Source organism: Pelodiscus sinensis, chromosome 2 (assembly GCF_049634645.1).
Source record: "Pelodiscus sinensis isolate JC-2024 chromosome 2, ASM4963464v1, whole genome shotgun sequence".
In the NCBI taxonomy this organism is placed as follows: Eukaryota; Metazoa; Chordata; order Testudines; family Trionychidae; genus Pelodiscus; species Pelodiscus sinensis.
In genome coordinates this window covers 182,901,238-182,973,326 of record NC_134712.1, presented here as the reverse complement: position 1 = coordinate 182,973,326, position 72,089 = coordinate 182,901,238, and positions in this window count along the sequence as shown.

The window sequence follows — 72,089 nt, the reverse complement described above, 5'->3', positions numbered from 1 at the left end:
CAGCTAGTCATTACAATAAGGCCAATTCTGCTTTCATTGAAGATGATGGGAAAACTCTCTCTGACTTCAAAGAGAGCAGGATAGGACTCATTATTCACCTAAGCTGTTTGTTTAAGCCAAATGTATATCTGTTACAAAATATGTCAAAATATCGTCTGTCAAAAGATCAAATTACTTGGATTATCAGCGTAGTAATGGCAAAAATACTGTCTTGAAACACAGGCAAGCTGATCCAAGATGAATAATAAAAGACTGGATTAAATGATGATTCTTTCTTTGAAAGGGTCATATTTATTAGGCTGCAGGAGGCTGAAAGGAAATTCATAGGCATCTAGGGCCATTACCATTCATATCTGGCAATCTGGAAATTAACCATTAACCCTTCTCTGTTGACCCCTTTTCCTCTAACTCTCTTTTTCTGTCAGTCATTCTTGCCTTCTAATGAGGGGTAAGATAAATGAAGGATAAGATTGATGTGTTGAAGGTGACTGTATACTTAGTTTTTGTATCTGACTAGTAATGTTTATGTATGCTCATCCTGCCTCTTTTGTTCTTTCCATACATAAGATTCTTTTGTATTTAGGTTGTATGGTTTATACAACATTCCTTTATTAAATGTTAATAAGGAAAAGGTCCATTTACAGTATTTTTGAGCACCCAGGGGAACCCACGTGTAGGGCTAAATCCTGCAGTCTTTAAGAAGGCCTTACTCAGATGCAAATCCAGCTTCTATGGCCTCCCTATGTCACTCATGCACAGGGCACAAAAGGTAGTGGGAACAGTTGTATGTCTGCTGCATGGAGGGAGAAGCTTACACACAAGTTGCGAGGGGGATACGACCTTTGCTGTGCACTCTGGAATATGCAAAAGCGACGAGGAGTCCTGTGGCACCTTATAGACTAACTGAAGTGTAGGAGCATAAGCTTTCGTGGGCAAAGATCCACTTCATCAGATACATGTAGTGGAAATTTCCAGAGGCAGGTATAAATATGCAGGCCAGGATCAGGCTAGAGATGACCAGGTGGATCCAATCAAGGAGGATGAGGCCCACTTCTAGCAGCTGATCTGGAGGTGAGAATTCCAAGAGAGCAGAAGCTGCTTTTGTAGTTAGCAAGCCATTCACAGTCTTTGTTTAATCCAGAGTTGATTGTGTCAAACTTAAAGATGAACTGTAGCTCAGCAGTTTCTCTTTGAAGTCTGGTCCTGAAGTTTTTTTGCTGCAGGATGGCTACTTTTAGATCTGCAATTGTGTGTCCAGGAAGATTGAAGTGTTCCCCTACAGGTTTTTGTATGCAGCCTGATCCTGGCCTGCATATTTATACCTGCCTCTGGAAATTTCCACTACATGCATCTGACGAAGTGGGTCTTTGCCCACGAAAGCTTATGCTCCTACACTTCAGTTAGTCTATAAAGTGCCACAGGACTCCTTGTCGCTTTTGCAGATTCAGACTAACACGGCTACCCCTCTGATACTCTGGAATATGTTGCACTTCCCAGCTTACTGCAGCAGTGTCAGATCCACTCCAACTACATAGGTCCATTGGCTTCACTTACCTAATGAGAGTGCAAGAGCAGCACCAGCTGCCACTGGTGCCCAAGGGTGTCATTTATGGGAGTTGGAGGCGGCAGTAACCCCCCTCCCGAGTTTGAACCCCTGAATTTCATACTTGAGATTTGCTTAAAGCTCCCCAGCTCCAAAGGCATTTCTTAACTGCAATGGAGTTTGAGTCCCCAGGTGATCCCGGGCTCAGTGTGGTGCTGCTGCTTTGAAATGCCGAGCAGAGCCCGGGAACAACTGGGGACTCCCCAGCTGATCCCGGGCTCCAGCACGGCATTTCCCCAGAACCTGGGATCAGCTGGGAACTCCCCAGCTCTTTCCGGGCTCCAACACAGCATTTCAAAGCACGCAGAGCCCAGGCTCAGCTGAGGAATCCTCAGCTGAGCCTGGGTTCCTCAGAAATGCCGCATGGAGCTCGGGATCAGCTGGGACCCCGAACTCTGTGTGTCAATTCAAAGTGGCAGCGCAGCATGGAGCCTGGGGTCAGTGAGGGACTCTAAAGGTGCTTCCACTTTGAAATGCACAAGAGCCTCTGGGCTGCATGCGGAGTTCTGCATTCCTCCTTTGAAATGTACACAAGCCCCACTGGGATTCTTGTACATTTCAAAGGAGGAATGTGGAAGTGCCTATCGACTAGTCGAGTATTCAGTGGAAATTCAGTGGAAGTCCCCTATATAAAGTCACTTAAAAGATAGGTGAAAGAAAGAATAGGAATAAGTGTTGTGCATTTGAATCACTGCTGTTAAACGCCTTAGACTATGTCTAGACTACGTATTATTTTCAAAAGAGGTTATGCAAATTCCCTGGGTCTTTCGAAAATGAAAGTAGTCTGGACATATTTTTTCTGAAAAAAACCCCACCTTTTTTGAAAAAAACCACTCTTCCTTATAAAGGAGGTTTATGTGGTTTTTTTGAAAAAGGGTTTTTTTCCCCAAAAAAACGCGTCCAGACAACTTTCACTTTCAAAAGCAGATCAGAAGAAGATATGCAAATTCCCGCTGAATTTGCATTTCCTCTTTCGAAAATATAACTTAGTTTAGACGTATGCTTAGAGACTAACAAAAAACTGCTCTTAAACTTGTAAATGTTCTTGAAAAGGTATCTCACAAAACTAGGTGATTGCGCAACACAAGGGCAAATGGAATTCAGTGTTAAGTGCAAAGTAATGCACATGGGAAAATAAAATCCTAACTATACATACAAAAATGATGGGGTCTAAAATAGCTGTTACCACTCAAGAAAGAGATCTTGGAATCCTTGTAGACAGTTCCCTGAAAACATCTGCTCTCTGTGCAGTGGCAGTCTGAAAACTAAAAAGCTAACAGAATATTGGGAATGATTAGGAAAGGAATAGAAAAGACAAAATACCATATTTCCCCTATATAAAGTCATTGTATGTCCACATCTTGAATACTGTATGCAGATTTGGTCACCCCATCTAAAAAGATGTATTGGATTTGGAAAAGGAATAAGGAACAGCCTCCATATGAGGAGAGATTAACAAGACGAGGACTTTTCAATTTAGAAAAGAAATGACTAAAGGGTGGGGGGGATATGTTAGAAGTCTAGAAAATCATGAATGGTGTGGAAAAATAGAATAAGGAAATGGTATTCATTCTTTCACTAACCTTACACAAGAAGCTGACCCAATTACATTTATAGGCAGCAGATGTAAAACAAACAAAATATATTATTTTTGCCAGTCAACTTGTGGAACTCTTTCTCAAGAGATGGTGGAAAGGCCCAAACAATAAGACTACGTCTACACTGTGCATTGTTGCACAATAAGATATGCCAATGAGACGCGGGGATGAATATCGCTGTGCCTCATTTGCATACCTAATGAGCCGCCATTTTGCGGCACGGGCTTTTGCGCAAGAAGCTGTCTACACTTCTCCTTCTTGCGCAAAAAACCTCCTCTTGTGCAGAGCTGTTCTGCCGCTTATTTTCAGGAAGAATGGCTCTGCGCAAGAAATAGAGTTTTTTCGGGAAAAAAACGGAAGTCTAGACGCAGATCTGTCAAAAATAAACCCTTTTTCGACAGAGCCTGTATTCCTCAAAAAATGATCTGCGTCTAGAGTGCCGGAGTTTTTTTTTTTTAAAAACTCCATTTCTAAAAAAAAGCGGCGGCCATATTTATGCTAATGAAGCATGGGATATTTAAATCCCTCCTTCATTAGCAATTTCAATGTGCCTAATCTACATCTACAGAGGGATACAGTCTAGACATTGCTGAAGCCTCTGTCCTCAGTCTGTTCCCCCCTCCCACTCTCACTCTCTTCTCCCCCCATCATAGCATGCACAGGTCACTCCCTCCACGCCAAAATCTGAAATGGTGCCCCTTCTGGTGCCCACCGTCTGGAATTGGAGCTGAATGGGCTGGGCAGAGCTCGTCATTACTCTCCTTTAGACTGGCAGGTTTCTCTCTCTCTTGTGCAGTATGAGGTTCACTCTCTCTTGAGAAGCTGAACACAGCTCCCCTTCAGCCCTGTTAAGACATTTTTAGATTGAAGGTACTCAGGTCTTTCTTGTGTGCTTGCTAACGAAGTGCTGACATAGCCTGAAGCTTTGTATCTTTTATTTTAACACACTTAAATAACATAGGAGAGTTTATATTCGGATCCTGAGAGATGTGCGTAGCTACATTAAACCAGGGTTCCTGATAGACACTGAGAGAAGATGATTTTTGCGAGATTATGAAAAATGCCCATGTATAGTGACATTAAGTATGTTAGTCCACAGACATCTAAGCATTCACTTGACAGTCTGGAAAATGCCAGTGTCCTAAGGTTTAATTGAACTTAAAAACCTCATCCATTTCTGGTTGAGGCACTCTTTGGTTGTCAGTAGATTTTAACCAGCACTAAGGGTACATCTACACAGCAACATTATTTTTAAATAATTACCGTTATTTCAAAATAACTTAGTCCGCATCTACACAACAGGCAGTTATTTCTAAATAATGTTGAAATACTGTCAAACTGGAGGACTTCTTACTCCGACTCCTGTAACTCTCATTGTACGAGGAGTAAGGGAAGTTGGAGGATGCGTGTTCTATTTTGAAATAAGTGCTGTGTAGACACTCCCAATTTCAAAATATGCTATTTTGAAATAAGCTACGCCATTGACATAGCTCAATTTTTGTAGCTTATTTCAAATTAAGCCCTGCTGTGTAGACGTAAGCGACCTGAATCTAAATTAAACTACACACCTGTGTTTGCACCTTCCTCTCAATAAAGCCCTTTCAACTCAAAGGCAGCATTTAATTTATTTCTTTTGGGTTCTACCAGTGGATTTGCTGATTGTTCACTGAGCGCTACTATAAAGCATGCAGGGAGCTGTAATTTACACAGCACATTTTGCAGCAGTTAAAGGCAGTTATTTAATCTCCTGACTGTCACAGCGCCATCGTCATGGGGGTGGGGTGTTTTCATGTCCTGCTTAGGTGTTTTCATGTCCATAAACAGACTGCTGTGATGTGCGGCTGCATATGCATAGTACCAAACAATGCCCTTTCATGGGCTCCTGCTCTGCCTCCTCGGGAGGGCACTCAAGAGACAATATGTCAAGGAGTTAGTAATATAAATAAATGAAGAAAAAATTGCATTGTTCGTATGGGCTATTTTTGGTTGAACTATTTCAGAGCTGTTCTGACATTCTGCATCCTGACATTTCAGCACATTTAGCTTCCACCATAGACTGCGTTAATGGATTTTCAGTTGCAAATCATCCCTATCAAATCACTGCAGTGATTCTTTTAAGTTCTATCTGTATTGTACACACATATTGTAATCAGCATCTTTGGTTTATAAAACAATAGCTCCAGAAATGAAAGGGTGTGTTTTCCCCCTTCAGAACGACAGCATCTTTTTTATATTGGGAGAAATGTTGTACTGTTTTGGGTAGTCTAAAAGCAGAAACTGTTTACCTTGTGCAGGAGAAAAACCCAATAAACACTGCTCTAAAGTGACAGAAAAGACAGAAGAAATTTAGCAGCCTGTTTTTCAGGCTCTCTTCCTTTCTTCTGCCCCTTGGGGATTTTTTGTTAATTTGCATAACCTGGCACTGGCCTTTTCATGAAAAAGTTTCCTCTTCATTTGTTGGGTGGTGCAATAAGGATTATGGAGTACCAAGTTAAGGCCTGATCCTGTAATCTTTGCTCATGTGAGCAAATCTTATTCATGGGGAGTTCTACAGCATTCCCTGGTACTCCCCCTTGAATAAGGATTGTTCATGTAACGATTACTCATGTGAGTAAGAACTAGGATCCTTGTACTGAAGTGATTTTAAAAAATGGCGCAATTTTCAGCTGAGCCCAAGTGCTGCTTAGCAAAGGGGAGCAAGAGAGGATGTCAGCCAGTTTCAGATCCCGCTTTCTATGTCACCTGTTCCCCGACAATAGTTTATCACCAATAAAATGCTCTAACTTATGCCTGGGGCATATGATCTCTAAGGTCATGAGTTCCCTGCAGAACTAGTCCAGGTGATTGGCAGCTTTGTCTGAACACCTGGATTAGCTTAGCTCAGGCATGAGCAGCAATACTGCACTCATACCCGATTTACTCAAAAGCCACTAGTGCTGTACTCACCTATGTGCTCAGTCAGATGAACTGCTTAAGAGTCATTTTTAGCAATGGGGCCTGGGCCCCCAGGAGAAATTGTGGGAAGGCATCGGTGACCTAATGGCATTCAGGGTGATTTAGCCTGCGTCCTCCTTGCAAAGTCAGTGAAAGTGGAACCCGGCCATGCTGGGCTGACACTAGGGTTGCCAGTTTTGTTTGGATGTATTCCTGGAGGTTTCATCACATGACAGAATCTTTTTAATCTTTAATTCCTGGGGTCTGCAGGGCAATCCTGGAAGATTAGCAACCCCACCTACAATTCAGTCAATAGCTTCAGTATGTGGATGGGAGAGAGAGGATTCAGCTCCCTCTGCCAGCTATATAGAAGGGAATGAGAGTTCCCTTCACAAGAAAACTCTCCACTCAAGAATTATTCCCAGCATCTGGCTATTTGACACTGTCAGGGTATGTCTAGACTACATGGCTCCATTGACAGAGCCATGTAGATGAGTTTACTAGACATAGCAAAATGAAGCGGCGATTTAAATCATCGCCGCTTCATTTACATCAAAATGGCCGCTGCACTGTGCCGACGATCAGCTGATCTGGCACAGCGGGCAGTCTGGACGTGCCGAGGTCGACAAGGGAAGCCTTTGTCGACTGCTCCAGTAAACCTCGTTTCACCAGGCATACTGCAGCGGTCAACAAAGGCTTCCCTTGTTGACCACGGAGCGTCCAGACTGCCCGCTGTGCCGGATCAGCTGATCGTCTGCATAGCGCGGTGGCCATTTTGATTTAAATGAAGTGGCAATTATTTAAATCACTGCTTCATTTTTCTGTCTAGTAAACTCATCTACATGGCTTCATCGATGGAGCTATGTAGTCTAGACATACCCTCAGAGGAGAAACAAGAATGTAGCTGAGTGTGTGTGTAGGGTGGGGAGGGATGGAAGACAGAAAAAATATGCAAGAGAATATTTTTTAGAAGTGGGTGAAGCTATTAAACATTGTAGTAAGGGATTTAAAGAATATCTGCCAAGTACAGGTCTGTCATGCACAGAGGAAACATTGGAGCCTACAAGAAAAGTAGAACTCTTCTTTGGTATCTTTCTTTGTCCATGTTAGAATATCCAATAAAGGTTTTTGCATTATGGACAGTGATGGAATAACAAAAACAGCCTCACTTTGTGCCAAGTAAAATCTTGCAATTATGGGATTTCTACAAGGCTGCAGAAATAGCTTTGTATAAATTTGTGTAGGTGTTTGTTTCAAATCATGGACTGATTAGTATGTAATGTAAACATGGTGTTATAGGTCAATGTTTGTAGTGCATAAGCAATCATGGGTACAATGAGCAGTGTACAGAGACGCTGATAATGTTTCTACAGTTAATGCATTTTAGCAATAATAAAGTAAGCAGCAATAAAATAAAAAGTTCTATGGAACAATGCCAGTTGAATAGAAATCTGGGTACAAGGCACTTTACTATCACTTAAATAAAAAGGAAAAGCAAACAAAAGCAATACATCACCAATTCACCAAACCACCACAGTCGACTAGTTTGGCTATGATAAAATAGCTCATAAGCCATTGGAGAGCACAGAAGTTGGATAGAAGACGTATTTAGGAAACTTTTGTACAAAAACCAACAACTGCCTCCTCCAAACCCTGCCACACACCAAGAACTCCCCTGTTACTTAGGCCAAGCAATGTTTTCAGTGTATTCTCATTAAACAATAATGAAGGGACAAATCCCGGTCCTTGCTCAAACCCCACTGTGCCACTGCCCTTACTGGGCACATGGGGATTCCCCTGACTTGAGGGTATCCCGCTGTCTGGAGTGGCATGCAACCATGAGTGCGGGCTGACAAAAAGCAGAGCAGACACCCCACACTGATTGAATGTTCTGTAATTAGATTTCACCAACCCACTCAGAAGCATGAGCTCCTTAAGTACCGTAATAGTCTTATTATGGAGACGCAGACTTTCCATTCTAGCTTGCCATCCTCTATGTGATAGATAGCCACTTTACACCAAAATCCTAACAATATTCAGGTTACTCCCAGTTCCAAAGGACTGGTCACTTGTACTCAGCTCTCAAACTAAAGATGACACCTGCAGCTGGTCCTTAATAAACTAAGGATTTATTAACTAAGAAAAAAAAGTTATTTACAAGGTGAAAGCAGGGAACACACACACAAATGAGTTACAGTTTTAGCTTTAAAAAGATAATATACACTTCTATGGTGTATATAACTCGGCTACTCCCTGAAACTTCTATAGTAGTAAGCAGCTCTGTGTGGTTTTTAGGATTGAGCCGACCCAAGCTTAATGAGGATCTTGTATTTTGTTTAAGAGTTCAAAGGGACCAGGATTTCACTCTTAACATCTGCCACCAACCCTTCCAATCAAGATAGCTTCATACTTTCCTCTGTAGAAGAAATAAAGGGCCAAATTAGATCAGATACAATTCCCATCTGTGGGTTGTGATACTACCGTTTGTTATGTTCACACACAGATAAATTAGGGTGCATCTACACAGCACCCTAACCTTGAAATAAGATATGCAATTTGCACTATGCAAATTGCATATCTTATCTCGAATCTATTTTGAAATTTGGCGTGTTTTTACAGTGCCAAATTTCAAAATAACATGCTATTTCAAGCCATCCCTTATCCCTTGTGCAATGAGGTTTACTGGGATGGCGAAATATCGTGCCCATTATTTCAAAATATATTTCAAAATAACAGGTGGCTTGTGTAGACGTGGGGTAGCTATTTTGGGGTACCAGAGGTATCTCGAAATAGCTGTGCAGCGTAGATGTACCCTTAGATAAAACCAAATACTCTTGCTGGGAGATTGCAATTGAACACAAGGCTATTCAGATCACACAACCATCCAAAAACAGAGAGAGAGAGAGAAAGCAGGCTGCTTTCTAAGCCAGAGAGGCACAACTTGCCCCACCACCTGGCATTAACATTCCTCTTTTCAGACTCTCACTGTCTGCTGACTCTACTTGCGGGGACTCTGCTTGCTTAGCCTACAGGCAGCAGGATCCACGCCACCTTCCCTACCCCTTAAAGCAATGTACTGCCATTGCAACACAGACCTCAATACAGCAAACATTTGTTCAGGTGAAGTCCCAGATAAATACCTTTGAACAGAGCATGATGGAGTGGAATGGAATGGCAGTTATACTACTCTTGATAGCACAACAAAAATAAAATGGAACATCTCACAGTTCTTTATCCAAACAAAGTGTTCTAGTACAGAATAGATATATTGTTAGGCCACTTAATAGCTCTCCTCACACATCTGTGAAAATAGGGATCCTGACATGATATTGAAGAAAGAACTTCCTGAAATTGTACAATGTATCTGTGGTAGCAGCTGCCCTTTCCACTCAGAATAGTTTATAAACAAGGGATCATAATGGAAACACATCTAAAGCTACAAGAGTAGAAGAAATGCTATATCATTGCTAGAGTAATAGATTGCCACGAGAAGGACAGCAGGATACAATGAATAACTTAGAGAAAGAGAGAGAGCGAGTATTTTTCCATGATATCTAGTTGAAAGGTATGTGTCAGTCTCATTAAAAAGAGTAAATTTAGAACACACGTTTGGAATATCTATTCTTATTAGATTGAGCTACTGTACTTGTTAATTTAATTAAATATGATCCTTTTTTTTTCTAGGATGTAACATCAGCTGGCAATTTGTTTGGGGGAATTGAAGTTTAAACCATAAGAGGAAACTGGCCATGGGTTCCAAACTGGATCATTATTTCTGCATCTAAGTGGTAACTTGTGTGAAGAGGTGATTACAATAGAAGATGAGAAAATGGTTACATTGCTTTGAAAATTATTAACTGGTCATTCCAATGGAAATGATCAGAAATGGAGGATATTTGACTCTTCCTGCATAACTGAATATATTCAGACCATTATATTTAAATAATCTGAAAAACCCTATATTAAAATGTATTTTAGTTAGCTGTATGTGATCAAGTGTTGAATTTTCCTAATCTTCTGGAAAATCAGAGTTAACCATTTTTCAGGGTCCCTTTTCCCATTGATGAGTCAGGGATTTACATGACTGATGTAAGAGACAAGAAGAAGAAGGGAAGAGACAAGAAAATGAACTCTTCCTGGAGTCTGTTCTGTCAATATGAATCAGGTCTATTTTAGGTTTGTTTCTCATGTCTACACTACAGAGTTTTGTTGGAAAAATGGCCATTTTTCCGACAAAACCTGAGTTACGTCCAAACTGCAATTGCATTCTTCTAAAAGTAAATCAAAAGAACAGAGGAGGTTTTCCAGTGTTGGTAATCCTCTTTCCATGAGGAAGAAGCCTTTTTCTGAAAGAGCTCTTTCGGAAAAAGGCATGTGTGGATGGGGAAGAGGGAGTTCTTTTGAAAGAAGAGGAAAGAGAGAAAAGGACAGGTGCCCTGATGGCCACTCCATCCATAGTAATCACAGCTTAAATGCGAGATAGCGCTCATTCAGTGTGGATGCTATCTTTTGAAAAAACAAATACTTTTTTCAATGCGCTTTTGTGTGTGGATGCTCTCTTTCAGAAGAAGTTTTTTCGGAAGAAGCCTACAGTCTAGATATAGCCAGTGTGACGCTCAATAGGGAGTGAGCAGCACAGTATGTTAACATGTCAGTTTTGGGCATCTGGAGAACAATGTTAAAGTAACTTACCTATAGGACACAAGTGCAACTTTATTGGGTGGGCTCAGTTTGTGAATATATAATCATAGCATAAAACCACCTCAAAGTTTCAGCACAATTGAAAGTCTTTGCTCACAAGCAACAATTGAAAGTCTTTGCTCACAAGCGCATATCAAAGATGAAGAGGGGTGTATGTATGAATGTCATTTGTATGTTATTTTAACTGCAACAGGAGAGATTTAATGGACAGGACTGAAGTTCATTAGCACAGCTAGAGGGAGCACGTTGCAATTAAGGAGTTCTGTCGCAGTTTTCTCTGCTGATATTGTAGCACATTTAAACACACTCTAGATATTCATCCATCATGAAGGTCATTTTACATCTCATCCATTTTATTAATATTATATAGGAGAAGGATGTGACAAATAGTCATTCTCCTGAATACCAAATAGTGGCTATTAGTATTTGTCAGATAACCAATATGAACAGTTTACAAGAGAGCAGTGTATTATGTAAAATCTTACTACATTCTATTAAGCTTTGAAATCAGTTTTATTGTACAGCGTTAATATCTTGGAGATTTCCAACAATGATTTCGTAGAAATCTATTTTAAGATATGTGTTAATTTTTTTTAAAAAGCAATATGTTCCTACTTTCAGCAAATAGTGCTATATAGTATTATTGCATGTGTCCAAGTGCTCTTAGTCTAGAATACATAACAATGGACAAGATCCTCAGCTGGTATAAATTGATATATCTCCTGTGACTTGTAGGTGAATTGAATTTGAATAGAATAATCACCATATCCCTAATAACAATGAACAAACATGGCCAGATCCTCAGCTGGCATAAATCAGTTTAACTGTATTGACTTTAGTTTATCTATACTATATGACCTACGGTTTTCCACTCCTTTGTCTTTAATAGTATTAGAACACCAGCTCAGCTAATATTGGTCAGCATCAGTTACTGTCCAGCAAGTACTTATTTTTCATATGCAACTTAATGATGTGGAGATATAAAAATGTGGCATATCTCAAAACAGCAGCACAAAATGAATTGCCAGTGGACTCTGTGGGCCTTCTATTGCATTTCCTACAGAGATAACCACGAGTGTATTAAGTGTCAAAGAATGTCTGTGCTTTGTATGAGTGCACGGGCAGGTGGAGAGGAAAAGCAAGGAGCCTTCCCAGTTTTGTACCAGTCCGATGTACAAGACTCAGAAACAATCACAGGTCAAGATTTTCAAAAGTGACTAGTGCTTAGTCTATGTGTTTGTAAATCAAATAAAAGGTTCCTCAAAAAAGGAAAAATGCTGCACTCAGGCTACGTCTAGACTGCAGGCTTCTTTCAGAAGATGCTTTTGTCATAAGAGATTTTCCGCAAAAACTTCTTGAGCAAGAGAGCATCCACACTGGCCAAGCGCATCGAAAAAGCGCTCTACTTTTTTGAAAGAGAGAGGCCACACTGATTGGATGCTATCTCGCATATAAGGCCACCCGGAACCACTTCAACCAGGGCTTTAGGTCATCAGTTGCTTCCGAGTGCTGGACTCTAGCAGAGACACGTGCTTAGAGGGACCCCCTGGACAGCCGTTTCTCTGCTTCTGCTGTGTGCTTGCTACCTCTTCGAGGCACAGCAAAGCTCTTCCAGTGCATGATGTGGTTGCCTAGCTTTTTTGGACACCACAGCTTTTTCCTCTGTGCCATGGAGCCGGAGCTACCTCTGGGCATGAGATGGTCCCACATGGCCATGATGCAGTTTCTGCAGCACTTTGTGCCAGCTGCCTTCCTGGTCCTGACCAAGCTCTACACTGAGCTCATTCTTGGGACCCTCTCCCTGCGTGTGGGAACAACACCCTTGCAACAGCAACCCACAGTGGAGAAGTGTTTTTGGAGGCTCAACACCAGTTTGGACTCGTGGGACTGGCTGGTCATGGAGCAGTGTGACGACCAGCAGTGGCTTCAAAACTTCTCCATACGGAATGCCACTTTTTTGGAGCTGTGTGCCTGGCTCGCCCCTGCCCTCCAGTGGCCCGCCATCCCCCTGGAGAAGCAGGTCACCATCACCATATGGAAGCTTGCCATCCCAAACAGTTACCGTTGGTGGGCAACCAGTTTGGTGTGGGGAAATCCATTGTTGGGGCCCTCTTCATGGAGATAAGGCACTGTCGGACCGTAGTCTCTGCATGGGCGGGAGGAGTCCTGGAAAAGGGAGACCCTTGGGAAAGGGGAGTTGGGGACTGTCGGGGGTAGACTGGGGTAGGGGGAAGCCTCATCCCTGGGGAGTTGAGCCATCCTATCCTCACACAGCCTTGCTGCTGGTGGGGGGTCTCATAGACGGTGGCTCCTGGGGTGTTTGGGGGGGCAGGGAATGGGAGGAGATGGGCACCTCCCAAGGGCTCAGGCATCCCCTCTCATTCTCTGTTTTGTGTGTTTGTCTCCTTCTGCAGATTGTGAGGGCCGTCAACTCCATCCTGCTGCGGAGGGTCATCCACTTGGGAGACATGGACCCGATCGTGGCTGGATTTGCTGCCCTGTGGTTCCCGAACTGCAGTGGAGCTATTGATGGGATCCACATCCCAATCCGCGCACCTGAGCATCGAGTGGCCCAATACATACATCGCAAGGGTTCCTTTTCAATGGTGCTTCAGGCGCTGGTTGACCTCCATGGACAGTTTATGGACATTTTTGTCAGGTGATCGGGCAGGGCACACGATACCCAGATTTTTCGGAACTCCAGCCTCTACGGGAAGCTGGCGGTGGGCACATTCTTTCCCCATCATGACTTTGCGGTTGGGGACGTGCAGATGCCATTTTGCATTGTGGGGGATGCAGCCTATCCCCTGATGCCATGGCTTATGAAGGCTTATACCGGCCACCTGGACCCCAGCAGGGACCAATTTAATACCCACCTAACCCAGGCCAGGATTCAGGTGGAGTGCACCTTCGGCCACCTCAAGGCATGTTTCAGGTGCCTCCTGACCCTCCTGGATGTGAGGGAGCACAACATCCCCTAAGTGGTGTCGGCATGTTGCGTCCTCCACAACATTGTGGAGAGGAAGGAAGAGGCCTTCCTCCCAGGGTGGGGGGCAGATGCTGGCCACGAGGGGAGACTCTTCAAGCAGCCACGGACAGCTGCCATCCTCCAGCCCCATGAGGCTGGGGAGCACATCCAAGAGGCCGTGAGGGAGAGTTTCTCTCAAGGACCCCAGTAACTCTCTCCAGGGCCTCCCACTTATGGGCCTCTGGATTGCTGCCCTATCCCTTCCCTACCACAACCCCTCCCTTCGTCCCTTCCCTGATCTCTTAATAAAGACACCTGTTTGGTTTTGAACAAAACAAACTCTGTATTGATCTTTCATTAAATAAAGCTGAGGATGGGGGAGGGGGCTCGGAGTGGCATGGGGGCAGTTGGATGTGCCACCTTGAGTGCTGAGATCTTGTTGGACTTGGGGTTGGGTGGGTCCTGGGACCTTGGGGGGGCAGAAAAGGGGGAGTGGGGGCATGGGCATCATGGGGGGGCAGGAGGGACGGGGGAGGGGGCGTGGGCATCACTTGGAGAGGGGGCATGGACATTGCTTGAGGAGAGAGCAGAGGCATCGCTTGGGGGGCAAGGGGAGAGGGAATGGGCATAGTGGGGGTGGGCAGGAGGGTAGTAGGCAGGAGCAGCAACAGCAGCCGGATGTGCCGTCATGTCATGCATGATGGCGCACATGCTATCGCACTGCTGCATGAGCTGGTCCCATGTGCGGTTCCTCCACTCTGCGTTCTCCCAGATCTTCTGCGCCAGAGACTCCTGCATGTCGCGCAGGACATCGACATGCTGACGCATCAGGTCTTCATGGACCCTGGCACGCTTTCGGGTACCCCGGGCTCTGGTGGCTGGCTCGGGTGGTGTGGCTTGCTCCTCAGTCCTGACTGGTCCTGCTGTGGAGAAAACAAAGAGGGAGAGGTGGTCAGTCATCCATGCAGATGCTGTCCCTGAGGCTGTGCGCTCCTCTGTGAGCAGTGACCAACAGTCCTTGGGCCAGAGGAGGGGGATATCCCGGGAGCAAGGCCATGTGTGGCCTGCACAGCAAGCCCTACATCCCAAAATCCTGGAGTGTCTCCTCCTCTCCCCACTGCTCGGGGAGGGACAGGATCTCCACTCTGGACCAGGAGGGTGTCCACCTCTTGGTCTCCCTGCGTGGGTCCTGGGAGCCCTGGTGCTGCTCCCTGTGAGGGCCAGGGAGGGAGGGGGGCGCAGGGGGCTTGTGGCTCTGCCATGGTTGAGCAGGCCTGTGACAGGGAGAGCCACGCGGTCAGGGTGCTGCTCCCAGGTCAAGGCTTGTCCGGAGTGCCTGCAGCTTTAAGAGGGGCTAGGAGATAGGAACTAGAGAGTTGTGATTACTTTGGACGGAGTGGCCACTAGGATACCTATGTTATTTCCTGGAGGCCTCTTCTTTTGAAAGAAAACTCTCTTTCCCATCCACAGACGCCTTTTTCCAAAAGAGCTCTTTTGGAAAAAGGCTTCTACCTCATAGAAAGAGGTTTACCAATGTCAGAAAAACCAGACTGTTCTTTTGATTTACTTTTGAAAGAACGCGATTGCAGTGTGGACATAATTCAAGATTTTTCGGAAAAATGACCATTTTTCCAAAAAAACTCTGTAGTGTAGACAGCCCCAGTGGATGGTGTTAATGAGGTGAATGGCAGAGAGGAAATAGTTGATTCTTACAGATCTGACAACCATTTCTGAAATACGACACACACACAAAAAAGGCTCCTTGGAAATACAGAATTTTTCAGCTAGACCCTCAGTGGATGTAACTCATACAGTGATTTACATGAGCTGAAGATCTATTTTTTTCTTTAACTTTTACTGAAAAAAAAATATTTACTGTCTTTAAGCCGCTTTTCTGTGATATATGGAGTTAGGAGACTTGATGGATGCTCAACTTCTGCTCCTGTATCAGCTCTTACTCCCAAAATTGGCACAGTGCTCTAATGTAATTTGAAAAGCAACTGTGATGTTTCCTGGTATCTGCCTCAAGTCTGCAAAATATAAATTACATTTTAAAAAATGAGGTGAATGGTGTGTTATGAAATGACATTGAATAAATAAATATAATTGGAAACAAGCATGTTTTCTTACAAGATTGTAACTGTTGTAAGTAGAAAGATATTTAAATGAAATGATATGTAACGGAAATGAGATTTTCTATAAGAAATACTGTATTTATAATTGCATTATTTATCTCTATGATGAATGTGCAAATTGTAATGAAAGACATGAATGTATCTAGATCAAATTTTCCATCTCATTTGTCATCAAGAAGATGAAGCCAAATTTTTGTTGAGGCAGTTTATGCTGTACATAACTGTTACAAATTTATATAAAGGAAATATATTTGTTAAAACCAAAATTAAGTATACAAAGTAAATGTTTAAATATTTAATGAAACAACTACATTGTTTTAATAACAGGTTATTTATATCTCCAATTAAAAATTCACAGGGATTATCTTCTCTTATCTTCCATCTTTATTGGAATGGAATAAAGTATTTAATTACTGCCTCATAGTAATTTTTTGATATACATTTTCACACACCGCTGATGAATAATGACAGTTTAAAATAATGCATTATTTCCTTTTATCATTAACGTCCTAAATATTCTTTACCCTTTGCTACACGAAATAGAACTCTGTCCCCCCATAAGCAGGTTTCTTATCAGGAACACTGGCTCAGAGAATTGTTGGCCAGATGCATAAATATGGGTGGAGAAGTTCTGTACACATTCAGTGGCAGTTGGCAAAGAATTATTATAGGAATATAGTAATTGCCATACATACTGGATTAAACCCCTCATTTAGCTAATTCTGTAACCTTCAGTTGTGACCAGTACCTCATGTGAAAGTGGAAGGTGCAAGCAACCCTTCAGTAGGAAATTATAAAATAATCTGCCTTTCATGACCATGAGGGATGGGCAGCAGCCTGGGGACTAAGAGTATGTCTACACTACCACCCTAGTTTGAACTAGGGTGGTTAATGTAGCCAACCGGAGTTGCAAATGAAGCCTGGGATTTGAATTTACCGGGCTTCATTTGCATGTTGCCGGGCGCCACCATTTTTAAATGTCCTCTAGTTCGGACTCCGTGCCTGCGGCTACACGCGGCACAAACTAGGTAGTTCGGATTAGGCTTCCTATTCCGAACTACCGGTACACCTCGTTCCACGAGGAGTAACGGTAGTTTGGAATAGGAAGCCTAATCCGAACTACCTACTCCATGCCGCGTGTAGCCACGGGCACGGAGTCCGAACTAGCGGGGCTTTAAAAATGGCGGCGCCTGGCAAGATGCAAATGAAGCCCAGGAAATTCAAATCCCAGGCTTCATTTGCAACTTCGGTTGCCAACATTAACCACCCTAGTTTGAACTAGGGTGGTAGTGTAGACATACCCTAAGAGGTTAACTTTACCTAGCCAGGTATCTGCTGAGCCAATAGAAATGCAGATAGGGATTTCAAACGGGGACAAAGGAATTTTTAGGTTTTTCCCTCCTTTGTCCCTGAGGAGTTTCTCTCCAGCTACTGAGGGGGACAGACACTATGTCTCCCTCCAAAGAAGACTCTTCACTATCTATCTGTAAGTAGGGTAAAATGTAGATAATTCTGTTATGTCTGTGCATTTAAAAATGGGTTTTCCTCTACTTTGTAACTAAGTTTTCACCCATGGTGGAATCCCCCCTTGAGTATATTAATTTGTGACTTTTCCATCTAGTCATTATGCTTGCAACAGGAATATTGTGGTTATTTCTCTTTTCTTTTCTTTTCTTTTCTTTTCTTTTCTTTTCTTTTCTTTTCTTTTCTTTTCTTTTCTTTTCTTTTCTTTTCATTAACCTGGTATTGGTTAATTTTTGTGTCCTGGTTTTACTTTTGGGGCTGAGATTTCCCAAGTAGTCTCTCTCTGGTTTCTTTATTATTACTTGGGTGGTGGAGGCGGATTTTTTTTATCCCCAAAATCTAGGTTTTTAAGATTTTGGGGGAAAGCTTTATACCAAAGCCTGGAAAGATAAGGTTTTGGAGTACAATTGTGGGCCCCACTTCAGCATTTATCGTGCCAGGGTGGGGAAAAAGCCTTGACACTGCCCATACAGAAATTTTCCTCCTGTCCCCCAATAGTTGGGGTTTGACTTAAGCTATGAAGCAGGAGGGTTCAAATCCCTGCCAAAATGTAATTTTTTTTAGCATTAACTACTACAACTCAGAATATTCTCATTATTTGTAATAGGGTCTAACCTCTTTTGGACTCCTGCTATACTCTTGACCTCAGTGTTATCCTGTGGCAATGAATTCCACATGATAGTAGTGTGCAAGTAAGATTCCTACTGGACCTGACCAAAATCTGTACAGGCTGGACCAGGGGAGGTCATTTCTGTCCCCCTTGCCACTGGCTCTCCAGCCCAGTTCTGCTCCTGGTCCGGCCTCCTGATCGGCTCTTCACCTGCCACCAGCCCTGCTGTGCTGCCACTGCAGCCCATGATCCCACTCCTGGAGCTCCCAGCTCCACCATGGCAGAATGCCGCCCCGCCACCGGACCCACCAACAGCCCAGCTACAGCAGCACTGGCCCCACAAGCCCACAGTTCTGCTACTGGGACTTCCGTCCCCTTTTCTCCCATGCCAGACCACTGCTCAGCTGCCAGGGTTCTCGACCCTGCCAGCCCTATCGGGGAAGCACTGGCCTCTCTGTGTTCAACAATTACTTCGCTCTTACATTGTATCTCTTGTGTCTGCAAGTTGCTTTTCTAGCCTCAGGTATGAAAAAAAAATCCAAATTTGAAACTATTAGTTCCCTAAAACACAATGTTTCCTTCCACAAGTACATTCGTGGGCTTTTCCCTTCACCGCTAACTCCAGATGTGGAGCTGGTGAGCCATAAAAAATTCATCACATCTACAGAGCACAAACTTCTCCATTAGCCTAGGAAGACGTCAATAGCAGAGCTCCAGAGAAACGGAGCCCTGGAGCAGCAGAGTCCTGGGGCAATGGAGCCCTGGAGCTGCAAAGCCTCAGAGCAGTGGAGCCTTGAGGGCCCCAGGGGCTCCACAGCAGAATCATGAAGCAACAAATAAAACTCCAGGCATTACCAAGTTGCCATTTTGGTGAGAAAAAAAATTCCGATAAATCAAACCTACTTATATTATTATTGTTGTTGTTATTATTACTAGGGGGTTGTGCCCTCCGCTCGCTACGCTCGCCAGCCCCCCTCTCTCTAGGGGTAGGCAGTCCTGGCTCTCCCTCTGGCCACTGGGGAGAGCTGAGGCCGATGTGGCCCCGGCTCTGCAAGTGCGTTCTTTCAACAGTAAATCAAAAGAACAGAGGGCTTTTTGTGCAATTGGTAATCCTCATTCTATGAGGAAGAAGCCTTTTTGAGAAAGAGGAGGGAAGAGGAAAAAGCACAGGTGCCCTGTTCATAGCAATCACTGCTTACAGCAGCCGGGGGGAGGGAGGAACCAAGGCTGTGTCTAGACTGCAGGCTTCTTTCGAAAGAGAGCGTCTAGACTGCAGGCGGATCTTTCGAAAGAGAAATCCGCTTTTTCGAAAGAGAGCACCCAGCGAGTCTGGATGCTCTCTTTCGAGGAAGCCCTATTTACATTGAAGAACGCCTTCTTTCGAAAGAGGAACTTTCGAAAGAAGGCGTTCTTCCTCGTGAAATGAGGTTTACCGCCATCGAAAGAAAAGCCGCGTTCTTTCGAAATAATTTCGAAAGAACGCGGCTTGAGTCTGGATGCAGGGGAAGTTTTTTTGGGAAAAGGCTACTTTTCCCGAAAAAACCCCTGAGTCTGGACACAGCCCAAGAGACTGGCACAGCCACAGCCCTCCCCGGTGACTGGGGGACAGAGAAACCGGCATTGGAGCGGCCCCAGCTCTCCCCAGCTCTGTGGGGGGAGGGGCTGAGAGACCAGCCGGGGGACCCCTGGTCCCAGCCCACCTTGGTGGCTGAAAGACTGGCACTGGCGCAGCCCCATCCCTCCCCCGCAGCTGGGGGCTGGAGGGGGACAAGAGGGGGCAAGAGACTGAGAGACTGAGAGAATGGCCGGCGGGGAGGGCCCTCAAGTTTTGGCCATTTTACCGACAAAACTCTGTAGTCTAGACATAGCCTAGTTAAGATTTTTCCTAGCAACTGCAGAACTATCAGCTGATGTGAAGCCAGAAAAGCCGGCTCCACATGTCAACCAACCCTCACTCCTATCTAGGAGTCATGTAAGGAGTGGATGTGTGATGGGCAAGGCTGAGCACAGCGCCACTCTAAAATGTTGCTGCTAGTGTATGTCTTTTCACCAGGTCTGTCATGTCAGAACTGGTCTGTAGTTTCAAAGCATATATCCATTGCAGTAAAACACCTGCAAGAGTCCCAAGTGCCTAGGTTCCAGCCTGAGCCCAAACATCTACCTTGCAACTTTATAGATCTGCAGCCTGAACTCGGCATGCCTCAGTCTGCGGACACTGACTAGCCCTTGATGTGTTATTGCAGTTGGACAAAGCAGATCTCGACACAGAAGAGACTCAGGACTCTCATTTTCTAAATAATGGAGGTAGAGAAGGGGTAAGTTTTGAACTGAAAAAAATAAATTGAGAAACACAGAAAGGACTTGTCTAAAAATCCTTGGAAGAGAACAAGATGCCTTTAAACTTTCTTTGCTCTCAAAAGGTAGATAGCAATAATGTTCTATGCAGCCTCCCATTTTCAGAAGCTTAACTGGTGAATTTATGTAGGAAACTGTGCAGTGTTTTGATAATTTCCCCCCTCTAATTGTTTTCCCTCCTGTGGCTTTTAATTACCTCCCATTTTCCTTGAGAGCACAACTGAAGAAAGTCCCAATATTGCCCAAGAATTTATTGGTCAGGGGTTCCATTTTTACTGCTCCAGTCTCAAGATGCACTCAAGGCTCATTCTTGTTCATATGGATTTCTTTTGAGTGTAATATGCAGCATATCTTTTAAAATTATTTTAAAATCTGCAGACTTTTATTGGCACAATAGGTGGTCTGCACTGATTACAAAGGTAGTGGTGCCATTTGTTTAAGTGATAAACTGTAATGACTTCATCCATTATCCATTCTTTTGCTAGGATGTTGAAATACTGCAGGTTTAGAGATAATGAGCATTTTTTTCCTCCTTCTTCTCTCTCTATACAACTGGATCCCCTTAACATAACCCATTGATAACACCCAAGGCTTCATAGATTATTTTGCAGCCTTAAAGTTGACCTGGCTTTCTTGCATGATCTCCAATCAAAAACCAGTTGATAGCCATCCAACACAAAACCAAAAAGTGAAAGCAACTACAACAAGACCACAACCAACAGAACACTTCCTCCAGGAGAAACCACAGCACAAGGACCCATGAATGGACACTGCATAACTCCCCTCCCCCAACATCATCCATTTTTTCATGTGCTGAATTATCTGAATTCACCAAGGAAATTAACTTCTACCTGTACTGCAAAGTCATAACTACTTTGAAACATCTTAAGGGGCCTGATTTTTCTGAGGGCAGATGCTCAGTACTTTCTGAAAATTGTTATCCCTTTGAGGTGTCTCAAGTTGGACACCAAAAATCATTAGTCACTTGTAACAATATTGGCATTAGTCTCTCTTTGCCTCAGTTTATTTATCTGTGAAATGGGGATAATACTTATCTGCCTCACAGTTATGAAGATGAATTAATAAATGTTTAGAAAGCACAATTATTATTTGTTATTATTTTAAGACCTTGGAAGGTAAGGGAGGTTTGCAATACAGGATACAAACTTTGCCTCTTGCCATGTAATGGCAACTGTAACCCAGTGCCCTGGTGGTCACCCCGAGTTCGGGGACCCGCGTCCTTTCCTAGCTGATCGGACTTTTGGCCCTCTGGCCGATGGTAGCTCCCGGCCGACCGTGCGGGATGCCGGAGCCCACACTGGCTCGCAGACGCCGGGAAGGGGGCTCGGGCCCTCCCTCACTCCGAGCCCCGACCCAGGGCCCTAAGACGGGGACGCTAGTCCCTAGTCAGTGGAGGGGGTTACGTTCCCCCCAAACCCTCCACTCGCGGGGACCACGGCCCCGCCCTGGGTCACTTCTTCCCGGCCGGTTGTCCGGCGCGTTCCCCCCCAGCAGGGGGATAGACTCACCCGGAGTCCCTGTCGCGGGTGAGGCTTCAGCCGCCGCGAGTCCCGCGTCTCCTCTCCAGGGTCTCCCAACAGACCCGGTCCCTCCGTCCTGCCTCCAGCACTCCCCTCCCCCGGTCCATGGTCCGGGGCCCTTTGAATGGCCCGCTCCCCTCCGGACGCCGGGGCCGGCGTGCTCCCGTGACTCCAGGCCCCGCCCCTCCCCGCGCTCTCCCCGTCGCCTCCGGTGACGTCATCGCCCGGCGCCGGGGAACGCGGCGGGCCGACGGCCGTCTCGGCCGGGACTCCTGTTCCCGGACTCCCCTTCTCAGTGCGGGGCGGCGCGGACCCTGTGCCTGCCCCGTCACATCCCTCCCCCCTTAGGCTCCTGACTACCCCCGCCTCCCCCCCGGTCCCCCTTTCTGGCACCCGCGACAAACAGTCAGCATTCCCGTTTGCACTACCTGACCTATGTTTTACTTCAAATTTGTAGGGTTGCAGGCTCAGGTACCATCTCATTATACGGGGGTTCGTATCCTTCATCCCCTGGATCCATCGGAGGGGGGCGTGGTCCGTTACCAGCGTGAACTTGGAACCTAAAAGGAAATATCGTAAAGAGTCAACGGCCCATTTAAGGGCCAAGGCTTCCTTTTCAATAGTAGCGTAGGCTTTTTCCCGTGGGAACAATTTGCGACTCAGGTACAACACGGGGTGCTCGGCCCCTTGCTCTTCCTGGGCGAGTACTGCTCCCAGTCCAAGGTCCGACGCGTCCGTCTGTAAGATAAATGGCTTATTAAAATCGGGTTGAATTAACACTGGGGCATGAGTGAGCTCATATTTTAGTCTTTCGAATGCATTGTTGCATTGCTCCGTCCATTTCACATTTTGGGGCTGTTCCTTCCGGGTGAGGTCCGTTAGGGGTGCGGCTACCGTCGCAAAGTTATCTACGAACCGTCGGTAATATCCGGCTAGCCCGAGGAACTGGCGGACCTGTTTCTTTGTGGCGGGGGCTGGATAATCCCGAACTGCCTGGATTTTGCTCAGCAGGGGTTTGAGCCTGCCCCGCCCCACTGTATATCCTAGGTAGGAGACTTCTCGTTCCCCAAAATGACACTTTTTTGGGTTAGCCGTCAGGTTTGCCCGTCTGAGTGTCTCTAGAACGGCCGCGATGTGTTCGAGGTGTTGCTCCCAGGACCTGCTGAAAATGACAATATCGTCTATGTAGGCGGCGGCGTATTCGTGGTGGTCCCGCAACAGGTGGTCCATTAGTCTCTGGAAGGTAGCGGCCGCTCCCTGTAAGCCGAATGGCATGTTTAAGAATTGGTATAGTCCGAAGGGTGTGGCGAACGCCGTCTTCTTCTGCGCTTCGGGGGACAGGGGTATCTGCCAATATCCCTTTGTTAAGTCTATTGTTGACAAGTATTGGGCCTTCCCCACCCGGTTAAGTAATTCGTCTACGCGCGGCATGGGATACGCGTCGAATCGTGATATGGCGTTTACCTTTCGAAAATCTATACAAAATCTAGTGGTCCCATCTGGTTTTGGGACCAACACTATGGGGCTCCGCCACTCACTGCGGGATTCCTGAATCACCCCCCATTCTAGCATCTTCTGCAGTTCTTTCTGCACTGTATCCCACATTTTCCGGGGTACGGGCCGCAAGTGGTCTCGGACTATCTTGCCTGGCTCCGTTGCTATCTCATGGTAGACCTCTTGTGTCTGCCCCGGTCGGCTGGTCAAGGTCTCTTGGAACTGCCGCAGGACCGTCCTCACTTGATCTTGTTGGGTGGGTGACAGACCCTCCCCAGTTTGGGCCTGGCCGACCACTACCTCCGGTTCCCCCCAGGGCCCGAATTCGATATCTAGGGGTTGCGGGTCTATTAGGAGCGCTTCCCGCGGGTTCCACTTTTTTAGTAAATTTATATGATAGACTTGTGTCTCCTTTCGGTTGCTGTTAATCAATACCTCGTAATCTACGGGTCCCACTTGTCGCACTACCTTAAAGGGTCCCTGCCATTTGGCCATTAGCTTGGAGTCTCCCTTAGGGAGCAGGAGGAGGACTAGGTCACCCGGTGTGAACGCCCTTACCTGGGCCCTTTGATTATAGTGGGCCTGCTGTTTCTCTTGGGCTTTCTTCAGGTTCTCCTGGGCCCATTCCGCCAACCGGCGGAGGTTTCCTTTTAACTTGCCCACGTACTGGGCTACTCCCAGGGCCGGTGTTCTCTGTTCTTCCCATCCCTCCTTTATCAGGTCTAGGATCCCTCGGGGTTGCCTCCCGTACAGCAATTCAAATGGCGAGAAGCCTAGCGACGCCTGGGGGACTTCACGTACCGCGAACATCAGAGCGGGTAGTAGTTGGTCCCAGTCCCGCGGATCCTCCTTGACAAATTTTCGTAACATCTCTTTCAGGGTACGATTGAATCTTTCCACAAGACCGTCTGTCTGAGGGTGGTATACCGACGTCCGTAGTTTTCGTACCTGTAAAAGCTTGCATAACTCTGTCATTATTCGGGACGTTAGATTCGTCCCCTGGTCTGTCAATAGTTCCTTTGGTAGGCCTACCCGCGAGAATAGCCTCATTAACTCTTCAGCTATCGCCCCCGCGGTTGCTCGTCTCAAGGGGACGGCTTCGGGGAATCGCGTGGCGTAGTCTATAATGACGAGTATGTAGATATAGCCCCTGCTGGACTTTTCTAGTGGCCCCACCAGGTCTAGTGCGATACGCTCGAAAGGCGTCCCTACGATGGGTAAAGGTATAAGAGGCGCCGGAGGCACCCTTGTAGGTGACGTCTTTTGGCACTGGGGGCATGAGGCGCAATAATTCTTTATGTCCTGATATACCCCAGGCCAATAGAACCTCTGGAGCACCCGGTGTTGTGTTTTTTCTGTTCCCAGGTGTCCGGCCCAGGTGTGATCGTGGGCAAGCTCTAGCACCCCCTCCCGGTAGGGCTTTGGCACGAGCAACTGGTGCTTCTCCTCCGTCCCCCCTTCTTGTGGAGTGACCCGGAACAAGCGATCCTGATGCACCTCGAACCGGGGACCCTGTCCCCCTCTTCCGGTGTCTCTGGCTTCTCCTACCTGAGCCCACGCGTGTTGCAAGGTCGGGTCCTCTCTCTGGAGTGCGAGGAAATCGCCTTCGTCCAGGTCCAGGTAGGGCATTGGAGTCTCTGTCCCGTTCGTCCCCTCCTCTCCGGCGTCTGGGTCGTCTACTTCCTCCCCGTGAGCTGCAAACCTGGGGTTTTTGTCCCTTTCCCCCTTCTTGCTCCGTTGTTCCAACCCCCAATTACTTAGTAGGTACCCCAGTCCGGGCCAGTCCCTGCCTAGCAACGCGGGGTATGCTAGATTGGGGCTCACTGCGACAATACATGAGTCCCTTATCCTCCCATCATCCATTTCCACCCTTGTCGTCGCATAGGGGTGGATATCCCCATGTACACATTTCATGTACACTCTCGGCCCCCGGGGCACTTGGGACCCCAGGATGTTGGCTCGGATTATTGTTTGCCCGCACCCGGAGTCTAGCACCGCCTTTACCCGGCGTCCATTAACTCTTATCTCATGCAACATTTGCCTCCGCCCCTGTTCGCCCCGGGTTACCTTTCGTGTAGGGCCTTGCCCGAAGGTGCAATCCATCATGGGGCAGTCTTTCTTAAAGTGCCCCTCCTGTCCGCACTGGTAGCAGGCTCCTTTGGTTCCTCCTTCGGGTTGTGGGTTCCTCTCCGTCACTCCGGTTGGCCCTCCGGCCTCTGGGGTTCGTCCCTCCGGGTGGTCCCACCGGGGCGCCAGTCCTCGTCCCATGGTTGGGCCTGCCGGTGTTCTGGGGCCGTATGTCTTTGCGCCACTTTTCGCCGGGGCAAGGCCTCCAGAATGTGGTTCTCGTGGCCCGCTGCGGGGGCGCGGTGCGTCTGTTCCTTCGGCGGCAAGGAAGCGTTCCATCAAGGTGATGGCTTCCTCGAGAGTCTCGGGGAGGTGTCGTCTCACCCAGCGCTGCCCCTCGGCTGGGAGGATCTTCACATACTGTTCTAAGATCACCGCCTCGGCCACTTGCGTTCCGGACTTATTTTCGGGTTCCAGCCAGCGCATCCCTGCTTCCCGTACCCTCTGCGCCACGGCCCGCGGGCGTTCGCCTGGGCCGTACCGGGCCTCGCGGAACTTTTGCCGGTGGAATTCCGGGGAGATCCCTAGTTGATCTAGGATGGCCTCCTTTACCTTATAGTAGCATAACGCGTCTCTTGCGGACATTCCTCGGTAAGCCAGTTGGGCCGCCCCTGACAAGTAGGGAGCTAGGAGCGTTGCCCATTGGTCCTGTGGCCATTTCGCCGCCAACGCCACCCGTTCGAAGGTTACCAGGAAGGCCTCAGGGTCGTCTTCAGGGCCCAACTTCGTCAGCCTGATGGGGAGTTGGCGGCCCACTACGTCTTCGTCGTTTCCCGCCGGGGTCGCGCCCCCACCGGCCATGCTAGTTGCCGCTTGATGCTCCTGGAGCTTATCCAGGACCTGTTGCAGCGCCTGCGACTGCTGCTGCTGCCACTGCTTCTGGTTATCTATTAGCCAGTCCACTACTTTGTTCAGCTCCATTATCCCTGGGGAAATTAGCTTGTTATAACCAGAGGAAGGACCCTACCCCTGGGAGGACCGACCTGTTTCGCTCCCTTACCTCTAGGCCCCCTTTCCTCTCTTCTTCTCTCTCTTTTTTTTTTTTTTTTTTTCCCGAGTGAGTATATATGTGCCCCCTTAACCGGGGCTCAGGTCATGCCCACATTCTCCACCACCTGTAACCCAGTGCCCTGGTGGTCACCCCGAGTTCGGGGACCCGCGTCCTTTCCTAGCTGATCGGACTTTTGGCCCTCTGGCCGATGGTAGCTCCCGGCCGACCGTGCGGGATGCCGGAGCCCACACTGGCTCGCAGACGCCGGGAAGGGGGCTCGGGCCCTCCCTCACTCCGAGCCCCGACCCAGGGCCCTAAGACGGGGACGCTAGTCCCTAGTCAGTGGAGGGGGTTACGTTCCCCCCAAACCCTCCACTCGCGGGGTCCACGGCCCCGCCCTGGGTCACTTCTTCCCGGCCGGTTGTCCGGCGCGTTCCCCCCCAGCAGGGGGATAGACTCACCCGGAGTCCCTGTCGCGGGTGAGGCTTCAGCCGCCGCGAGTCCCGCGTCTCCTCTCCAGGGTCTCCCAACAGACCCGGTCCCTCCGTCCTGCCTCCAGCACTCCCCTCCCCCGGTCCATGGTCCGGGGCCCTTTGAATGGCCCGCTCCCCTCCGGACGCCGGGGCCGGCGTGCTCCCGTGACTCCAGGCCCCGCCCCTCCCCGCGCTCTCCCCGTCGCCTCCGGTGACGTCATCGCCCGGCGCCGGGGAACGCGGCGGGCCGACGGCCGTCTCGGCCGGGACTCCTGTTCCCGGACTCCCCTTCTCAGTGCGGGGCGGCGCGGACCCTGTGCCTGCCCCGTCACAGCAACTGTTTCATAAAAGGGAAACAAAAACCTTTAATTGAAATAAAATTCTTCTGAGACATAGCAAGGAATCTCAGAATAGCTTCCACCCATCCCTGCCTTGCATGGATCTGAAGGCAGGATGGCTGATGGACATGAGTGTGTAGAATGGAAATTACTACAGCTAAATTGGAAGAAAAGAGTAAAAGGGTTAATGCATCCTGTGATGGGGCACAAGTGCCCCACACACCAAATGCCCCCATTGCAGTGCCCTGCAGCAAGCGCGGAGCCCGTCTTGTCACTTGCGCTGTGTATTCGCGTGCCACAGCACAGTTGGGTGGCGCTGGCAGAGGTGGTTGCTGCAGGTAACCGGACTTGCAGTGCATCAGCTGTACCAACCTGACGCTAACAGTTTTCGGGGGTGGGAAAAGCAGCGCCTGCTGCTGGAGCCTGGAAGAGGGGCTCTACTCAGTAGCTGTTGCTTGTCTTGTCCCCCAGTCAGAGGAAGAGACTTGGCTTGCTCCTGAACCGGGATCTAGGGGGCTCCTGTCTGCCCTCCCCTCATACCCTGATTTTCCCTTCCTGGCCCCTCACTCTGGGGACTGACTCTCCCTCCCCACCTCAGCCCCTTGCTCCAGGGACTGATCCCTTCCATGCCCAGCTGGGCCCTGATTAGGCAGGTGGGCAGGCCCTGTCTCAACTCCTCCCAGCCCAGCTCTGCAGACAGCAGATGAGTCTTGGGGAAGGAGGAAAGCAAGAGAGAGGGGCAGGGAAGAGCAAGCAATGGGGAGACAGGTGGGGCAGTGGAAGGGGAGAGGCAGGGCAGGGGGTGGAGCCTCATGGGAAAGAACCAGGATGAGAGTGTTTGGTTTTCAGGGATTAGAAAATTGGTAACCATAGACCCTCACACACAGGGTACGTCTAGACTATAGCCTTCTGTTGACAAAGAGCGTCTACACTACATCCAGTTCTGTTGACAAAGCAAGCCGCTTTGTTGACATGAAAGTGTAGACGCAAAGGACAGTGTAGATGCAATAACGCCTTCTGTCGACAGAACTCTGTCAACAAAAGGCGTTATTCCTCGTAGAATGAGGTTTACCGCCATCGACAAAACTGCCAAGTTCTGTCAACGTTATGTGGGTATAAGAATGTCAGCTATGGCTGGTTCTTGTGCAGGAGGATTAAAGGAGCCAGAAAGCAGAAAAGGCAAAAGCACTGGCAGGCAGCCCCAGAAAGGGAGAAGGTGAGAGAGGTCAACTCTCGGTTTCAGAGGGTGAGATCTTCTCTCCTTGACTCGGGAACTGATATGCTGGTGTGAATAAGATACTGAACAATGTTGTAACAGTGTGTGTGTGGGAGGGGGCACTGCAAATAAACCACAAGGGGTATTTACAGGCAGGGCGCTTCCAAGTGGCCTGGTTGTGTGCAGAAGATAACAGGAGCATGTGTGTGTAAGATGTACCTCCATGCTGGGAGCAGTCATAGTGGGGTCTTGTGATTATTTAGCAATCATCAGGAAACTTCAAGAAAGATGGTTCTCAGGTAAGATGAAGTTATGGCTAATAACTGGTTTTACATTTTTTGTTCAATCCAAGAAGACATCTAGAGCAATCCATATGGGATCCAAAGACGATGTTTTATAGAGTGGCATTAATTAAATATAAAGAATAAAAAATTGATTCAGGAATCAAATAACCCCTGTGGCAGGACATATTGCGATCATTTGACCTGAGCTCAAACAATACTCCTGTGTGCGGATCTCTTTGGAATGTAGATCTCAACAACGGAGAGAGAATTGGCTCGTGGTATCTCTCATAAAAGAATAATCTGAGGTGTTGAGTCATAACAGATAAAGGCTGCAGCGGCCCAGCAGGTAGGATAAGATGTATTAGTTTATCTACAGGGAGAATGGATGAGACAGAAGGGGCTGCTTGGTGAGGTCACTTGAGTTAGGGCTATGCTATGAGGTGCGTGCAAGGGGAAGTGAGGTTAGGTTCCACTGTATTTTGTGAAAAGCCAGTGAAAGTGGCCACATTAAGGTTAATATATTGTGTTTATTTATATTTAGAGGAGGCATAGTAAACAAGCAGTCTGTATATAATGAAGTACAACGTGCAGATCACATTGCGCCAGAGGGGCTAAGGAAGATTGAAGAAAAATGCTGCCATATATCAGTGAGGTAAACTGAAGGGCACAAAGGGCTTGGTTCTACAAACGCTTGTCCCAGCTCTTGTCCCTGGGGCTCATGTATTGGTGAGGTTTTCTCACAGTAGTAAGGATTTGCAGACGCTGGCTCAAAGTTCTGCTATCAGCGGTTGCAAGGGAAACAAATGTATTATAGAGGAAGGATGGGCCGAAGGTGAAGGTATGGAGTGACACCCTGGAACCTGGGTTCAATTTCTAGCTCTGTCACAGAGCTCTTCTGTGACCCTGGGCAAATCACATAATCTCTCTGTGCCTCTGCCTGTTCAGTGCAGATGATAATAAAGCTTCCTATACCTGTTGTCTCTTCATATTATTAGTTGTATTACTGTAGCTCTGGGGAGCTCCCACCATGGATCAGGATCCCAATGTGGTAGGTGTTTTGCCAACACAGGACAAAAATGGAGCCCTTGGCCTGGAAGCCACAACTTCTAGCTCTATGTTTGTACAGTGCTTAGCACAAGGGGGCCATGATCCGAATTGAAGCGACTGGTGCAAACATATATAAATAATAAATATTATTTATTACTTTTATTTATTTCCATTTTTAATAGAAGCACTGCCCCTGAATTCTTTGCCAACTTCCGAATCCAAGTGGATTTTCAGATGTAGCCTAATGCAACACACATTGCAGCAATGAAAATGGCATGGATGACAATGTGTGGGTGGATAATAGAGAGCTACATATCCAAAAGAAATGGTCACCACCTCCTGGCTATCTGCAAATGGTAAAGAAAGAGAGAAATGTTTGATGGTTGCTGCTACCTGATCACCTAGTTGTAGTATCTGGGATCCAGATCCATAGATTGCAAAACCAAACAGCAAATGAAATGGGTTGAGGTCAAAAGGGCTGCTCTGATTCTTCCACCTCTTCGATTTGTTTTCCCCAAATAATAATATCACTTTGATTTTATTTGCATCGAGTCTGAAGCCTCATCTGTCCCTCATTATTGCAGTGGTATTAAAAATAGTAAACACAAATCACAAGGGGGCATTTTGAAGAATTATTCTTTTAAAAAAGATTTAATATAGAATCAAATAGAAGAGTTCCTGAGCTTAGATTGTTAATTAAGGTCATGGAAAGACACAGCAGTGACGCAGAATTATGAACGATAAATGTAAGCACCCGAATTACTGTGAACTTTACAAAGTGATATCTCCACGTTCTGCTGTGCTCAGGAAACTAGATCTACTTATCACGAAGGTCATTGGACTCTCTACTTGATAAACAGCTCTACAGCTGAGTAACCGCCTAGATCAGGCTATACAATTTTGGCCAGAGTTGGCTCCATAATTAATGATCCCATCTGATTTCAAGTGTCATTATCTTAACTAGAGGACTAAGACCAGAATACTGTCAAGAAAGTAGAACTGTATCTAATGCCATTCATTATTTTTAGTCATAAACCAGTTCTATAAGTGGATAAGAATTCACTGAGTATTTTGGTTGGAGTGGGGTTTGCTACTCAAAGGTTAGATTATATCTTGCAGTCCATTTAGAAATTTACAAAGAAAATACTACAGGTTGAACCTCTCTAATCCAGAACTCTCTCATCCAGAAACATCTGGAATGATTTTTGTTAGCTGGATATCCATTTTTCATGGGTGTAGCCAAGTTTCCTGCAGTCCCATAAAGTTTGTTTATAGTCACCAGTCGTGGCTCTCAGTGTTCTGTGCTGTTATTTATCTCTAATTAACCCCTAAATGTCCTCTAACAGCCCCATAAGCAGGGGAAGTGTTGGTAATGCTGCTAGACAATATTGACCTCCCATGATCCAGAAAATTCTCTCATTCAGAACCAGTTCCAGACTAGGTCCCCAGGGTACCAGACTAGACAGGTTCAATCTGTAATAAAATAGTTAAACTTGGGTAGTGGTATAACACTGTCATCATCTTCAGGCAGTAAATGATTCTAAGTCTGATAAACAGGACTAAAGATCTGGGCTCCGATGGATGCTGGCTTGTTGAAAAATTAATGGATTGATGTGTCTTCCCCCTTTTTAAAACATTCAAACCTCTTTTTGATTTTATTATCTTAATTTTAATGATTATACACTCACATACAAATGGTACATAAATATTGACTTGGCCAGATGTCCAGTCATTGACAAAAATATATAGATTTGCTGTACATTAAATGTTGATATGCTGTAATATTTTTGTTACATTCACACATTGTTCAATTAGCCTAAACATTTTATAGCAATTATTTGAATTTAGGGAAACTTAATGGAGCTTTCAAAACTCAGAACTGATAAGTGTAAAATTTGATTTAGGCTAATCTATCTGAGACCAGATAAGTGTGAAATATACTGTACAGACAATTATCTGTTTGTAATATTCCAGGTTAGGCAAAATTTTTGTTTGTTGTATAAAGGAAAACATATTTTTCACAAAGCATTTCCTTAGTTTCATGAGTTTCTCTCTAAATTAATGTGTTTTGAATTCTGTGTTTATTGATATCTCTAGAGAGGAGGAGAAAGAATTGGTCTCCTTGTAGCCACTTAACTGTGGCCACTTAACTGTAACATCACATTTTAATTTAATATAGTAAATTAATTTTTAAAAGTAGGAGGCCAAAATATCTGCTGATATAAACTAGAGTAGCTCCATTGAAATGAATGGAATGACATTGATTTACACCAGATAAGAGTCTGGCCCAAAATACGTATGTGATAATAAGCATCTCCCAATCTTTAATTGCTGTAACCTTCATTTCCCTTTATTCTCCCCCCTTTGCCGTGTTATATCTTAGTTAGATTGTATGAGCCTTGAAATAGGACCCTGCCAATTTACTTTTCTGTAAAGTGAGAAGTAGTGAATAAGTAATAGGTGTAAATATCTTTGGGTACATCTACACTTGCTCCCTAGTTCGAACTAGGGATGCAAATGTAGATGACCGAAATTGCTAATGAAGCAGGGATTTAAATATCTCACGCTTCATTAACATGATCTTGTTGGTGCGTTACTTTGATCAACAGCTGTTTCGAAAGTGAAAGTGCACGCTGGGATGCGTTAGTTCAAACCAAACCCCTTGGTTCGAACTAACATTACTCCTCAAAAAATGAAGTGCTTCATTTGCATAGGCTTTTGTGGAAGAGGGAAGCTGTATGGGAGTCTGTGTAGCCACTGCTGTTTGTTCTGTGGACAGAACTGGCTTCCACCAGTATCCCACATTGCCTGCTCTGATGGCTCTGCTCAGTGTTTTCTTCTCTGCTGCTCTCCAGGCATGTGCCCCTCCCCTTTCAAGGCTCCAGGAAGCTGACAGCTGAGTGAAGTCCTCCATTTGGGGAAGGACCAAAGAGCAAATCACTGGAGTGCTCATGTTCGGCCCTGCTCTAGGAACACAGCAGCAGGCAGACCGCTGCTGTAGGCGGAGGGGAACAGACACCATGCTGCTTTGACATTCCTCAGCACAGAGAGCTACTAGCTGGAGTGGCTGTGGGTGAACTCAGAGAGAATCGCAAGGAGTGCAGGGATCAGCTCTGCCTTCCCACAACACTACAGATACATACCCACAGTGCATTGCTCACACTCTCAGTGATGCCCCCCTCTTTCCTGGCCCATAATCTATTGTGAACACCCTCTGGAGATTTTTGCTTTCTCAACTTTTAGGTATGGACATTTTTTTTTATAAACCTTGGTGGCATAGACACTACAGTAAGTGTTGCGATTGACCAAACGGATTTTTTTTTCAGATTCTCAATTTGTGAAAATTTTCAAGATTGACTCTTTGAAACATTTTCCTATCCCAAAATCAGGACAAAGTCTCAAAGAATTTCCAGGGCCTGGAAAATCATTTCCTGCCCCGCTCTCCTTATTACAAATGATACAAAACAGTTCTGTAAAAATGCACACTGCCTCTCACCTGACCAAAAAAAAAAAAAAAAACCAGTAGCAGGAAAACATTCAGATACCAGCCTTGGATGCCATCAGAAATCATAGAATCATAGAATCATAGAATACTAGGACTGGAAGGGACCTCAAGAGGTCATTGAGTCCAGTCCCCTGTCTTCACGGGTAAATGGAATGTGCATGTGGGGAAGCTAAGAGGAGATTGCAGGCACTGTCACCACTATGCCAGCTATGGCTGGATTAGGAGTGATTTTGTTGTCTCTCCACAGGATGAGAAGTAGACTCCACTTCTGTCCCCAACCCTACATGACTGCGGGAGTTATGCTCCTAATACAGAATTGGTGCATGAGAGAGGAATGTATAACTCCCCTGTTGCACGGCCTTTGGTTACACAATAGGGTACGGAGAAGACTGCTGTTCTGTGTCATCAGTACCAAACCATCTGAGGCTTACATCAGGGAGAAGTGCGACACTGAAACACACAAAGAGATTAATTAAAACACGAATCAAGACATACTACATAGAGAAATTAAAATATTAGCTTTACATTCAGATTATCACAAAGCATCGAAGAACATGTTTTGTGATCCAGCCACAGTGTGTATGGGTTGGTACACACACACACACACACACACACACACACACATATAATATGCACACACACACATTCTTGTAACACCATTCGGGCAGCACACGAGAGCCAGACTCTGTCTGTAATTAGCCAAATGAGCTTCAGGGCTTCTCTAAGTTATGCTGACTGCAACCAGCTGCTGAACTGGCAGATCTCCATGCACTCCACACTGCCTCTTTCCCACATGCATGACACAGAGCTAGTTATGGGGGTAAGGATTCAGCCTCAATACTCCTATGTCCAAACTTTTAAATGTCAGTTCCAGAAACCACTTCTATAAGAATCCGTCTCAGTTTTGGGCTGTGAAAGGCAGCACACAAGTGACTTGGACAATTTCTGTACTGTAATCTTCTGGGATAAACTCAAGAAGGACCTGCCACAGATGACGTAGATTCTTTTAACGGTGCCAGGTTTGCAGTAAGAAATGCAGGGGGGGGGGAAGATCTGTTTAATACTGAATTAAAACAAATCCGTACCCCCAATAATGGTAAATAGAGCAAAAGATACCAGATTAAATGAACATTGTAAGCAAACAGGAAATAACCTGAACAAATAAATTGCTTAGATGAGCTTGAAATATTGGCTGCATCTGGTTTCAAGTTCCATGCCCTGGTACCTCCCAGACAGGCATTGCTGGGGTAAAGAACAATGGCTTGAGATAATTTTTTTTATTATTATTTACAGTTCACCATGATGGCGTAACTGGTGCTGTCCCTTGTGGCCTCACTTTTAACAATGCATTAGAACAATTGATAATGATGTCAAAAGTAGGCCTGTGTGAGAGAGGCTTTGATTAAGGTATTTAAAGATTAGGGAGACCAGACCATTGTGAAAGCTGATAGGCTCCTTCTCTTTTTGTATTAGAAGGAATCACACCAGTAAATGAATGGCTGTTACGTTAATTATTATAAAATAATAATGAGACAACATCAGTTTTGTACTTATCTGACAGTTTTCATTCCAGGACCTCAGAATGTTTTCTAACCATTAGCTGATTAAGTCTCACCATCAGCCTTTTGTAGTGCTAAAATTGCCATACTGTAGATGATGAAACTGAAGTACAGGGAGCTGTTCCAGGTCCATGAGAGCCACAGTCGAGGTCTGGATTGGAACCCAGATCTTTTTATTCCCAGTCCTGTACCTCAGATAAAGTCTGTAAAACCTCTCTGCAGATGTATGAGACAATTTCATATACTGGCTTGAGGAGTCCCTTCTTTGAGCCATATAAAGCAGGTGTACATAATTCATCAGGTACTGTACAGAATTTTTGATACCCTGAAATCATAAAGATTAGAACTGACAGAGCACTATTAGGCATCAAATAAATTTCTGGAGAGCCTCTGAGACAAAAATTAGGATGACAGGTACTGACAAACTCAAATTCTGGTGAGAATGATGCCTAATGACACAGGTATTGTATGGAGCATATCCATGCAAAGATGTAGCCCTGCCACTGGCTGCAAGCTACTGCAAAGTGTGTAAAACTGAAGGGGAGAAGGCAGGAAGCCCTTTTATTCTGAATGCTTAAAAAAGGAAGAGCTTTCTGAAAAATGAAGAATGCTAGGGAGGAAGATGGACCTGTCAGCCCAATCCCCATGGCCCCACAGGTGTAGAAAGGCATATGCCACATTCAGTGTTTGGTTTTGATTTTAATTTTCTGGGAGCAAAGTTCCTTGTAGCAACTTGCAATGGTATGTCCCTCCCCCCCCCAAGAAAAAAAATCAGGCTTTTTCCAGAAACATTGCTAGAACTCTCTACTCATGTGAATGATGCAGTTAATCAGACAGGACCAAATTCAGTCTTGGTTTAAACACATGCAAATTCTATTGAAATCAGTAAGTCAATGCCACACCTTGAGTAAAATAACTGCAACTCCACTAACTTCAATGAAGTTATGAGTCATTACATCAGAGTTGCATTTGAACCATTTTGTGTGACAGCATGCCCACCCTTGGAGATTATGGATGGTCTTCAGGTGGAGAGCAGCAGACTGACATCTACTTGTAGAAATTCATAGCTACATTCTGACCTCCCTATCCCTGCCAGAATCATTAACAATTAGAAATGGTGGAGGTTTTGGTTTTACAGGGTCTCCTCAATCAGGATTTATAAAACCAAGGGTGGTGTACCCCTGGGGCTCAGCCACCTACCACCCCTCCATCCTCTTATAAAATTCTCTCACCATAGTATCTGAGCCTAGGGACCTAACCCCCCAAGTTTATGCATGAGGAACACATAGGTATGGTTCCCAATTTAGTTCATCAAAACAGAGAAATCTTTTTCAAGATGAAGATTCAAGGCATCTTGGTTGTAAAACTTGGTTGTCCAATAAGAAGATTGTCTTAGGAATTTTTTGGTAGATGAAATACTTGTTTAAAAAAAATAAGTGTGTTTATGTATGTTGCCTGTCTCTCCCTAAAAGACAATCCTGTGATATGCTCTGTGAAATCTTGCCTACATTGACAGAGTGACATATTCCAAATGAAGCTGAACATAAAAAATAGCCTTGTACCTCAATCTCCAGCTATAAACCATGAAGCACCAGTTTTACTTTTAGTACCTTTCGTGGACAACCCATGCAGAATTCATCTTGTGTGTTCTGGAAATGCTGTCTAGAATACAGCTAGTTGTATGGTACCAAATGAGGATTTAGGAAGGGAACAGACTAGGTGTAAAAATCAGTTTTTTCTGCTCGTCAGTGGTGTTTTCAGTTTCTGTTCAGGTATACTCATTATTCTATATGTATAGGGAACCAGACTGCAAAATGTTGGAGCACAGAATGATAGAAGAATGTCCATATAATATGGGTAAATTATTATTCAGAAGATTTCTTGGTTCTGGAACTACAGAAGTGCAGTAAGGTGGTGGGGGAGAGGTTAAAAAAGGTTGGCTGAGCTGTTTAAAGCTGCCATCAACGTTTTTGCTTCTAATTTGGCTTAAATTTGAGTATAGGTTTTTGGTTTTGCCCCTTTTCAATCCACTTCACACATCACTATATTTAAAAAAAAAACTGTTATGGGTACCTTTGTTTGCCATGAATGTTACAGAAAAATAAAGGCCAGATTCTCATCTACTTTCAGGGGAGTTACAGCAAATTATACAAGTTGAGGCTCTGATCTTTTGAGTCCCAAACACAGCAGCTACCTGTCCAGAATCATCTTGGATGGGGGTCTGAAAAATACTGACAGTTTTCTGGTTTTCTTGGAAGCCTGGGTCATGTGTTCCTTGAACACAGTATGGTCTGTGTTAACAATGGGTTAGAGTATTAATTCAGTAAGTCAGGAAAGAAACGCTTTAAAACAATCTTATAATACTTCAATGGACAGCATATGACATGATGCTATATTAGATTTTACTTTTCTGTGGTGAAAGTTGGAAAGGTTTGTGTATAGACAGGAGAGCTGACAGCCTCACCAGGCTCTTGGGCAAGATATAGGGGGCGGGACTTGGCTCCATGCTCGTGGAAGGGGCAGGGCCTCAGACAGAAGGGGCAGGGCTGGGGGGCATCCAGCCCTCAGTGCCCTATGGACCATGGTGCACCCTTCACCCAGCCCTCAGAGCCCAGAGCACGCTGTGTGGGGCTCCAGCAGCCATTTAAAGGGTCCAGGGCACCACTGCCCCCATTTAGGCCCTTTTGAATTGCAAAGCTGTGAAGCAATTACCCGCGGGCATGTATGTAGAAGCTTGTAAAGCACAGTGTCACTTGTCAGACAGCATAGCATTTGTGAAAGTGCACAACATGCATGGGTTTCTCATCCTACCTCCAGAGGAAAGCCTAAGGTGAACACACAAAAAAAGAAAATCTTACCTCTTGCACCTTCCCAGGCCGGTGATGATGATCCAGGAAAAGAACTGTTCTATTCAATTCCACACATGGTGGGTTGGAAAAAACAACAACATCCATCCCACTTAGAGCTGCAGTCTGACTCTTGCAAAATCGCAGAGCTTTTTACCATCCTCGCCAACGATGGCACTTAGCGTTGGCCGGTCGGAGCAGCAGCGCAGTGCCTCAGGGAGCCTGGGGAAGAGGAGGACTCTGTGTGATTTTGATGGAGAACCATGTCTTCATTAGTATCATTATAAAAATCGGTGACCTTTCTGTCATCTGGCAGCATGACAGGGATGCGACAGTGATTTGATGACAACGCAAACATTGTTCTGATGTCGTGAAAGAAAGCTATAGGAAACAACTCCACACCCTCTGTCACTCACTAGTCAGTTTTTCTCCGTGCTGTGTATGGCGACAGAGTAAACAACCAACCACACAGGTGTGCTTTAAAGTACAAAAGTCTATGCCAAATGGGGAATTCATGTACTCTGCTAATTAATAGGCTAAAGGAAGAGTACCTTAACAATAATTCCTATAACACAGAAAATTATATTCATAGCTATTTATGGTGTATGCAATTCTAATCCTGACATGTTAAAGAGGAGTAAACTATATTATGTAAACTAATTACTATGCAATTATGGCCACTTTTCTATGGACGAGTGCCAAGTTATGTCTCCGTTTCACTGCATCTCAAAATTGTTTAAATATGGTAAGAACGTCTGTCTTTTGAGTCTAAATCTATTTTTCACCCACACATTGTCATGGAGAATATTCTTTTCAGTAACGTCTTCAGAGAGAGAAATCCTGAGCATTCTGCCTTAATGCAAACTGGCTCCCCCTTTGCTCATTCTCCTGGACAGCAGGAGAAAGGTGGGAGATTAACCTGACCCTTGCTGGTGGCTTGAGCTTCAGCCTGAGACTCAAGCTGGCCACAGGACTTAGCTGGGCCCTGGGCAAGGTGACAGGGCCAGCCCTGGGACCCCAGAAAGGATGAGGCCTTGGGCAGAAGGGGCTGTGCTGGGGGCTACACTCCCCCAGCTAGTCCTTGAGTGCCGTCTGTAGTGGGGCTCTGCTGGCAATTTAAAGGGCAGCAGCCATGGCCTCTGTAGTGGCAGTAGCTGGGAGCCTGGGTCCTTTTAGATCTCCAGGCCCTGGGGCAACTACCCCCATTATGCCCCCTATCTGCCTTCAGCTGGTCTGCTGAGACATCACTCGTGTGAGCAGCTGATTTACACCAACTGGTGATGTGCCCCCCTTTTTTGTTTTGAAGTAAATAGATCTCCTCTCATTGGCGTTCCTAGAGCAGGCTGGTGTAATCTTTGTCTGTGACTTGTCTGTTCACTCCCACATTTATGCTGTTGAAAAAGACCTATCCTTGTCATTTATTGAATAACTCTAAGATCCATGCTTATTTAACAAGAGCTTCCGTAAAACTCTGGTGCATCCTTTGATTATTTCCGGGCTTGAATACTGTCATGGCCTTCTTGCTGATCTTTCTGCATCTACTCTGCCTGAGCTGCAGTCTGGGCAGAATCGCCCAGCTTTACTGCATTTTCACTGCTTGTTTTTTTCCTCTGGCCTCTAGTTCTCAGCTGGCACCATTTATGTATTCAGTCGAAACTTATAACCTTCACATAAGAGACCCTTCTTTTTGCAAGCGCTTTTATAGTAGTGAGATTGGATTTTTGCATATACAACTATTTGCAGCTTGTATGCAGGTTCCTAATTGTTTAGGGAGGAGGGGTCCAGTTGTGAATTCCCTTACATTTCTGCGCTCAATTATGGTTGCACTGATACACCTGAAGGCACTACCAGTTATCTTTTCTCAGGTTCTGTTCCCATCTAGATGGACTCCCTTCTGTGACACAGTCAAGCTATTTTCATCCCAAGTCAAAACAAAGTTTAAAAATCTTTATTTCTCGATCACTGTCTAAAGTTCTATTCATTGTCACATGTTATGTTGTTTGGTCTAATCTGTGTTAAATTAACAGTCTTATGGTCTAATCTGTATTAAATTAACAGACTCACAATTCTGGCCCTGTTCCCTCTTATACCTGGGCTACCTCTAGACTGGCATGATTTTCTGCAAATGCTTTTAACGGAAAAGTTTTTCCGTTAAAAGCATTTGCGGAAAAGAGCATCTAGATTAGTACGGACGCTTTTCCGCAAAAGCACTTTTTGTGGAAAAGTGTCCGTGCCAATCTAGACGTGGTTTTGCACAAGAAAGCCCCAATCGCCATTTTTGCCATCGGGGTTTTTTTTGCGCAAAACAGTTTTTAGCTGTCTTCACTGGCCCTCTTGCGCAAAAACATTTCCGGAAAAGGGCTTTTGCCCGAACGGGAACATCAAAGCATTTGCGCAAGAAGCACTGATTTCAGATAGTAGAACGTCAGTGCTTTTGCGCAAAATCAAGCAGCCAGTGTGGACAGCTGGCAAGTTTTTGCGCAAAAGCAGAAAGTTTTTGCCAGTCTAGACGCAGCCCTGGAGAAAGCAATGCACTCCTGCTGTGCATAGCCTAAAAGAGATGCAAGAGGGAAAGGAAGCTCTGTAAAGGCTGAACTCAAGTCACAGGCCCACAGCCTCACTGCTGCTTCCTCACTCATTCCCTGTACAACCTCGGTGCTTCACAGGACTCAAAATAAAGATGCAGATAGTCCTTTCTAGCCCCTTGAGATCACAACTTTACAAGGGTTGCATTAAGGTTAAGGACAAGCTAATCCGTAGCTAACTAGCTCTTCCTGTTTCTCTCACAGATATGCGCTATGGTCCACGTATTCAGACTGGGTAGCCCGAATTTATGCAACTACATTTTTAAGATTAGGGCAAACATTTTCCAGAGTGACTTCTGATTCTAGACTTCTTGCTATGTGGCCATCTAACTTGGCCCTGATGTCAGAAGCACTAGGCTTACCCTGTGACTGAGGTGGCTCTACACCCCTGCAAATTAGGTTTGGACACCCAAGACACGCAGCCTAAGATCAGTCAGCAAGTCATTTGTATGTAGGTGCATACACAGGCTTTAGATGCGAGGTTAGGAAATGGTTGGCCTGCACATTATACAGTACTTGTGAGGTAAAGCAAAAAGCATATCCATTTAGAGACTTTTCCCCTTTGTTTGTGTATCTAATTTTCAGGTTAACTTGTGACTATCTCTAACAGTGGAGTGTGCCTGGCTTTTATTTCCCCTCTCTGCAGCTCAGTGAGAAGACATTTTTGAATGTGAATTACTTCATCCAGTTGCTAAAAAAGAAATGCAATTTTCAACCTGCATCAATTTCACTTCACTTAGCCTTTGTGATCAGTCGGTAGAGTGACAGAGTGAGGCCGTGTCCTGAGTGCCAATTCTCACAGTTTCTCATCATTATGGTTGGTAATACCTTCCACCTTCATTATCATGCCACGGTTAGGATTTGAGCATTAGGGGTGTTCAACCAAAGTGGCTGCTTTTATCTTCCAAGGTAAATGAGATGCTGCATCTCAGCAAGCCGCTCTAGAAACCTGTTCCTAATGAACAAATAATTAAAAGGTTTAAGTGCAGTAAGCATTCAAAGCAGAGCAGCATTATCACAGAGTGAGCCAAAAACAGGCTGACACCCAATGGCAGTAACAACACAGAGGCCTCTGTAGAAGATCCTCGTTGAGTTTCAAGTCCCCTTCCCAGTCTGGATCCCAAGCTCTGCCTAATCTATGGCCTGCTGTCCCCAGTGCAGAGCGGTTTCCATTGCCCTTTGCATCTGTTCAAGTAAAGCCACTCGGAGCAGAGTTTTCTGATGCTCTTCAGCAATACTTTTTCCACAACCGCTGCCCACCTCTAGCTGTGTCCTTTGGCCTCTGCCAGAGTCAGTCAGTTTAGAAGACCATGCTGAATCCTTTGGTTTTACCAAATTCATTTCTTCCTTTACATGGCAAGTTTTTTAGAGAGGCCTGGGAAGTCCTAACTAGGGTGATTGCTCCTGGGGGAATTCTGTGCCAAAACCATGAAAAGTTCTGCATGCAATATTTTAAAATTCTTCATGTGTTGTCAAAACACCACAGTATAATCACCCCAGTTTCAATTTTTTTGTAATGTATTTCAAAATATTTACCAATGAGTATGCCCATAATATCCACAACAACAGAAGACTCCCCTAGAAGCAGAGAGTTAAAGAACCCCCTACAACAGCTCAGTTTCTGTTAGGGGTACAGAAGGGGACTGGGTGGGGTACCCAGAGTCAGACACCTGCACTCCTCTCCCCCAAGAGCACAGCTGCAGGGCACTCTCAGAGCCCAGACACTTGCACCTCCATCCTCACAGAGCCCAGCCACCCATATCTCCTTGCCCCAAAGCTTATCCACGGGGCACCTTCAGCCCCCAAACCTGCACCCTCAGAGCATTTACTTGCCCCCGCTTCTTTATTGTCTCTCCGGAATGTGCTGTCTGGTGTGATGCTGCCCTGCCCTTCCTCATCTTTTGCCACGATTGGGTCTCTCCAACTCCCTCCCATCCTTGGGAGAATGAGGATCAAGCTCATAGCCAATGCATGCAACTTCTAGCCCAGGGGTGGGTGATAATTTTTGATGTGGGAGGGGCACTCCAGGAATTTGGAAAGTGGTCAAGGGCCGCACTCTTTCATATTAATGGAGGAGGTACAGAATCTGGGATGGAGGTGAGGTGCAGAAAGGAGCTTGCCATAAGGGATTGGAGTGCAGTAAAGGGTGTGGGGTCTGGGAAGGAGTTTGGGTGAAGGAGGCAGTTCTGACCTGGGTTAGAGGACTAGGGTGCAGGGGTTTGGATTGTGACTTTGGGTAAGAGGGGGTTGTGACCTGAGGAAGGGAAGAGGTTTGGGCTGTGCCCTTAGGCGGAAGGGATGTGTGACTTGGGACTGGAGACTGGGGTGCAGGGACTTGGGTTGTGACTGGGGCCAGGGATTGGGGTGCAGGATCTGGGAAGGGATATAGGGGCAGGAAAGGGGCAGAAGGTTTGGGTTATGTGGGGTAAGGAACAGAGGGTTGAGGTGCCAGAGGCAGGCTCTGGCTGGGAGACTTACCTGCTTGACTCTCAGCTGGCATTCTTCTCAAGAAAACTCCCTGCCTGTCCCACCCACAAACTGGCTGCAGGGGCCATTGGTTTTTTAACAGCTATGAGCCTGAGAGGAGGGGGGAGGGTGCTTCCCAAGCTGCCTGTTAACAGGCAGCTCCCATTGGCCAGAAACTAGCCAATGGGTTTGTGCTGGGGGTGGGAGCAGCACATGAAGCCTCTCTTCGCTCCTCCAGGCTCACAGCTGTTCAAAGAGAATCCCACAATGGCAACTTTTCACAGCAGTGTGCAGAGGGGCAGGCAGGGAGTCCGCCTGAGGCTACCTGCTGCATCTTCAGAAGAGATTTGGTGGCTTGGTGGGCCGAATTCAGCCCTCAGAGGGTAATTTGCCCAGGCCTGTTTTAGCCTCACTGGGCTGTGCACTCCGCTTGTTGTGAATTGGATTCTACAGAGTCCAATGGCTCCTAGTGGCAGCCAGCAACTCTGCAGTCTCACTTCTGTAGGGGAAATCTGGAATTCTGCACAAATTCTGCATTGCGTAGTGCCACAGAACTCCCCTAGAAGTTACAGTAATGCAGGGTTGCCTAGTTGGGCCTTCAGCTTTTCCCATATCCTCAGTATTATGATTCAGCTTATAGTCCCAGGCAGTGAGAAAGCCCAGTCTGCCACAGACAGATTCTCAGTCTATGATGAACAGCTTCCCTTGAAAATGATCAGGTATAGGACTTGCCTCGGATGAATGACACTGGCACATCCTTTCCTGAATCAACAGTAGCCAAAGGAATCTAGGAGCCCTGGGGTGAAATCTTGGTCTGAGGGCTTTCAGTTGGAATTTTGCCGTTGATTTTTTGGAGACCACAGTTTCACTGGATAGTCCCCTATTCCAGATCTGGGCCCCTTGCATGGATGCTAATGCTGCTGCACAGAGAGTGACCAGTTTGTACTATACTTATTCCCCATCTAGCAAATATAAACTATTACTTATTACCCCTTTCATTCTTGTGATCTAAGGTTAAGACAACATTGGAGATGGAAAAAAGATGTTTAACACATCAAACCATGACCTTTGCCCAGTTCTGTTTGCCTCTAGGAACAGAGCTGGATCGTTGTCTGTATAACACAAGTGCATTTGTATCCACACAACAGCCTTGTCTGGGAGAGGATTTGTATCATACATGATGATTAGACCCCTACTAAATTCACTGCCATGAAAATGACCACAGACCATGAAATTGTGTCTTTTATATGATTTTAGTCTTGTAATGATACAGGCACCCCCTGCTGGTTATTCTGGGAATTATCTGCTGTCCATCAGCAGGGCACCCTCTTAGGTTATGTCTACACTGGCAGCTTCTTGCAAAAGAACATCTTGCGCAACGGTTCATGTGCAAGAAGTCTTGTGCAAGAAAACGTCCACACTGCCGTGTGCGAGCTGTGCTTTTGTGCAAGAGCTCCCATGGCAGTGGGGATGCTCTCTTGCGCAAAAAAGCTCTGATGGCCATTTTAGCCATAGGGCTTTCTTGCGCAAGAAATCCCTGTCGAGCGTCCACACTGCCCTCTTGCGCAAGAGGGCTTACACCTGTTAAAAAAGAGCATAGCTCTTGCGCAAGAAGCCCTCTCTTACCACGCCATACTATAAATCTTCTTGCACAAGAGTGGGTGGGCAGTATGGACGCTCTGCAGATTCTTGCGCAAGAATGGCCGTACTTGTGCAAGAAGCCGCGAGTGTAGACAAAGCCTTAGGGTGGTGTCTCAGTCACCATTCCATGCTCCCCCCCCCACAACACTCCCCAGACCATAGCATCCCCTTTTGCGCACTGCCCACCAGGGCTAGGTCTACACTCGTGGCTTCTTGCACCAGAAATATGCAAATTAGGCTAAGCATGGAATATTGCCAAGCCTCATTTGCATACCTAATGAGCCACCATTTTTGCAGAAGAGGCTCTTGCACCAGAAGGAGCTGTCTACACTGCCCTTTCTTGTGCAAGAAAAACCCTCTTGCACAATGCCATTACGCTGATTATTTTCAGGAATAACGGCATTGCGCAAGAGGGGTATTTTTGCACAAGAAGGGGCAGTGTAGACAGCTCCTTCTGGCACAAGAGCCTCTTCTGCAAAAATGGTGGCTCATTAGGTATGCAAATGAGGCTCAGCAATATTCCACGTTTAGCCTCATTTGCATATTTCTGGCACAAGAATCCACGACTATAGACCTAGCCCAGTTGTGCTCTTCTGTGCTGTCTCTCTTCCCATTCCCCACTTTCGGGGGGCCAACAATCTATCACCCAGCCACTTGCCTCAGTGGCAAACTGCAGTCTGGGGTTCAAGTCACTCCACCTCAGTGGCCAACTGCAGCTTTTCATTGGCCACACACCTCAGTGGCAAAGGGGTGTGTGTCAAACTCACTTACAGCTCTGAGTCTCAACCCGTTAGCCAGCAGCCACTCACTACCCCTTCTTGAACTCCTCCACTGTCTCTCTTCCCTGGGCCACTTCCCCCACAGCCCTAAGACCTTCCCAGCCCTTTGTAGCAGGTCCTCAGTAGCTCCCTATTGCACCTCTGACCTGCCCAGCACTGTTCTAACTAGACAGAGCTCAGCAGCTAGTCCTTCTCCCTTGCCTTTCAGAGAGAGATTAATTGCTACTCTGTTCAGCAGCTCTTTATACATGGGCAGCTCCAGCAAGCATTCTCCTGATTGGCTCTCTTAATGAGCTCTTCCCTGATTGCAGGATCGTCACCCTCTGGCCTGCTTTTAACCCTTTCTCCTCTTCCTGAATGGACAACAGCACCACTACAATCTTAGACTATACAAATTTCCTGGGGGAGACCAGTGTTTCCCAAATTGGGGATCTTGACCCAAAAGGGAATTTCATGGGGGTCCCAATGTTATTTTAGGGGGTTGTAGTATATACCACCCTTACTTCTGCACTGCTTTCAGAGCTGGACTGCTGATGAACAGCGACTGTTAGCTGGGCACCCAGCTCTGAAGGCAGAACTCTGCCAGCAGCAGCACAGAAGTAAGGGTGGCAATACCATATTAGGCCATCTTTACTTCAGTGCTAATGCTGGCAGTGGCTCTCTCTACAGAGCTGGGCTACCAGCCTACTGCTGCTGCTCTTCAGCTGCTGAGCTCTGAAGGCACTGCCGCAGCCACCAGGGCAGCAGCACAGAAATAAGTGTCACAGTACCACAATGACCTTGTAACCCTCCCCCAACTCCTTTTTTGGGTCAGTATCCAATAATTATAGCACCATTACATTTCAGATTTAAGTAGCTGAAATAACAAACTGTACGATTTTTAAAATCCCATGAAAAAAAATCCCATTGACCAAACTGGATCATGAATTTGGTAGGGCCCTAATGTTGATAATTCTCCAAATAACAATAATAATAACAATAATAATAAATAAATAAAAAGCTCCCTAACATCTGGCAGGAGTTTGGTTTTTTTCATTACCAGTTCTGCCCTCTTATCCTTTCATTGAGGCTGGACTGAAAACAGTAACTCAAGTTGACATTATCTGTCATTAACTCAATCATTTTAAGTCTCTAAATCATTTTAGATGTTACTAGTTTAATTAACTGTCCTCTCAGATGTATTCAAGCTACTGAGAAGGAAATTTTGTTTGCCTGTATTGGTTACATGTACCTTTAAATATTGGGCTCAGCTTTGTTATGTCTAGAATTCACAACAGATAGAATTTTTTAAATTATTATTTTATTTCCTCTTTGTTATTGGCTCCCTACAGACCTGGAGGCTAATTGATACTGCATAGACTGGAACCTCTGGTGTATTTTCCCCTCCAATTACTATGGTGAAATGATTACCCTCTTATTAAACAAGTGTGAGAGTCTCACTCGGCCTAGCGTCTTTAATTGTTTGATCAAGCCATTTGCAAAGTATAGTTTAACTGAGTTGGCAGTCAGTGCACGCAGATGGGGACAGGCTGCTCAGAGCCTAACACCTTTATTATGGTAGGAGGGGATGAAAGCAAGAAGACAGATAGAACTTTTTTGAGGATTGCAGAGTTATCTCATCACCCTGCCTCTTCATGACTTTGGAAAGGAGTTGTCCAATACCTGAATATCTTTCAAGGCCAGTCTCTCTACAGAATCCCACTTATTACAAATGCAAGTGTCTTTAGTGACCTAGAAAAATTCAACCAACTGAATTAGCCTGATTGTATATGGTTGTTTCTAGTGATACTATATGCTATTCATACTCAAGGCTGTGTTTTAATCATGATAAACGCTATAATTCAAGCTATGAATGGGCTTTACGGTCTTCATACCATCTGCTCTGGTTTCACTTAATTCAGTTGATTAAGATTGGGACAATCAAGGACACTTTCATGAGAATGAACAGACATTGGGGCAGGACCCTGTTTCAGAAACTGCAAGATGAATTTCTGGATGATAGAAGTTTGGATAATTATATATGCAATGTAATGGACCTATAGTATAATCTTGTGTTGCTCTCCTGCTGCAGAGCAAAGTGAGGCAATACAGATTAACTAACACACTTTAGCTCCAGAGCTGGGCTGACATCCCAGATGATATGGGTGCACCAATAAGGAGTCAAACATAAATACTTTAATATTTTCCCTCTGAAAATGAAACCACGAGTCAGCTCCTTGGCTAGGTCACTATCATGAAGAGGCCACACCAGCTCCTTAAGTGAGAGGGGAGCTGTAGACAAAGAGAAGGAAGTGTAGGGATGGGTTGCTTCAGGGAGAGGTCTTGTCTTGGGGTACACAGTGGGGCTATTTTGGGATACTGGAAGTATCCTGAAATAGCTACCCCGCATCTTTTGAATGCGCCCGCTATTTTGAGGCCTATTTTGGCATCCCTGTGACACTTGTTCCATGAGGGTTAAGGGATGGTTCGAAATAGCACATTCTTTCAAAATTTGGCGCTGTGTAGATGTGCCAAATTTTGAAATACACTATTTCAAAATTCAATTGAAATAAGATACGCAATTTGCACTATGCAAATTACGTATCTTATTTCAAGTTTAGGGTGCTGTGTGAACTTTTCCACAGAGCCTCCAGAAGGAGGTGCCTTACCTGGGGTGAATAGAGCACCTGTCACAGTCACAAGAAAAGGAAGCTTGGACTATTGAGTTTGGTGACATAGATGTATCAACAATGCAGAATTTCATCTTTTTTTTTGTCCCCCTCCCAAAAAACTCTGGTAAATAAAGGTCATGTTTGTAGTAAGATCAGCCATTTGCCTAAACTATCATCGAGATCCAGTAGTTTGACAAGGAAGAATAGTTTTATTTTGGTCCTGTGTTTTGTACTGTGTGTCCAGCCATTTCTATGACATGTGATTCTCATCTATGCTTTGAGACAGTTTGGGACTTAGGACTGCAGCTGCCTTTTATTGTCTCTCACCGTAGAGGACAAGGGTGCACAGAATGGAGATTACATATCCCAGTTAACGCTGTAGGCAGGCTGAGCAGAGAGGAGAAGGATGTTTCTTTAAAAGGCCTTACTCATAAAAAGGATTTAAACCAGTCCTCTGTTTCTGCAGTACAGAACTCTAACGATAGCACTAGCAATTAATCGGACCCATGCTGTTACAAGTACAGTTATTGGTGGAGGCAAATAACTAGTGGAAGCTGCTCTTCAACTATTAAACCCTCTAAAGACTCCACTCCTTCCTCCTCCATGGTAGGAAGCAGTGGGACAGATCTTGTGGTGAGAGGGAAAGCTTGCAAGGCTCCTTCTTTCCAGGCTGTAGCTGTTTTTTGGATAAATGGGAAACTCTTGTTTTCAGAACAGTTCATAGAATCATAGAACCATAGAACTAGAAGAGACCTCAGAAGGTCATCAAGTCCAGCCCCCTGCTCTAGGCAGGACCAATTCCAACTAAATCAACCCGGCCAGCGCTTTGTCAAGCCGAGACTTAAACACCTCTAGGGATGGAGACTCTACTACTTCCCTAGATAACCCATTCCAGTGCTTCACCACCCTTCTAGTGAAATAGTTTTTCCTAATATCCAACCTGGACCTCTCCCACCACAACTTGAGACCATTGCTCCTTGTTCTGCCATCTGTCACTACTGTGAACAGCCTCTCTCCATCCTCTTGGGAACCTCCCTTCAGGAAGTTGAAGGCTGCTATCAAATCCCCCCTTACTCTTCGCTTTTGTGTTTTCCCTTACAGACTCTGGTTCTGAAACTGACATTTCAATTACTGTAAGGCTCTATCTATTTATTGCTTTCTTCTTCTAATAGACTCCTCCCTACCCCAATAACGTCCATGTGCATGGGGGGGGGGGGACAAACTTGTCGGGCACCTGGGCAAGGTGGGGTGTGTGTACCTGGCACTCCCCACTCCTGGAAGGGGCAGGGCGTCAGACAGAAAGGGCAGGACTGGGGACAGCCAGCCCTTAGAACAGCCTGGAACGTGTTGTGCTGCACCTCCTGCCCTGCCAGCCAGCCTTCAGAGCTGCCCGAAGTGCATCACATGGTGATTGAGAGGGCCCAGGGCTCCCAGCTGTTGTCTCTACTGTAGGAGCAGTGGCTAGGCCCTAGGCCCTTTTGAATTGCTGGGCCCTGGGGGCAACTGCACCCACTGCCTCCCCCCTTTGGTGGACCTGCATGTACATCATTATATTGAATTTCCATTTTCAACAAGGAAATGGAAGACACAGCTGCAGAGTATCAGGAGCTGACTGGTAGATGCCAGTCTTTTCCATCTGAAGATTTGAGTTCAAACATTTAACATTAGAAATAGCTTTGTTGTTCCATGTTAGGGAACTTGCCTATAAAGCTAAAACGCCCATCAACCACACTTAGGGTGCATCTACGCTGCACCGTTCTTCCAAGATAACTGGCGTTATTGGAAAAGAGAAGATTGAGAGGGGACAAGTATCAAAAAGGGTGTCACAAAGAGGAGGGAGAAAAATTGTTCTTCCTGGTCTCTGAGGATAGAACAAGAAGCAATGGGCTTAAACTGCAGCAAGGGAGGTTTAGGTTGGACATTAGGAAAAAGTTCCTAACTGTCAGGGTGGTTAAACACTGGAATAAATTGCCCAGGGAGGTTGTGGAATCTCCATCTTCAGAGCTGCCCGAAGTGCATTTAAGCGTAGGTTAGATAAATGTCTATCAGGGATGGTCTAGACAGTATTTGGTCCTGCCATGAGGGCAGGGGACTGGACTTGATGACCTCTCGAGGTCCCTTCCAGTCCTAGTATGCTATGATTCTATGATTTTGAAATCTACACAGCCTCTCTGTTATTTCAAAATCATTTCAAAATAACGGATGGCTTATTCCAAAATCTGTAAACCTCGTTCTGCGAGGAATACTGCCCATTCCAAAATAGCTATTTCAAAATAAGGTGCATGTAGATGCTTCACAGCTTCTATTTCAAAATAGCCCCTCACCAGGGCCACTCTAAGTTATTTCTCCCCAGTGCTTCGTGGGGCTCTAAATCGAGATAGCATGTCTACATTAGGGAAGCCTGCCTTGAACTAATATTGAGGCTTCCCTGCAGTGTAGATGTGCTATTTTGAAATAAGCTATTTTGGAATAACTATTCCGGAATAGCTTATTTCGAAATAAGCATTCAGTGTAGACGTACCCTTTATGAGGTTTTCCAGGTTAAGACTGAAGCATGTTTTCTTGTGCACAAGAGAAGTTTGCACATTATTTGTCTATAAAAGAACTGGCTTTTTTCAATGCAATCAGTCTCACTTTTATGAGTATCTATTTCATCACTTCTTAGGAAAATACTTCTCCAGTTAAAAACAAAATCTTTATGTATGTTACCATCCATTCAATTAGGCTAATTCTTGGATGCAACTAACAATCAATTTGACATATTGCTGAAGGCGTTTTCAATTTAATTACTTAGCACAGTATTGCTATACTAATATTTTTAGATCCTATGTTTTGCTTGCTCAGGTTTACTGCAGTAAGCTTTTGAAAGCTCCTCATTTTGCAATATACTATGCCATAACAAAAAACTTTAAATAGACACCAAACTTTACTTGGCATATCTTTTTATATGAAACAAAAGCATAATATAAATATTTGAAATACAATGTACAAAAACGAAAAGGCCCAGAAGTTTCTAAAACTTTTAACACAAAAGCAAAAACATAAGTACTCAGATTGCAAAGCAATCAAACAATGTACTAAAGAAGAGAAATGGAGGCCTAATCCAAGCTTGTTGAAGTCAATGGAAGAAAGCTCCCATTGATTTCAACAAGTTTTGGATCAGGTTTCATGGGGGTTTTTTTCTATTACATTGATTAAAGAGAATTGAATAGGTCCTCCAGTCTAAACACCTCATGATTGACACTCAGTAGGTGTCAATAGCAGGTGTTGATTTACTTTAGTGAAGACTAGTTTTTTGTTGTGCACAGTAAGTCTTAACAATCAATGGTAGTGTAGACCTTTTGTTATTCTGCTACTTTATTTCCCTTACGACAGTCAACTAGTCAACTAGTTGCTCCCCACCCCACTTACTCCCCACCCCACTTGCTGCCTCTATCAGAAAGAGGCAGTGGGGGGGTGGGTGGGAAGGAGGGGTGCTTCAAAGTGGCAGCGCCGTGTGGAGCCTGGGGTCAGACCCTGGGCTCCACGTGGCACTGCCACTTTGAAATGCCATGTGCAGCCCAGGGCCAGGCTACCCACGGTGTTTCAAAGCAGCAGCACTTCATGGAGCCTAGCTTCAGCTGGGGAGTCAGAGTTCCCAGCTGACCCCCGGTCTCTATGCGATGCTGCTGCTTAGAAGTCCCTCGCTGACCCCGTGCCTGCAGCGCTTTCACCTTTGAAGTGTAGGCGAAGGCGCCCTTATCAACTATTCAAATAGTCGATGCAAATTGCATCGACTATTTGATTAGTCAATTAATCGAAATTTAACATCCCTACTTTGTAGTAAGCCTTTGCAAGATTGGCACTTAGCTAGTGAGATCTTCTGTGCAATCAACTCATCTTTACCTATTCTGCAAAACATGATTAAAAGCATAACTAATAATAATCACAGAAGGCAGACTTGGGCCATGTATGACTATGCTTTTTTAACTTGCTAAATTTAAGGCTGAGTTTTAGCATATACTTTGGTCTTTTGAATGTAATTGGTGTATCTTGAGTTATTGGCGTGTGTGTATAAAATCATATTTCAAGGAGATACTGGAGCATGGCATGATTATTTAATACAGTCTCCCTGTGCAGTTCGCTGCATTAAAATGATTTCATGATTTTTTAAAAATTTGTTGTGGAATTTCAAGGATATATTCCTATGGTTACTGGAATCTAACAATATCAAGTCCTACCAAAGTGTGTGTGGGAGGGTGTACATAAGCAAGGACTTTCCTTGTTACCATAGATATTACTTTTATCAAACATTTGCATGGAACTTCAGGATTCACTGACTATATGTTTAAAAAGTTGCCAGTTATAAGAGATAAACACACTTTGTTATTTCCAGAAGAAACCTGCAGTGTCTTCGATCAAATTCTGTGGTTAGTTTAGGCAAATGCTGACTTTTTAATAGTAATTACTGAAGCTGACATCTCCTGTGACTTGATAGTTTATGTAAATGCCAGTAGTTTGTAGCTTCATATGTTTGTCAAGTCACATGAGAGAGCTGGGATGGTAAGTGATCCATCCTATAATAAAGCCAGATTCTGACACCTTTATTCAAGCTTTGTAATACATGACTTCTGCAGTTGTTCCAATGACTTCACTAGGGCTATTTGGGAAGTAAGTGGCCCTTCAACATCAGTGAAGACAACAGAACCTAGTTCCCATGCTAGGTACTCTCACTATTCAAAAAACTATTCGGGTTCATGAGATGATTGAGCAAGAGACTGCAAATATGAGTGATAACCGCAGTGCCTCATTTAGAATTTAAAACAAGCCAAATGAGGATGAGATTTTAGGGTCCTCTAAGGAATGCAGGCACTTGAACAGCATGAATGTGTACTAGGAAAATCATTTAGCATTTCTTCTCACTAAAAAGGAGATGCCACATACGTACATCCTGTAGTGACTGCATTGGCGTACAGAGAAGTTATTCATGGCATTGATGTGCAAGCCCTCAGGTATTCTTGTACCTTGGTGCCCTTTTTTCAGCTGCTAATTTTCAGTGCCAACTTTGGATGGTTGCAGTGGAATTCTTCATTTCAGACACAGATGATTCCTTCCTTGAAGGGTGGAAGGATAAATGGCAAAAGAACTTCTGCTTGACAGGAAGAGGAGTGATGTGGAGCTTTTCTGAGTATGTCTACACAGCATTATGGAGTGAGCAGGAGCCAGGCTGACAGATTCATGGTAATGGGGCTCACGCTAATGCTCTAAAAACAGCTGTATAGACAGTTTTGGAGTTGTCTCCGGCTGGAGATCAGACTCTGAAGCCTAGGGGGTAGGTTTCAGAACCGAAGCTGCCGTTCAAGCCACGACTTTGCAGTGCTGTCTGTATAGCTATTTTTAAAGTGCAAGTGCAAGGCTCACTACCCCAAAGCTACCAACCTGGGCTGGGAGGCTGGCTCCTGCTCCTCCAAAATGCTGTATAGACATCCCCTTAGTCCCATAGCTGGGCTAGATACTGACAGCTATCAGGCTGCCATACTATCAAAGATGCATATAGTTGCATAGCACTAGTTTGTACATCAGGTCCAATACATGGGTCTGGCGTCAGGTATATGTTACCAGTTAAGGCAAATAGCTTAGTCTCGGTGTAGTCAGAGGGATCCAAGCACATGCTTAAGTGGAGCAAATTGAGGCTTGGGATTTCAAAGGACCTGAAACAGAAGCTAAAACCAATAGGAAAGCAAAAGAGTTAGACTGATACATGCAGTAGATAAAACTAAAAAATGAATATACTATAGAACAGTAGCAATCGTATCAGGTTTCTTAGCCTTGCTTTAATTAAAAGATACATAATTAAAATGAAGTAATTCACTGTTCTGTAATTAAATACAAAAATAATTACACTGAAATTAAACACGATAACATCCACTTGTCGCGACAGGATTTATTGGTACTTTAATTTGATGAATTATTTTCATTGTTGATCTGTGTTGTAGGGAAAGAAAGTGGTCCTTTCAACCAAGAAAGGATGTGTAGGATTTTATTCTGTAGGGCTGTTAGATAACTCTGAAAACCCAATCAAACACCGACACCTAAGGTACACGATGCCATGTTTACATCATTTCATACAGGGGGTTGTGCACTCTCTATAAATATTCTGTTTAACACCTCATTAATCTGTGACTAGTTAGATGAAAAGTGCTATGTAAAAATACAGAGTTATTTTTATTAATACTAATTTGTTTTTATACACTTTAATAAAGGAGTTTAATCAGAAATGAAAAAGTTGAAAGGGAAATAAATGAGGCTGCAGAAAATACCTAACAGTTTAGTAACTGAAGGATCTGATTTATAGTAGTTTAGGTCTGTAGCCCTGATTCAGTAGAAAACGTACACTACTTAAATTCTGATACTCACACAATTAAACATAAAAGATTAAGTATTTGGATTCCAAGGGGGAGACGATTACTCACCACATCTGAAGATCAGGTTACTTATATAGGATGTAAGTATTTAGGTATCTAACTTTAGAAACCTAGCCTTGAACACTGTGGTTCAAAGTCCTTTCTTTACTTCATTGACAGTACTACTCCAGTAGCCCTTCTCATAGGACTAGGGCTGTCTTAGTTTACTTTAATGGAGCTATAGTGATTTACATCAATTGAGCCTCTGGCCCCAAAACCCACAGAGCACTTAGATGTATGAGCAAGTGTAGTGGTGCAGCTGCCCATTCAGTAGGAGGGGCTAAAGCAAGTCCTCCAATTAATAAAGGGCTTGTTGGAAGCCAATAAGGAGGAGGCTTACTGAGGTAGCCGGTGATATAAAAGGAAGGTGATATAAAAAGGGGCTGCTCAGGAGAGCTGGGGGCAATCTCTCCCTGGGAGATGACATGGCTGCCAGGAGCAACTAGGTAAAGTAATTCTGGACAGGGCAGTAGAGGCTGGGGAGATCTAGCCTGACAATCACCAGCTGAACCTTTGATGTAGAAAGGTCTAGAAGGTGCTGGGACTATGGGGAAGTGGCCCAAGGAAAAAGGCACTAGGTGGCTACTGTTTAGGGTCCCTAGGGCCCAGAGGAGTGGTCAGGCCTGGACCTTCCCTGGCCATTGATGTGTGTCAGTCAGTCTGCAATATGCCCCTACAGCAAGGGACTAGACTGGGCATTGCAGTGGGCCACTGAGGAAAGTGATTTGGTTAAGGACTGCCAGACCTGGGAGGGCAGGCAAGCAACAGAGAGAAAGACACCACCTGTGGCAGGGTGGGGCAGAGGGAGGGCAGGATCTTGAAAAGAGCTAATTCCCAAACCACCAGCAAAGGGTGCTCAGGGGATGAGTATCCATCCGATTACAGCAAGGAATGATGAAAAGAGATTTAGCAGAGGGGCATGCAAACAAATACATCTGAAAAAGTATCAGGTATTGGGAACATACAAGTTGCTGGAGTGGAGCAAATTCAAGGCACATCTCATCTGGTATCCTGTTGCACAGTGATTGGTACCAGATGCCTCAGAAGAAGATATAAGACTCCAACATGGGACTGTCTACCCCTCACCGAAGTCTCTTCTGCGTCTCTAGTAAAAATTGGTCTTAAGCCCCGAAACCTTATAAATTGTATTCCTTCCATTTCTGTTGTCATATTCAAGTGTTATATTCAGAGGGTAATTACTTGGAAATTTGTAATGCAGCTAGTAATATAGTGGTGTAATGGATGTAAAATGGATTGTGATATAGTAGGGGAAAATATACCATTTAGAACCATACCTTTTAGAGACATCATCATACAACAAGAAATCGATAGCCCTTCTCCTAGATGGCTGGCATGAGGCTGAAACTAGAATACTGAGTTTCATTCTAGGCATCTCAGTAATAACAAAATTAGGTCAAATAGAAAGGAATTCATTTCTAACATTTGCTTCTCTTATGAAGAGACTGTTGTGAAATGAGTAAAATAACTAAACTCACATCACTTGGCAATTATGGTCTCCTTAGATATTATTTAGTGATAATTTGTAGGGTTTGTACACTTAAAAGCAGCCATTGGGATTGTGCAAGGGCTGTAGTTAGGAATAATGAGAGAGCTGTCATGGTGAAGAATTAAATATATAGAGCTATACCATCTTATAGAACTGGAAGGGACCTTGAGAGGTTATTGAGCCCAGTCCCCTACCCTCACAGCAGGACCAAGTACCATCCCTGACAAATTTGCCCCAGATCTCTAAATGGTCCCCTCAAGGAGTGAGCTCACAACCCTGGATTTAACAGGTCAATGCGCCAACCACTGAGCTATCCCTCCCCATCAATGTTTTCCTGTTAGACTAGGAAGTATCCCCTCTCCCCAAGGGAAGTGATGAAAGTCCCACATCTTAGCTACGTCTACATTGGCCCCCTATTACGGAATAGGGATGCAAATGTAGCACTTGGGAAGAGGCAAATGCACGGGGGATTTAAATATCCCCCGCGGCATTTGCATTTTCATGGCCGCCGCTTTTTTCCAGCTTGGAGATAAGCCGGAGAAAAGCGTCCAGACTGGTGCGATCCTCCGGAATAAAGCCCTATTCTGGAGGATTGTGCCAGTCTGGACACTTTTCTCCAGCTTATCTCCAAGCCAGAAAAAAGCGGCGGCCATGAAAATGCAAATGCCGCGGGGGATATTTAAATCCCCCGTGCATTTGCCTCTTCCCAAGTGCTACATTTGCATCTGTATTCCGTAATAGGGGGCCAATGTAGATGTAGCCCTTGAGTTATTTAAAACTATTCTAGGAAAAGGACTCAAGAACATATAGATGTGTCCTACAATGAACACAGTGGGTGGAGTAGATGACCTAAAGGTCTTTTCTGTGTTCAAGTTCTAGGGTTTTATTAAGTGATCTTTTTTATGAAGTTGGACTCCTGCCTGTCTCATATTGCCATAGCACTCAGTGCAATACATTGATCTTCTGCATTCAGTTAGCATTTACATTTCAGTCCTGTCAAACGCAATGCTCTGATGAAGCACATTTTCAGAGCTGAGTCATACCTCACAATAAGTTTATTCCACGTCGTGATGAGGTGTCTTGTCATCTGCTTTTGCCCTGCAATGGGATGTGTCACTTTGTAATTGTGCAGCATCCGTTTATCTCTCACAGTCCTGCTGGCATCAATAAGAAGACGCAATGAACTATTGGCACATACATACGCAGACACTGTTGGGTGACAGCCATTTGTATATATGCAGATTCAGGAATAGAACTAGTGACCTTCAGCTCTGACAGATAAGCTAAAACATCAGTTCAGTTAGCTAGCACAGTACGGCTACGTCTAGACTGGCATGATTTTGCGGAACTACTTTTAACGGAAAAGTTTTTCCGTTAAAAGTATTTCCGCAAAAGCGCATCTAGATTGGCACGGATGCTTTTGCGCAAAAAGTGCTTTTGTGCAAAAGCATCTGTGGCCAGTCTAGACGTGATTTTGCACAAGAAAGCCCCAGTCGCCATTTTAGCTCGGGGCTTTTTTGCGCAAAACAGTTCTTCCCTGTCTACACTGGCCCTCTTGCACACGTATTCTTGCACAAGAGTGCTTTTTCCTGAGCGGGAGAGTGAAAATATTTGCGCAAGAAGCACTGATTTTGTACATTACAAAGTCAGTGCTCTTGTGCAAATTCAAGCGGCCAGTGTAGACAGCTGGCAAGATTTTGCGCAAAAGCAACTGCTTTTGCACAAAATCTTGCCAGTCTAGATGCACCCTACATGTAAGCAAGTTTGACAGAAAATGGAATTCTTTGCTGGCATAAAATAGCTAATCCTGACCCAACAAAACTGACTGTGGGAACATTTTTAAGGGTGGGGGTGAGGACATCTCCCCTTACCCCTGTCCCAGATGAAGGTGGGAGCAGACATGGTGTACAGGGCAGTAGCTGGGTCCCAGGGCACAGAGCTGGCAGCAGATCCTCCAGTGCATGGGGTCAAAGCAGATTCCCCCCTTTCCTGCATGCAGGGTCAGCAGCAAAGCCTGCAGTGTGCAGTGAGGCAGGTGGGACCCTGAGCATTATGCCAAGAGCCTGGGGGTGCTGCAGCACCCTCTGCGCCCTTTGTTCCTGTGTCTATTCATAGATAGTGGGAGAAAGCTTATTGGGAGTGTGCATACTGTGCCCATTCAAAACTGATGTTGGGTGTCTGGGATCGCAGCCAGATGAAGTCAGAGCAGCCCCTAAAATCTAATTTATACCAATGGGCTGGGTCTGTCATAAATGCACCCCTACCATCAGGGAGGTATACATTGCTGCCTCTCCTGACCCAGACTCTGTGCTGAGCAGATCATGGAACAGAAGAGATGCCAGGCCACTGGTTTTACATTTTGTTCTTTAAATCAGTTAAACTTGTAAGTGCCAAGGAGTGGAGAAGACAGAGTTGACTCTGAAGTAAGCTAATCTCTGGCTGAGATTTGTTGAGCACGTCTTCGCTTTCCATTCTTGCAAAAAGCTGTTTTTACCATTTTTTTGGTGTGCACAATCCCTTCCCCAGTAAAGTAGATTCTCTTGACTGGCTGAAAAGAAAACAGCAGCATACAGGTGTCAATAGAATTCAAGTGATTTATCAAGCAGCTATAATAAAGGGGGAAAGAGAGGAGAAAACCTGCCAGGACTCACTCAGCTTCAAGGAGATGGCAGCTAGTGCATAGTGCTGTGTTCTCTTTAATGTGCAGCAACTTTTTCCAAGAGTCATTCAATAGCATATTAGTGCTGGCTCCAAAAATGAGCTGCATATGGTTGGGCCCTATGAAAGGATTCAACCTTGTGTTTGCAATGGACACAGGAGTCAATCCTGGGTGAAAGGTTATTCATCAACTCATTGAACCCACCCTGAGATGGGAATGTGGGGAGCAGCTTTTTAACTGGACAAATGGCTGGGACCATGTAAGCTCAAAATAGAGAGTTCATGTAAATGACCTCTCTCTATCAGCTTTCACCAGACCCTGGCCTTTCTAGCTCTGAGTCGAAGCAGCCACTGGGGCTGCAGTAACCTACATGGAACAATCTATGGGTATGTCTACACTACAGAGTTAGTTCGAACTAACGGACATTAGTTCGAACTAACTTTAATAGGCGCTACACTAGCGCTCCGCTAGTTCGAACTTAATTCGAACTAGCGGAGTGCTTAGTTCGAACTAGGAAAACCTCATTTTACGAGGATTAAGCCTAGTTCGAACTAGCTAGTTTGAATTAAGGGGTGTGTAGCCCCTTAATTCGAACTAGTGGGAGGCTAGCCCTCCCCAGGTTTCCCTGGTGGCCACTCTGGCCAACACCAGGGAAACTCTATTGCCCCCCTCCCGGCCCCGGACCTCTTAAAGGGGCACGGACTGGCTACAGTGCCCGTGCCAGGTGCAAGCCTGCCAGCACCCAGCCAGCAGACCCTGCACCTGGCACGGCTCGAACCAGCCACCCGATGCCCCCCAGCCCTCCCCCTCTTCCAGGGACCAGGCTGGCGGCTCCCGGGAGCTTGCCCGGGACCGCAAGAGGCGGGCACCCGCCTGGGCTAGTGCGGACATCATGGACCTTGTCCATGACCTCCGCACTAGGCACAGGAAAGTGGCCAGCTAGGGCAGGAGAGCTGCCAGCCTGGCCACCCAGGAGCAGGTTTGCATGAAAATCAAGGTGGTCCACTGAGACCCCCGACCCTGAGCCCTGAGCTTACAATGGCCATACTGGGTCAGACCAAAGGTCCATCTAGCCCAGAAGCCTGTCTGCCGACAGCGGCCAACCCTAGGGACCCTGGAGGGGATGGACCGAAGACAGTGACCAAGCCATTTGTCTCATGCCATCCCTCTCCAGCCTTCCACAAACCTTGGGCAGGGACACCACTCCTACCCCCTGGCTAAGACTACTCCATGGACCCAACCTCCATGACTTGATCTCACGTCCCTTTAAACTCTGTTCTAGTTGTAGCCTTCACAGCCTCCTGCAGCAAGGAGTTCCACAGGTTGACTCTTTGCTTTGTGAAGAACAACTTCCTGTTACTAGTTTGAAGCCTGCTACCCATTCCTTTCCTTTGGTGTCCTCTAGTCCTTCTTTATGGGAACTAATGAAGAAGTTTTCTGTATGCACCCTCTCCACCCAACTCCTGCTTTAGAGACCTTTATCCTGTCCCCCCTCCGTCTCCTCTTTTCTAAGCTGAAAAGTCCCAGTCTCTTTAGCCTCTCTTCATATGGGACCTGTTCCCAACCCCTGATCATTGTAGTTGCCCTCTCCTCCCCCAGCCTCTCTCTTCCCCTCTCCCACCTCCTTTTCCCAGTCTCCCCCAGTTTTGTTCAATAAAGACAGATTCTATTTTTTAACACAATTGTCCTTTATTTTGTACATCAAGAAAAGGGGCTAGGGAAGAGTAAGTGGAAGGAGGTGAGGGAGGAATGGGGTACGAGCCCCCATGGGGAGGACTGGGCTTGCTCTGCGGGCTTCTGTGGGTGGAAGCTCTCCTGCAGCCCCCCAATTGCCCCCTCTCCCCAGATGGCAGCCTGCGGCAAGTGCAGCCGGGCTGATGGCCGAGTGCTGTGATGTGCCCAGTGTGGGCACTCCGGGCACTCCAAGCCAGGACTGGTTTGCAAGCAGGGCACCCCTGAGAACTGTCTGTCTGGGGTAGGGGTTGGGTCCCTTTAAGCGCAGCCCTTGGCTAGCCTGAGACAGCATCTCCACTCTCTAAGTCCTCCTCTGATGCCCTGCCAGCACTGCTTCCGGCCATCCTTAAGCCCGGTTCAGGGTCCACTTAATGTGGACATGCTAGTTCGAATTAGCAAAACGCTAATTCGAACTAGTTTTTAGTTCTAGACGCGTTAGTTCGAATTAGCTTAGTTCGAATTAGCGCTGTAGTGTAGACGTACCCTATGAGAGGAGAATGGAGTCTGCTGGACCTCAGTGGACACAGACAGTGCCCCAATAAAAATTGTAGGTGAGAATACTGGTGCAGCATAATATGAGCACAGGGGGCACTAAAACCCCTAACAACATGTGCCTGTAGCTATGGCATATTTCCACAGAGATTTTCATGCTCACTTCAGATAATTTAGGATCTGCTTTTCTGAAGGGCTTCAATTTCATCCCCAATTTTGCACCTGCCTCTTTGGGTTCATGTTTAAAATTGCAGGTGCATTTTGTAGCATTTATACCTCAAAATGACTGATTTATAGAGCTGTCTTGGAAGAGCTGTCTTGGAGCAGGGGCATGTGGCAAGAAAGATGGTTGATGTTGAAGAGAACACCCGAAAAGTCTTCCCATTTTCTGGCTTCTTCTCCCTGATTTTTATTAATGTTTTGAAATTAATTTTGTATTGCACCTACAGAACATTGTCAGGTGTAAATGGATCTCTCTCTCTCTCTCTCTCTCTGTACATATATATATATATATATAAGCAATCCATTGGCAGACAAAGTTCTGGCAGGTACAAAATTGGAGGAAATTCTGAAAACTGGACCCCAGTAGTCTCAAATACAATGAAATAAACTTGGAATTACTGGAGGGAAAAGAGAGCTTTGGAAAAGATGAGTTTCCTACTTCTGAAAACTGTCTAATTCATCTGTTTTACTTTTCAGCAGCCAGCTTGGGTAAATGCAATATCGATTTATTGTCTTGAGGGAGGGGTATTCTTTTTGATATTATCTATTCACCCTACTATCTTATCATTAATGTATTAAGAAGCTGAACCAGTAATAAAGGCAAATGGACTTCAAAACACAGGGAACTGACTCCATACAGCTTAGACTGATTTATGGCAATTATGTGATGGCAGCATTAGCGTCCCATTAAGACCTGCAACTGGCTGTAACTTGCACATTCCTTTGTTTCAAAGACTAGCTTAATATTAGTCATGACGGTACTGGCATGATCTCTTCATCATGATGGAAAGCAAGATGTAAAATAATATGGGGCAGATTAAAGAAAAGTTAACGGACTATACATTACAAATTGTTCCAAATTTAAGCCAGGACATTGTTTCAAATGCACTTCTGTTTGGATTTCTTCCAAGGTTACTGGGGAAGGAGTACAGACAACTATCAAAGCTCCTAAGCTTTTTGAACACCTCCATCTTGCTACTTTCTATTGTTCTAACAAGGATTGAGGGTACGTCTACACTACAGCGCTAGTTCGAACTAACTTAGTTCGAATTAGTTAATTCGAACTAAGCTAGTTCGAACTAGCGCATCTAGAACTAAAAACTAGTTCGAACTAGCGTTTTGCTAGTTCGAACTAGCGCGTCCACACTGATTGGACGCAGGGGGGCATTTAAGGGCAGCTGAAACCGGTTCTGGCAGGGCATCAGGTCAGCAGTTGCTTTGTGTGGCTGCTGTCTGAGGCTATCTGAGGCTCGTGCTTAAAGGGACCCCCCCTGGACAGCCGGTTCTCAGCTTTTCCTGCTTGCTTGCCAACCTCGCCGAGGGACAGCAAAGCGTCGGTCTCTGTGCCCGTCTGTGTCGGTGCTTCCCTTCGGGGGGGACCGCCGCAGGTGGCAACATGGAGCCACGGCTCGCCCTGCACCTTCTGGTGCACGTTCTGGACTTGCTGCTGCAAGCCTGCCAGCAATGGCTCGAGGCTGCCTGGCACCACCTGGGGAACGTCAGCCCCCTGCCTCTCCGCCTGGCCGCCCTGGGGGCCGTGGAGGAGCCGCGGCGGCGCCCCGGCACCGGCGTGCCCCGCCGCATCTGGCGTCTGGACACCAGCAGCGACTGGTGGGACCGCATCGTCCTGGAGCGCTGGGACGACCGACAGTGGACCCAGAACTTTAGGATGAGGAGGGACACCTTCCTGGAGCTCTGCGAGTGGCTCGCCCCTGCCCTGCAAAGAAGGGACACTCGCATGAGGCCCGCCATCCCCCTCCAGAAGCGGGTGGCCATCGCCCTCTGGAAGCTCTCCACGCCGGACAGCTACCGATCCGTCGGGAACCAGTTCGGCGTGGGGAGATCCACTGTCGGAGCAGTGCTCATGCAGGTACGGCGCTCGTCGGCCACCGAGCCGGGGGGGAGGGGGGCTGCGAGGAGGGGATGGGCCGCCCCAGGGACAAAGGGGGGGGCGGGAGGAGGCGAAGGCGCCCCGCACCGGAGGGGTCGGGCTGTCCCGGCCGTACTACACGCCGCCAGGGGGGTTGCTTCCGGGAGTGGGGCGCGGGGCACTGCCAGGGCACGCACGCTCCCAGCCACCCGGGCGCCCCACTGATTGACGCTTTGCTGTGTCTCTCTCCGCAGGTGGTCAAGGCCATCAACCGGGTGCTGCTCCGCAGGGTGGTCCGCCTCGCCGACCCGGATGCCGTCATCCGGGGATTCGGCGCCCTCGGCTTCCCCAACTGCGGGGGGGCCATCGACGGGACGCACATCCCCATCCGTGCCCCGGAACACCAGGCGTCCCGGTACGTGAACCGCAAGGGGTACTTCTCCGTCATCCTGCAGGCCGTGTGTGACCACCGGGGACAGTTGACGGACATAAATGTGGGCTGGTCCGGCAAAGCACACGACGCCCGGGTGTACCGGAACTCCTCCGTGTGCCAGCGGCTGCAGGACGGGACCTTCTTCCCCGACCGCCACATCAGGGTCGGGGACGTGGACATGCCCGTCTGCCTGGTGGGGGATGCCGCCTACCCACTGCAGCCCTGGCTCATGAAGCCCTACACGGGACACCTCAATCCCTCCCGCCAGGCCTTCAATAACAGGCTGAGCAGGGCCCGCATCGTGGTGGAGGGGGCCTTCGGGCGACTGAAAGCCCGCTTTCGATGCCTCCTCACCCGTCTGGACCTGGCCGAGCACAACATCCCTCCCGTGGTGGCGGCATGTTGTGTGCTCCACAATTTGTGTGAGCGGAAGGGGGAGGCTTTCTTGCCAGCCTGGATGGCTGAGGCTGACCGCATGGCTGGACACTACGGTCAGCCCCGCACCGCCGCCGTCCGGGAAGCCCAGCGGGGGGCCATCCGGATCCGGGAAGCCCTGCGGGACAGCTTCCAGGTGGAGGAGGAGGAGGACTGACCTCTCCCTGCATGCCCCACCGGGGCCTTCTTCCACCCTACCCCCCCCCTTCCCCTTTCCCCTCCCTATCTACTGTACAATAAAGACACCTGTTTTTCCAACAAAAACGTCTGTTTATTTCAGAGAACTGGGGTGGGGGAGGGAGGAATGAAGGTGGGAGAAGGGAGGGGGAAACCTGGGACGAGGGAGCTGGAAGGGGAGGGGAGGGAAGGGAGGAAGGGAAAGGAAAGCTCAGGGGTGGGAGTCTGGGTGCCTCTCCCGTCTCGCCACACTGCGGGTCCGGGGGCGTCGGTGGGGAATGGTTGTGGAGGGGGGGGCAGAGAGGACAGGGGGTGTGGAGGAAGCAGGAGCGGAAGCAGGAGCGGAAGCAGGAGGAGCAGGAGGAGCAGGGGGAGCAGGGGGAGCAAGAGGGGGAGCAGGGGGAGCAAGAGGGGGAGCAAGAGGGGGAGCAGGGGGAGCAAGAGGGGGAGCAAGAGGGGGAGCAGGGGGAGGAGGAAATGGAAAGCGGTCTAGCAGGCTCTGGAGGTGGCCTCGCAGGGCACGGCCCTGCTCCTCCAGGGCCTCCAGACTCCTCTGGCGCAGCCTGAGGTCCTCCTGGACCCAGTGGTCCTGGAGACGGAGCTGTCGGTCCAGGAACCGGAGATGCCGCCTCTGGTAGTCCTCCTGGTTCCTGGCTGTCCTGCTTGCCCGGGCGCGGGCGGCTGCTGCAGGCGGTGTGGTGCGCCCTGCAGTCCCCGGTGCTGCAGCTGTGGTGCAAGAAGACCAGCGGTCAATTACCCCAGGGGCCCAGGTGTGTGAAACCCAGCTCCCCTCTGCAAGGCCAGGGCCCCTGCAGGATCCCCAGCTGCTGCTCCGTAGTGGGCAAGGCCCAGGCGCACGGTCCCGGGGCTCCCTCTCGCCCCAGCCCCCCGTACACATAAGGGGAACACGAGGGTACTCACAGGTGGACGCCTCCCCGGCCTCTGATGATGCAGGCGAGCGGCTCTGTGGGGTGCCTCGGGGGTCCCGGGTCCTGGGAAGGCTGGCGGCAGGCTCCTGGCTCTCAGAGCCCTCTTCCTCCTCCTCGGTGTCCAGGAGCGGTCCCTCTGCCCCGGGGTCAATCACGTCCCGGGGGGCAGGGACGGCATGAGGCCCCAGGATGCGGTCCAGGGCATGGAAGTGGGGGCAGGCCTCCGGGTCAGCCCCTGGCAGGCAGGCCCGGGAGTAGGACTGCCGCAAGTCTTTAATCTTGCAGCGCACCTGCTCCCGGCTGCGCTGGTGGCCCCTGGCGGCCAGGCTGGCAGCCATGCGTCCATAGACGGCCGCGTTCCGGTGGCTAGTGCGGAGATCGTGGACATTTGAGGCTTCCCCCCAAACCTCGATGAGGTCCACGATCTCCGCACTTGACCAGGCGGGCGCCCGCCTTTTGCGCCCCCGGGCAGGCTCCCGGGAGCCGCCAGGCTGGTCGTGGGGAGCAGTGGAGGGCTGGGAGCCCTCGGATGGCTGGCTCATCCTGTGGCAGGTGCAGGCTGTGCAGGCACGGGTGCTGGCAGCCTTGCAACTGGCACAAAGTGAGTAGCCAGCCCGTGGCCCTTTAAGGGCTCCGGGGCCGGGAGGGGGGCAATAGAGTTTCCCTGGTGTTGGCCAGAGTGGCCACCAGGGAAACCTGGGAAGCCTTAGCCTCCCACTAGTTCGAACTAAAGGGCTACACAGCCCTTAGTTCGAACTAGCTAGTTCGAACTAGGCGTTAGTCCTCGTAAAATGAGGTTTACCTAGTTCGAACTAAGCGCTCCGTTAGTTCGAATTAAGTTCGAACTAACGGAGCGCTAGTGTAGCGCATAGGAAAGTTAGTTCGAACTAACGTCCGTTAGTTCGAACTAACTTTCTAGTGTAGACATACCCTGAGTGATTATTCAGCTATTGTTTCCGATATTTGTATTTGTATTGATAAATATTGATGTGATCTTTGTGCTATTAAGACAGCTGTGTGGCAGTGACAAAAAATGGAAATTCAATTCAGTAGGACTCATGAAATGTCACAGTTTGGATTAAACAACAAACTTTCCAACAAAACTGAAACCAAAGTTCAACCGGAGATAAGATCTGAAAAAGTTCACTTTGGCCTTTGTCATGAGCCTCAAATACTTCCAGTGTGTTTCTGGGATGGAAAGCAAAACTACTGAAATACCACAAAGGCTGTTCTTGCAGCATCCCTTGCCTGGTCTTAAGGAAGAAACATTGGAAATCCCACGAAGAGCCTGTATTTCGTAAGATTTCTAAACCATCAGGAGACTGTCATGCCTCTTCATACATACACATGTGTGGCTAACAGGGTAAGGCCCCGTGTGGCAGCCAGCTGGGGCTACATGCCCAGGGATGGCACAGCACATGCTCACACATGCACAGGTTGCTGCGTGATCCGTGGACAGCAAGGCCCACATGTGTAGTCCCTGGTTTCCGTCTCCCTCCTCCCCCCCCCATGCATAAGGGGACAGTGATGGCATTCAAATGTTGATGCCTCCCCGGCCTCGGATGACACCGGCGACAGGCCTGCTGGGACAGCTCAGGGGTCCTGGGTGCGCGGAATGGTCCCTCTGCTCTCCTGCAGCTCCTGGCCCTCCTCCTCCTCCATGCCCTGCTCAAGGCCCTTTGCCCCAGGGTTGACCACCACCTGGGGGGCATGGACCATCCCGCACCCCAGGATGTGGTCCAGGGAATCAAAATAGGGGCAGCTCTCTGGGGTCTGCCCCTGTTTGGGAGCTGCTCCTTGTGGCCCTGGCATACACCTGCCACAGCTCCTTGATTTTCATACGTGCCTGCTCCTGGGTTCAGATGTGGCCTTTGGTGGCCAGGATGGCAGCTATCCTGCCATAGACAGCCCCATTCCTCTGTCTAGTGTGGAGATCATGGACATTGGGGACATCCCCCCAAACCTGAATAAGGTCCATGATCTCCACCCTGGACCAGGAAGGTGCCACCTTCTCTGAGCCCTGGCAGGCTCCTGGGAGCTGTAAGACTGCTCCTGGGGAGCTGTGGAGGGCTGACTGCCAGTGGCTTGCTGGCTCATGTTTTGAAGCCACTGGGTCGGGGCAGTGACTGCTGGCTCTGGGCTGGCAGGCTTGGAGCTGTAAGGGCTCCAGGGAGCAGGGGAGGGAAAGGCGTGTTCTTGGTTGAGGCCAGAGTGGCCACCAGGGCTGGGAAGGGCTGGAGGCCCTCTATTTCGAAATAACAATTTCAAAATTGGCGTTACTCCTCGTGGAATGAGGTTTACCAATTTTGAAATAAGCCTTCCGCTATTTTGATTTAATTTCGAAATAGCAGTTGGCTTGTGTAGACGCTAGGAAAGTTATTTCGAAATAACTTTGCTGTGTAGATATACCCATAGACATGGCCAGAGATAGGATCACAGCCCTTTGCAGTAAAATACAGACACTGAGATCAGCTCAGCTCTGTGGACTTGCCTCAGGACACAAATGCACAGCCTCAATGGGACCTGAACCCCAGATATTTTGAGTCATTTCCATGGCCCCAGCTTAACAGAAGGTCAGACTAGATGATCACAGTGGTTTCTTCTGGGCTTAAATTATATTCTGTTGCTATTTCTCGTGTAAAATATTTGAGAGATGCTCAGCTATATGACAGTGATTGAGACCATGTAAGTACCTATTGAGAAAGACAAATATGAGCATCCTGGACTAAACAATTCATTTCAAGGTTTTTTTGACTGATGAGTAGAAGTCCAACCACAATTCAACACAATACGTTTATTCTGATATTTTACTAACTTAATATTGATTGCTTGTTTTGTCTGACCAGTAGAAGCAAAATGTTCTTATTGCTCAGCTGTATAGGGTACAACTAAAGCCTTGATAAACATTTTCATTGCTTAGGTGTCTTGATGAACAATCATGCTGAATAATGTAAAGTTGCTTGAGCCAGGCCTATGTAGGGTAAGTGAATTATTTCAATATATTGTTTATAGGAGAGGATGATATGGTATATGACATGAAGAGCTCAACTGTAATGTGAATGATGTTCTGTATTAGGTGTTTTTTATTTCTCGTTTTTTCCTTCTGTGGTGTTAGACCATTGTTGCCAAATAGTGATCTATTTTAGGAGCGTTTTTGCCTTCTTAACTGACCTCCAAAAATTGTGAAAAAAATTCCTTTATTTGGGAAGGACTTGTGCCTGAGAATGCTAAATAGAATTAGGGTATGTCTACACTGCGGCGCTATTTTGGGATACTTCTGGTATCCCAAAATAGTATTTTCTGAGTCTTGACAGCATGCCCATTATTTCGAAATAATGGGTGCGCTATTTTGACATCCCTGTAAACCTCATTCCACAGGAATTAAGTGAAGGGTATGCATGTGTTCATTTTAAACAAAATGTGGTTTGGAAAGTAGGTATGCATAAAGAAGCATGCTGTGGCTCACCACCCTAGCAACAGCCTAGAAAAGGCCAAGGGGAGGGGGGTGAACTCAACATGTGGAGTGGAGTACAAGCATGTGACAAACAAAGCCATATATGGAAAGGTTGAATCTGATTGGTTTAGAAGTTTGTGTTATGTAACCTGTAACTGACATGTGCTATAAAACAGCAAGGGGAGGGGCTCCTTGCTTGAGGGGCTCTGGCTGATTTTAGTACCGGGGGCTCTCCCTTTGTGCACATTGAATAAAGTCTTGTTGAATTGAATTGAATTGAATTGAATTGAAGACCCTTGATTCTGCCCAGCACCTGACTCTCTGGGAACCACAAAATCCCAACATAAGGAACATTTCAGAATAGTGCCCTGTTGGAAATTTGGTGTTGTGTAGACTGCGCCAAATTTTGAAATAAACTATTTCGAAATACACTTGTGTAGCTCAAATTGTGTGGCTTATTTTGAGCTATGGGAGCAGTGTAGATGTACCCTCAGAGGGAATTTTAATGCAACCAAACTCTTTTTTGAAAAGGATTAATGTTGATCATTCTATCCCCCTTCATCACTTACTCCAATATTTTGGTAACAGACTATACATATGCATAGATGCAAAATGTTTTTCTTGCAGCACAGCTTAGTCAGATGACACTTGAGTGAAATTGACACTTTTACGAGCTGTGGCAGATTTTCTTCTCTGGATAGTAATCAGAAAAGTGTAAAATACTTCTCCTAGCCTTGGAAGCATCCCCAAAACCTTTTTCATTCTGACCTCTACAAGTGAATGCCCATACCTACATAGAGGAAAAAACAAACTGTTGGCTACTGGAAATGACTTTTGGAAATTCAGTTTTGATCCCTATAGGCTCAGTGATGATCTCCAAATTTAAATTTCACTGTACCTAAGAGACTAGAATTACCCAATGGTTTTTCATGTAACATTTTGGTGGGAATTTTCCTTAAAGAGCCAAATTCTTCTCTCTTATATGTAGCATGGATAGATCTCTCTTGCATACTCTACCTTGGGGGTAGAATACTTGTTATGTGGATGACAGCAAACTTTAACTAAAATCTGCCAGTGGCCAAACTCTCACAATTCCCACTGAAGTTCATGCAGAGTTGTTCCGTGGGTTTATCTCAGACTGTGGATCCTACCATGCATTTTGACCTTGATTGTCTAACTCACTTTACTTTACCAACTTTAAACACATGAGGATTCGTACTAAGTTCGGTACAGCTCCTGTGCATAAAATTAAGCCTAGACACATACTTGAGTACTTTGACACCGTAAAGCTTCTGAGAGACTGGGACTTTTATGTGGAAAGTGGAAGGTCTGGGTGCATAGTTACATTCACCATTGTAAACCCCTTTAGACTCAGGATTTAGGAAGGACCTAACAAGAATCCTTTGCTCTGCCAGTGGGAACCTCTCTGCCCTCTGTATTTAAATGGGAGCATGTTTTTCTCTGTCCGTTTTGACATGTTAGTGAGTACATCTTGCTTTCAGTCTGTTTAAGAAAGCTGCTGCTGCAATGGCAAAAAATATCATTGGCAGTACAGGTGAAAGGTTGGCAATGTTTGTATGGAGTGGTAACTTTCACATTCTTTTATGACAGTAGCAGTGCCTACAAGTGCAGTACGGTATCTCCAGTACATGGCTCAGGCCTGGGGTGAGATAGGAAAATAAGGTAAATTACTTTGCTTCTAAGGATACAGCTTGCATTGGTCCTTCACCACAGGGTAATGCAACACCATTATACTCTGTGCTTGCTCATCAATTATCTATGCATACAGCAGATACATACAGATAACATTTCTGTGTCTGTGTCTGAGAACCATAAGGAATAGTGTGAACCTTTCCAGTCACCAGCAACCTACATTTTTACAAAGGCTGGATAAGAGGGTTGTGGAAATTAATGTGTGTTTGCCCAGTGCAACTGTTAGTACGAGATCCCTGATAAAGATTGTTCTGCTCTGGAGAGATAAGGCCCACTAAAAACCAGGGGCCTTTTAACTCTACAAAGAGTTCCAGATCCCTTAAAAAAGATCCCTTCTAACTTCTTCTTGTTCCAAACCTTTGATTAGTTTTAAAGCCTTAGGAGGAGGTGGCATCGACCGTAAGAGCCTTCCATATTCCCTTTCTATTCCTCTCTCTGCTATAAAAATCACTTTGTTAGAGGAAGGTCGGACACAGGTACTGCTGGGGACATTGACAACAGTAACTTGCGCTGGCTAGATGAGCACCGCTGAATGATATGAAATACTTCTTCCCAGGACACTCAATGAAGGACTGTCGACATGGGTTTGATCCTGTTGCCACTGAAGTCAATGGCAAAAATTCCATTGATTTCATGTATGCAGCACAACCCAATATATTCACTGTACTTCTAGTCTCTGCCTGTCTGGGACCATAGGTCCAGGGTTTTCGAGGCTCTGTCCTCTTTCCAGGCATTTTTTCAAACAGGAAATGTCCGGGATTTTTGCAGAGAAGAAATTGCAGCTCAGAATGAGCCTTTGATGCTCCATTTCCCCATTGGTCCCTCCCCTGCATCCCAGCCAGGCCCCACTTTCCGACCCTTGGTATGGGGTTCCACAGGGAGGATCTCATTGAAGCCACTGCAGCATCCTGTGGTTGTGCCAGTCACGCTACCATTGTGACAGGTAGTGGCATTGATCCCTTCCACAGCTTTCAGGCACCCTCAGAAGTGTCCTCCTTTGGGGAATCGAAATATGGTAACCCTAAATAAAAACAATAATAATTAATACCTAATCTTACATAACACTTTTCATCCGTACCTCAATGTGCTTTACAAAGGAGGTCAGTACAATTAGCTCCCCACTTATATAGCAGAGCATCATTTAATTTAGAATTAATGCTATTTAGGATCTACCCCTGACTGAGTTTTAGGTATAGGGGCAGAGCCAATGCCTCTGTTCCCCTCCAAGCACAACCAAACACTGGCTCTGACTGGCATGTTGAGATCTTTAATGGACTGTTAATTGCACTGATTACAGCTGGAGACCAAAAAGGAATTGTTGGAATTACAAGCTCTCTAGGAGAAGAAGAAAAAAAAATACCAGCAGAACACTTTCAGTGAATAATTCAACAGGCAGCAATGGGAAATGAGTAAGTTTTCTTTCAACTGAAGTGAAATTTTTAAAAAGAGGCAGAAGGAGTCTGCAATAGCAAAGCAGCCCTTCTGTTCCTGGGTTTCCATTTTCAGAATGTAAATGCAGCCATGCTTTGTATGGCCAGAGAAATAGAACATAGCTAGACCCCTTTGTTTGCACACAACACTCTTAACGATGAAATACTTTAAAAAAAAATCCCTACGGGATAACTACAGCTACTGAATGAAGGGTTTTTTTTCACACATGGCTTCAGATTTTCATCTGGTGTAAATCAAAGAAGCTTTGTTGACATCTGTTGAATTCAGTGGAACTGCACCAATTTATATGGGCTGAGAATCTAGGCCCTCTGTTTTTCAGCTCTATTTATATCTAGAGACTGGGCTACACAGACTGGGCTGCACCAATGGATGTAGCTGCAAAAGTAGATACATTGCTCCAGTTTAAAAAGAAAAAAAGAAGAAAGAAAGAAAAAGAAAGAATTCTGGTGTGCAGATATGACTATCCCTATCTCAAAAACCAAGGTAAGATGCACTAATACACATAATCATTGACATAAGTATGCATATCTACACTTTACACAGATGCGGCCACAGTAGTGTACTTGTGCTGGTGCAAAAAATCCAAGTGTGGACCAAC